At 38.9% G+C, this 72,089-nt stretch overlaps 1 long non-coding RNA gene across 1 annotated transcript; it reads right to left on the bottom strand.

Moving 5' to 3' along the window:
• Window positions 1-41,393: 41,393 nt before the first annotated feature.
• On the bottom strand, window positions 41,394-62,094 carry LOC308193581. Its single transcript, XR_013949792.1, has 3 exons — window positions 55,747-62,094; window positions 44,001-50,400; window positions 41,394-42,981 (listed from the first exon to the last, which is right to left on the bottom strand). It is a non-coding gene; the product is annotated as an uncharacterized lncRNA (long non-coding RNA).
• Between the last annotated feature and the right edge of the window lie 9,995 nt (window positions 62,095-72,089).

Here is a 72,089-nt window from a genome sequence, read left to right as displayed (position 1 = left end):
CAATAAAAATGAAAATAGCAGCTTCTTTTGCTGTAATGCTCCATTGCCACAATCTGCAGGGTGTAAAGAGAGGAGATTACAAACTCATGTAGAGCATAACTGATCATCAAACAACAATCAGAGATAATTACAATCCACTGGCTGAATAGCTCACAATCACTACTAAATCTGGTACTTCATTCTAGTTTTCTGTATGAGACTGCCACCAGAACTCGAAAGCAGCAGTTGTTTGTGCTTAGGCAGGAAGTCCTTCTGCAGCCTAATGCCTGCATTGGGCACTGGGGATGGTCTGGAAACTGCTCAACTGTGATTCGTTAGTCACTGTGGGAGAGAGATTGTGCAAAACACAAGTTATCAGAAAATGTAAGGCATCTGTATCTCTTTAAACCTACCTGTAGGTGTCACTTCTGTTTCCTGACCAGATGAATTTAACACAGAGAGCCTGGTGAGGCTGTAGCCAAAGCGATGCTCTTGCTGACATTGGCAGGTGCTAATCTCCAGGACACAGTTAGAGCTATGAATCTTTCCACAGGAGGTATCTCTAGGTGTTTAATAGATGCTGATAAACAGGGCTATGCTATTCTACAGAGAATTGTGAGGTATTTTGAGAATTTCCAGTTGTAGTGTTCTTGAAATAGGAGTTAATACCAATTGGAAGCAAATAATACCTCATTATTCCTGTGTCTTTCTTAGTTCCCACTGTAGTGTCGTAAAGGACCAGCCGCAGTCTTCAAGCAGCTTTATTGCTTCTAATGAGGTTACTCAAGAAGTGCATTTGATCTTCTGTTGGCAATTTTTAGCCTTGAGAAAACCAGTTATGTTTTGAGACAGGGCTTTAAAAAAGTAATAGCAACATTTAATAGTATAATTACTTCAGATTATTTTGCATTCTCTGACTTTGCTTAAATGAAACACATTGCATGCTGAAATAATCTTGCAGGGAGGAATATTCAAACAAGATAAAGACCCTGCTGAATATAATGTCAGTTCTTTTTATGCATGCTGAGTGACCTGCTGTGCTTTGGCAGCTTTAAGACTGAGCCATATCGTGCTCATATTGGAAGCATGCAAATGTCTGAGCTAGCAGTATGAAATGTGGCCGAGCAGTTATTACTTCAGGAATGTTAATTATTACTTTTATGTGGATAAGCTCTCTGGAGCTGCATCCATTTAAAAGTCAACCACAGACACTATGCACAAGTTTGATGCAGTCTCAGTGTTATAATTTTTCTTTGTTTATATATTGGTAATGGTACCATGCTGGTGTCAACAGACTAAGACCTTATGAAGTGAATGTAGAAATAAATATTATTGTTAAAGAAAGGATGAATCATTTGCAGTCAAGCGAAACTGAAGATTTGTCTAGTTGCAGAAAACCATGACTTGAGGCGCTGGAGCACACAGAAATAACATCAAAATGTCAAGTAAAACTGAATAAACTTTAATGCAAGTGTGTAAATACAATATTGTTAATTGTAAAGCCAACAGAGAGCCGGAGTACAACGCCTGAGTTACAAAAGAACATGTTGCAGACCCCAGTCCTGCACATCTCCTTGAAGAAGTGTTGCTGTTTCAGTTCCCCCAGGCTAGATCTTGCCAGGTGTCTAGTGCTTGTAGCTCCTGTAGAGTCCCAGACATTTCCACAACACAAAGCTCTAGTGCTAATGAACCATTATGACCCACCCGAATTTTCAAACATGGATTTTATCTGCGTGGCTTAATGATTCAAGAGAGGCAAATGAAGAAAGCAGTCACTTTTTAAAATTTGGACCCAAACCTGCTATCTTCTTTTTGAATATTGTGTACTGTGGATGTGCTTTCAGCATGAGATGTTACTGCTTGTAGTTTACAAAAATCTCTTTCATCTATTATGGTAAACTTTTGGAATACATTAGTGAGGACCTGTGGTAAGTAAGCAAACTGAACAGGAAAAGCAGAAAAAGAGATAAGGAGAAAAGAAAGAAAGAAGAAAGAAGAAAGAAGAAAGAAGAAAGAAGAAAGAAAGAAGAAAGAAGAAAGAAGAAAGAAGAAAGAAGAAAGAAGAAAGAAGAAAGAAGAAAGAAGAAAGAAGAAAGAAGAAAGAAGAAAGAAGAAAGAAGAAAGAAGAAAGAAGAAAGAAGAAGAAAGACAGTTGGCCATAGGTTGGTGAGAGTCCATGGAATAGTTTCTTAAAACCATGCTATCAGATTTAGATTTCCACAAAAATCTCTAGGTCAGCTGCATGTGTATGCTCAACAGGAATTGCTTCTGACTTTGCATTGCCATTTAGTTGAAAATAAAACCAGGACACTGAAGCAGAGATGAAGAATTATAGATCTGTGCTCATGCAGCCATGTTAGAAGGGAGTGCGCTGAACCCAGACAAGAGGTTTGATTCCAGAAGGAGCTGAGAATGTCACAGAGGCAAAATGTTTTTATATCTACTGAATGGGACCTAAAATAACAGTGATAGTAATATTCCAAAACAATTTCTGATTCACTGGTTAACTTCTAAAGCTGCTGGTAATCTATAACAGAAAGTCAGATCCAAGCTTTTTGACAAGCTTTTCAATACCACAGGTGAGGTGTGGTGTTTAACACATTCGACAAAAACACCCATGGTGAAATGATAATTCTGTGATGTTGCTTGAGACATGGGATTACTTGCAAGACACAGTAATGCCGCACACCTGTGCTCAATTTCTCTCCTAATTTAATTTGCACTTTCTGTACTAGACCCCAGTGAAGGGAAGCATCTTTACTCGGTAAAGCCATTATACATGTTTGAAGTTCTATGAAAATTTAAAACATATGTCACTGTTGTCCAGAATAGATCTGGTTTAATAGCCTGAGCTCCAGCTTTTTTTTCCACACGGACCACGTTTAGAGCACTTAAAGCAACTCTGTTATACCTGTGAGAATTTTTGTAAATGCTGATTGAGAGATCACAACCCTGTTGGAGTACAGAGGACAGAGAACACAGGTAGGTCATCAAAAATACATGTAGAGTAAGACCTTACTTAATGTGGTAAAATCAGCATGAATTTGTGATAGCCATGTAGTAAGCAATGATAATAAAGAGTTTGTAAATGTGTACAGATATGTATATATATATCCATATACATATATGCATACATACATATACATACAGGTACACATGCATACATAAATACATGTATACATATGCAATATATAATAATAAATGAACACTCATTCTTATTTATTTTCAAACTTTTAAGCAAATATTAAACCATTGTTACTTTTGCCATAGAATTAGAATAAGAGAAATGAGTACCCTTTTAAGCTTTCTTCTTAAAACTTGAGCCAGTGCTGGTGGGTCCTCTTGGATCCTAATACTTTGCTTTTTCTCAGAGATGCTGAAATACTCTCTTGAATCCTTAGTTGCCTAGGTTCTTCTTGTTAGGACTTCGGTACTTTCCTAGACCTCTCTATTTTCTTCACAATGACTTATTGAACTTAGGACCTGGCCTGAATCTCAGATGGACTTCTCTTAAGGAAGTCAGAGTCCAGAGTTAGCTGGATCCATAGCCAAATGGAAGTGAACAAACCAGAATGGTGTTTTGCTGGTATTGTTGTTGCTTATCTATAAAACACATTTAGGTTACATATAATACACCCAGGAAAGAATGGTCACTGTACTATCTACATGTTTCTGCTTATATGTATTAAATAGTCTTAGAAGAAAAGTAGTCATATGAAGAAAATACAGAGAGGAGAAGAGGCAAGGGAAGAGTTTTGTCTTCTGTTTTGTAGCAACCTGTTTTTGAATAACCCATTCTTATTATTGCAGGGCAAATGAGTTTTGTAAAGCAAGTGTTTCATTTGCCATTTTGCATTAGTCTGATAAAATGTAAATTCCAGGAGGTGGTGGAGGACAGCATTGTTTTGGCAGAGTTAACAGGAGCATGGGGGATTCCCAGACGGGTGTGCACACAACCCCATATTGGGAATGCCCCCTTGGAGGGCAGCAAGCTGTGACTGTGCAGCTGCAGGCTTGAGGGTCCTGAATAACCTGCATTCAGAGACTGCAAAGCCATCAATATTTATGGGCCGGTGGGATCATCCCTGGCACAAAGCTACATCTGCCAGTTCTCCATTTCCTCCACATCCTTTTCTCTGCAAGTTTCAGGTTCTTGCTTCCTGTGACTACTAGGTTTGCACTTTGAAGCAGCGCTCCTTCAGTGAAACAGAGAAGATGCTTCCTGAATCATACTGAGCAAGCATGTTAACCATCCGCTTCAAGAAATACCCACTGCAGCAGATGTGGTGTGAGAAACGGGAGCTGCCACTTCCTGCGGTTTCCCAGCTTCAGCCTTGCTTTGGTGAACGCAGCGCGCTTGCTCTGCCTAGTTTCCTCAGGACTGCTTTAACGCAAAAGAGGTCCACACCTTGTTTCAGCAGGGACTGTCATTGTGTGCTGAGGCAGAGCCTGCTGTGGAGAAGAAATGTCCATTAAGATGTATTTTCTCTCAAAGGAAAGTCTATGGCACAGATAGCATTTGGGTAGATCCCACAGCACCAGTGCAACACTTGAAGATAATCACTTCCAACAGGCCATACCATTTGTTTCAGTCTGAGCTGATCTAAATAAATAATTCTTAGCTTTCCAATACAGAGAAAAATAAGAAAAACATTTTGGAGTGGAAACTCTGTATAGCTTTGACAGAGAACACTCATTTAACTACTTTACCTCTTAATCTCAGGATGCTTAAATGGCAGACTAATAATAACATCATTTTTTATTACTTTAAAATTAAGTTCATTAAGAATGCCAATGCATTATTGGTCTTTTCACATTTAAGAAACACAACATTTATATTCTTGCTTGTCTAAATTTGTATTTCAAAGCTGTATAGATGTATCTTGAATAAAATGTAACTTCTCTCCAAATAGCACTGAGTCTGTACTGGGAGACTTGTGCTGCAACAGCCATCTTACATTCTGAAACCCTTTATTTCACCTAATTGTACTTTTATCACATTTTTCCGTGTATATTCAGGTGACAGAATTCTACCAGCATCTATAGGATTTACCAGGACTATAGCATCTACTAGATCCTATGCATAATGAATCTTAATCTTGAATATTAAACTTTCACAAAAGTGCATTTTCAATTAGTATCTAGAAGTATTATCAACTGAGATTGCCAAATAAAAGGTAAAAATAGCACCCTTTGTCCAAGCACAGATCCCTACCTCCATATTCCATACTTCTGATTTTCCCTGTATGAGGAACATCACTGTAATGAATAAAATAAAAAAAAAATCTTTAACAGAAATCATTCTGTGCAAGTAATTTATGCAGTTTCCAAACGTCATCAAAATTTCATTATTCAGGAATTATTAATGACATTTCAGAACAATGAAGAAGCAGAAGAAAAATATTTCACATTCCCACTTATTCATGTGTTGATTTTTACTTGGTGTTTTTGTTTTGTTTTTGTTTTCTGCATGTTTCCAAAGACTGACTTAGTTTATCATAGAAAAGGCAAAAAGCCTGAAGGAAAGGCAGTTTCATTGTCCTCTCTAACAAAGAAATCTCTGAATTCATATGACCCACTGGATGGACATACACATGGTACAATGTAAAAGCCTCTTGCTCAATCATATGATGCCATTTTGAGTTCTGAGTTCATATGGCAGTCAGGAGGGTGGAAGCATTACTTTTACAATTTTCCTTTCCTACGGGACATGTTAGTGCATTGCGCAAGTCACAAAAAATTATCAATGAATTCCAGTTTTCGTAGCATAAGAGGTTGTATGTGAGCTGATATACACAGCTAAACTGTTGGGCTTCAGAGCCCTTGCTGAGTGCAGGTAGTAGAAGACAACACCTGCCTCATCTTCTTAAGCCTACATAGTATCTGAAGCTTTAGAGTAAAAAGGAACTTTTCTGGGTGATGCCTTTAAAAACATTAGTATGTTCTGCTCCCCTTCAACATGGGAATGGCAAGACTTTGTCTCAAGAAATATTCGACTAATGTTATAGAGTATTCTGGACCATGAGTAGCATTCCTGCTATATATAAATGCTTCAGGTGATGTTAATCTCACAAATAATAGTTATTTATGACATATTTTTGCCAAGTGCTTTCCAAAAAGATTGCAAAAGACAGTGTCTAAAGAAACTTTGGATCTTCACTCTGTCCAGGAAGATATTTGTAGAGTACAGCCTCAGCAGCGGGCTGCTGATGTCTGATGGGTGCCAGGTAGGAGGAGGGCAGAGAAAAGTGAATGTCAGTTCCCACGAGCAGAGGGATTAGGGTGCCAGAAAGAGAGTAGAGGAGCAAACAGAATTGCTGGGGAGTAGCAGAGCTAAGCATCAGCGAGATGGAAGAAGACTCTGAAGCACGTGTGAGAGCAGAGCTTTCAAAGTAGAAAGAAAGCATTTAAGCCAGAATGAGCCCACTCTCTGTCCTGACTGGTGAATGCCCCAGAAATTAGGTTGTAAAGGAGCACTGGGAAAATCACTCCCTGGTGCAGGGCATGTTTATGTGTTTAGACAAAGCTGAAAATCATCTGCACAAAGTAATGCAGGTACCTCCTGGAACAGGCTTTGCCCTGGCAGCTGGGGCTCCTTCTGGTGAATGTGGGTGCTGTGGGGTTGAATCCTTTCTGGCAGAATAATGGATGGGACTTTCCATGGCTTGAGATTGTGCTCCTGACTAGCTTTAGATTTAACAAAACTGCAGCTCAAAAAAAAAAAAAAAAAAAAAAAAAACCAGAGAGAGAGAAAGAGAGAATTATTTTGCCAAAAGTATAACTAAAATTGGGCGCTATTTCAGTTGGGTAAAACTGGAGCAAGACTGAATGCCTACACAGGGGAGGAATTCTTATTTTAACTGAATCATCCTTTATTAGCTGGATGTTTGTGGTACAAACAGCATGGTTTGATGTCAAACTTACTTTCTTCTTCTGCAATCCTCTCAGTATGCCAAGTTCTAGCAATTACTGTTTTAAATTTTCTTTCCCTCTTTAAGTCATGGTTTAGAAGCGACACAGGCATTCAGGCGGAAATCTGTTTAAGCTCTCATTGCAATATCCTCATGTCATTCATCTCTTCTGCTGTGCTGGCTGACAAATGCCTACAAGGTAGAGCTACAGTACCTGAGGATGACAGAAGGATTCAAGGCAGCCGCAACTTAAAAGACTTCCTCGCTTTGCTTCCTTGGCTTTATTGTTTTAAGAAAATCCTTGCAGTAGAGCAGTATTCCATGTTTAAAATTCATTTGCTTTTTTATAGTAGCATTAAAAAGCCCATTCACCCACACTTTACATGCTAGATTGTGGAAGACAAGACATTATTTTAATGCCTGCATCAATTACATAAGTCTTGGTATCCCTGGGATCCTAATTCCGTGTACTGAAATTTTGTGATGAAATTATGTTCTAGCAATATTTTTCTAAAAATATTCTTTGGATTTGTCCCCAAAGTGCGTACGAATACAGCTGCATTTGCTATCTACATAGAGGAAGCTCCAATAGCACAAGATTTGTTGAGGAGCAAGTTATCATACAAGAGAATAACTTCTAATTCCCCTTTCTGGGGTTGGTAAGCGCTTAGCAAAAGAAGCTGAAGACATATACTGAATCAGAGCCCATTCTAGCTGCTGTGCTTTGGCCTAACTACTGGAAAATTTCACACTATTTGTGGGTTGTCCAGCCATTTTTAGGGCTCAAAAACTAGCAAGAGACATAACAACGTGCTTTCAGATGCACTCAGATCAATGCTGAAAAGCTTTGTTTATTATAATCTCTCAGAATACTTGTAGTTCGCCCAAGGAAGAGGGTGAGGAGAGGAATTTTTTTTTTCTGTCTCCTTCCTCCTCATTCTGCCTCATGGTTTGATGTCACAGTCAGTGGTTTCTCCATTAAATACTAAATGCATTACATAGTTTCTGGTTATAAAACCCAAGTCTAGAGGCATCAGCTTCTTACTCTTTCTTCGTGAGTATGCAGCCTTTGGTTTTCATCAATCTTTCCTGCTTCTTTTCTATTTCATCTGATTTTTACTCAAATCATGCAGTGAGCGCTGATTTTCATCAGCTCTCTGTACTTGAAGGCTTTTCATCAGTTTTGCTCCTTGGTCCTGATCCAGTAACCTTGTCTCTTTGTTTTCATGATGTCAACTGTCATGCTTTGATCTGCAGCTTTTTTTTGTTAGTAAAGTGTGTGCTTTAAAAAGGTCATAACTAGCAGGGGAAAGATACATGGAGAACCATATATCAAAAGTGCTTCTCATGTGTATTTTTGACATGTGGGAAGGGAAGGAGGAGAAATTATTCCTAGCATTATTTTTTGTTTTTCATGGCCATCTAATTCCAGATACGACATCAGAATTAGACTGCTTTCCCATATATAAGTACTTAACTGAGACACAGAGATTGTCTATGTGGCTCTAGATGCAAATCAGTTTACATGCAGTGGGACTGAACCCTTATTTGTCCAAGGATTTTCTGTTGCCTTCTGCTGTAGGATCTCTGATTCAGTTCTTGACTCTTGTACAGACTTTATACAACCTAGGAAGCTGGTTAAATTATATTTATGACTACTGTATGGTAGAAGAGCAGGCATGCCTAATAACATTTAGGAAAAGCATTAAGAAGTCAATGGCAATGCTCCTTCAATAGCTGGGGAGAACAACTTGGACAGTTTCCAAAGGAGTCCATGGAAAAACACAGATCATATCAAGCAAGCATTAGCTGTGAGAGTATCCAAGGTTAGAGGGAGACTCATGCTTCATTTATCAGCCAGGATTAAAGGCAGTGGAGAATGTTCATTGCAACTGTGCAAACATAAAACATATTAAAGGGCCAAGACTTAGAAAATGTCAACCACTGCTGTTCAGAGCCTATCTATCACAGTGAGCTGGGAGTCATTGCTGTATCCCACAATGAGTCATGAGTGAAGCAAATGTTACATAAGTTTTTTTTTACCCACGGGGTTTTCAATTAACTTTTCAAATAGAGATGCATTGTGTTGAATGTCATGCTTTATCGAAGACCTCCACAATGTGGTCATGCCCATAGACATTTTCAGATTATTTAATCAGCCTTGTCTGGAAGGAGTAAGGTAATGGGACTCTTGGATTCAAACAGTTTTGCCAAAACTGTAGCTAGCAGCTCCCAGATTATAGGTAACCCACTACAGTTAAGAGTGATATTTGCTGGTCGCAATCCAGTATCACATGGTGTGGAGAATGAACTCACAAAGCGTTGTGGTGATGATAGCTTCAATCATCAAGAGACAATCAGTGTGTCTCAGCACAAGAATGGCCCTCAATGGGGCTTACATTGCTGTCAACTTGAAGTCTCACTTTATCACATTCCCAAAAGACTGCATTGCTGCACACCGAGGATTACATAGGCTGGAAGGTTTTATTCATTCTTCTTACATTTCACTAAGTTATCGGGGGGAATTACTTGAGGAGGACTCACGAAGAAAATTCTCACCAAGTGAGCACGATTGCCTTTATTTTAAGCTAACTCTGAATGCAGCATTGAGGGAGTTGAGAATTGTATAATAAGGTTACTCACCTATCTTCTTATAGGAAAGCGTCTCTTGACAGACGAGAGGAACTTCACTGACTGATAGACACATTTTTGACTTATATGAAGCAACCAAAATAAGAAGAAGTAGTTTTAACCCATGTCAGTCTCCATGTCAATGATCTTCACTCTCATTCTGTTCCCTGAACCCTGGATTTTTATGCTTCCCATATGATGGATATCTCTTTCAGATAGGTAAGATTCAGGTGCCAGCACCAGAAACTTTCTTAAGTGTAGTAGATAAGCATAGCACTAGCATTAGTCAGTAGAAAAGAACAGAAGAAATTATGGGGAACTTTTAAAACTAGCAGACAAACAAAGGAGAGAAAAAGTTGGTTTTAGAAAGGTTATACTTGTGAGCAGAAGTCCCTGCAGTACACAATTCGATCGGTTGTACAGATATGTGAAAAAAGCTCCATTGGATGCAGATACCATAAATGAGAACTGCACAGTTACAAGGAAGTTGTAAAAGATCTCTTTGCACTGTTAAATGCAAGAAGTGGGTTGTACTTTTGTGGGGGTGGGGTGAGTTGAGGTGGGTGGGAGGTGGTTTGGTTTGTTCTATCCCAGGCCTTCATGTATTTACCAGTCGATTAATTCTAAATGTAAGAGTGATCCCATTCATTTTAACTTTGAAGATCAGAGTCTGATATGGTGTTTTATAAAGAGTTTCAATCTCTTGGTTTTTAAGATAGATTCTTGACTGCTGATTTTACAAGCTAGTTCTCTTTGTCTGCTTGTCACAAATAGACCACTGAAATGTCACACAAAATGGTTTTCTGAGTAAAGACGTAGTTTAGGATGTTCAGAGGTATAGCAATTAGTTGTTGAGCGTTTTCTCTGTCCTCTGGTACAAATTCCTCTACTATTTTGTGAGTATGAAGACAGACAGAAAGCACACACACACCATTTTGGGAGAGAAAAAAAAAAAAAAAGGAACACAAACCTTTTTTATGTATTCAACATCTTTTTATAATGAATTGCCTATAAGCAGAATGTTAAAATTGAGCATGGAAACAGCAATAGCTTGCAGGCACATTCTAACTTTATGTAGCAATCAATTTTGATTTGACAGTGCCAGTAAACAGTGAAAATTCTTCTTAGGATTGTTGCAAGGCAGTAGAAATCAATGTTACATGCTTTCTTATTAGCTGAGAAATAACAGTGGACAACTTGCTGGTGTTTTTTCTATTTTAGGATCTCTTGAGCAACAGTAGTATAATACACTTGAGACAGGAATTTTGTAAGACAAATATCAAAATTCACTTGAATATTTTCCTCAAGTTTCTTTCACATTTTTAATTCCAGGTGAATTTCATATGTATTTAAAAACATTCTGTCCTACAATATAGCAAGTAGAATGGGAAGTCTTGTAGATTTGAATTCACTGTCCTAGCTCCCTGAGAAAAATGCCTACTGCAGGAAGGGTGGCAAGAAAATAATCTTTGACTTCCTAAAGAATATGTTATGGTGGCTCAACTGCTGAAGTCTGTACACTTACAACAAGGTGGATTTCAAGGCTTAATAATGTACTCTCCGTACTGATACGAACTCCACAAAGCACTCAAAAGAATAAACAATTCATTCAACAGCAATCCAGCAATCTAGAGAAGAAATCAGAGCTAAGCCCCATTGCCCTTTCCCTACAAATCCACTGATTCAGTAGGGTTAGACAGATGCCTGAAGGGGACTGTACAGATGTAAATGTCTTTTAGATATACGGTTGGGATTCTCCATCCTGATATTCTCTTCTTTCAGATTCTTCTGTGGTTTATGAAATCTCTTCCTGACCAGGATGTATTTATTTATTTATTTATTTATTTATTTATTTAATATGGAAATGAAGTAAAAATATATGCATATAGTCTCTGGAAGTTTATGTCTCAGGAGAAGGTGTAAACAGCTTGGAGTGCCCAACAGGAACAGGCTAAAGGATAATGTTATAAAATGTAGTTACACCATGCTGTGACAGCAGTCAGCAGTCCTGGGGCTGTCAGCCCGGTTGCCCCAAGGGTCATCCCATTGACCTGTCCTCCCACAGCCCCACATCGCTCCTGGCACCATTCAATGGGCTGAATGCCATAGGGATGACAGCCTATAACAGCCTCCCCATGTATACTGCCAGGGAAGAAAAGAGAATCAGCCGATTATTCTTCCCAGAACAAGGAGAGACAGCATGCCTCAGAAAGCTGAAGAGAGAAACGCACAAGCTGGAAGAGAAGCAAGGTAAAGAAGAACTGCGCTGTCAACAGCTCACTTTAAAAGCAGATACAAGAAACTCCCTTAATTTCTCTTTGAAACAAACAAAAATAATATAGAAAATTGGGCACAAGCATAGGCATAGGTAATAGTGTGGTTTTTTAATCTTCTTTCTTTAGGCAAAATTCTGCACTTCAAGTCGAGTTACATCAAATAAAGTTGCCTGCTGACTGTCATTTCTATTTAGTATAAATAAAGGCCTATTATGAGCCCATTTTCAGTGGATTTAAAAAATAATAACAAACACAAAAACTCATCAAATCCTTCAGTATATTCCTTCATGGTGTTAGCTGTGATTTTGCACAGCAAGGTGAAATATTAAAGCACAGATATTTTGCAAGGCATCTACAAATTCAACTAAAAGTCAGAGGAAATTAAAATAAATCTCCACATTTACCTAATCCCAGATTATTTTCTGAATAGGTGCATTTTGTCTACTTAGACCTGAAACTTTTGTCTACTTAGGCATTGGAACAGGTTGCCCAGAGAAGCTGTGGATGCCCCATCCCTGGAGGTATTCAAGGCCAGGCTGGATGGGGCTTTGGGCAACCTGATCTAGTGAATGGCATCCCTGCCCAGGGCAGGGGTGTTGGAACTAGGTGATCTTTAAGGTCCCTTCCAACACAAACCATTCTCTGATTCTAATTTATTTTTATATTATTTTCCTTTTTTTTGTTTTATTGCATATGGATACATCAATGCTTGCAGCCTCACATCACTCCCATGAAAAGGAAAGTGGCATTACCCTAATGAGGATAGATATAGGAACCTAAAACTAGGAGGTATTTAATCAGCATACTGCAAACATAACCTGTGAGTTAGACTGCTGCTCTGAGCAACTGCAAACATAAGCAAGCAGGGCATCTTAGCAGGGCTCAAAGCCACTGCAGCAGGAATACACAGCCGTCTGTGTCAGCCCATTAGACAACATCGAATGTCTGTGTCCTTGTCACTCCTTCAACACTAGATCATCCTTGAGCAATAATTGCCAGAAAGCTCATAGCCGTGTAACTTTAATACATTGTTTGCAAACCAGGGTCTTGTTCTTGTGTTGTTGGTTTTTTTGTTGTTGTTGTTGTTTTTTCTTTCTCGAATACTTCAACTGGAGCCCATTCTTAATTTCTTTCTTCTAAAGCAATATTTCATTTCAAGAACCACATAAGCTACAAAGATCTCTAGATATCTTTATGTGCAGCTCATGCAAGTGGATTGAAATGTTAGCATGCTTTTCATGTCATTGAGATACTACCTTTTAATTTTAATCCCAACTTAAATAAATTGTTCCAGTGGTCTATAATTATGGTAAAACATGCCAAGAAAGATATAACCTATGTGTCTAAGACTGAAATAAAGACTCAGGATCCCCCTGAGTCTTTATTTTCCTGTTGAGGACTACTTTGCAAAATGCCCTTCACCCATAGCAGTAGCAGGAAAAAAGATCTTTAAAGCCATCAGTGGGGAAACAACCCATCCCCCATGGGGATACTTACACTATAAATCCATACAATCTCATTCGTCTCTGTGCTACTCTTGTTTATTTCTGTTCTAACCACTGTTGTCAGTGGTTAGACTAATACAAAACTGGATTTTGCAGTAAAAGAAAAGGAGAGGAATGATTATCCCCAAGGGCAAAGAGATTATATCACACACTTTATTTTGAAAGTAAAATAGAGAGATGGACTCTCTCTTTGAGAATATCTGCAGTGTAGAAATACACATTTTATATGACGCCTGCTATAGCAGCTACCCACACTTGCTAGCTGGATAATCGAGAGCAAATGACAGAATGAGCCATGAATGTGAAAACTAGACCCAATGCAATGTAGACATTTTTGGTCGTCCTGGAAGGCCATCTCACCCTCGTGTGATATGTAACAGTCAGACACAGCCAGGCGACATGTGTGTGTCTCCCACTGTGACAGGCAGAACTCTTTGTTTCACAGGATAAAAAGAGATTTAAAAGATGTTATCCCTTTTGTGAATATTTTATTGAAGCGTCACTTTAAAGGATTGGGTTGGATTGCTTAAAGAACACAAAGCAGGAAAACCCTTTTAAAGAATTATATTTTCCCCAAACAACATGCGGTTGGCAGGGAGTACTGTCTTCCCAGGACCTTTGTATAGTAGCCGCAAGAAAACTCTGTGTGGGCAGACTCAGAAAGCAAATACTGTATACCCAGTGTCTGCTTTGTCTAGGTTTCCACAGCACACCCAGAATTGTATTATCTCAGCAATTGAATGTTATTTTTTTTTAATAATAATAATAATAAGTTTATTTGTACAATCCTGAAACATTTTTACTAGGACAATCAATTAAAACTGCATTTTTATTTTGCCTTTTTGTTTTGAATATTTTAAAGAAGAAAGCTTTTTCCCCTGCTGCTGTACAGAAACCTGCACAAAGCGCAGCCTGTTAATGATAGAAAGAGCCAGAATTCACCTCAGGTGAGCTCCTCCCATCTGCACACTGGGCGACTTGTTTTGCTCTGCAAAGGAGGAAAACTATCACGTAGGGTGGTGCGAACTGCCTGGCTGCTTGTCTTTAAATCCAGCTGTGAGGTCAGCCTGCTGCCCTTCTTGTACTGCCCTAACAGCTCTGTTTTCTAACACATAGGAAATGTTAAATATTGAACATATTTGTCCTCCATGAGTAGAGGTAATAAAACCCGCATCCACAGAAAGTCCCCTGCAGACCGTGCCCTTTCTCACAAGGGTACCCAGCTGGGTCTCGGGGCTTAGCGGCAGTGGAGTAGGTGGCAGGGGTTGCTGCTTCGGTGTGGGGTGCTTCGGCAGGGGATGTTTATGGCCTGGCTTCGGTCGGGACAGGCAGAGCAGAAAAGTGGCCTTCTTCATAGCTACTGCCAAGTGTGTTTCTGAGAATAGTACAGACCTACCTTGGCAGTCCTTTAACAAAAGCAAACAAACAATTACATCCACCTCCACCCCCCCTTCCCCACCTCCCAAAAAAAAAAAACCTTCAAACATATCTGAATATACCTTTGTCATCATTCTGGTCTGTTTGCCAACCCAAAATGACAGGATCTGCAGTCCTAGACTAGGCAGGAGTCTACATTGTCTTCTACATCTTGTGTGTTTGCCATACAAAAAAGCTTGAAAGTCTTGAAAAGCTTGAATCCAAAATGCTTGAAAACTCGCAGGTCTTTCCTTCGGGATGCTTTCACTAATGGTTTACAAAGACAGCCACTACAGTCAAATAGCTGTTTCTTTTATCAATGGGAATGATGCTTTAGGAAAAAAATATATATATATAAAATAAATAAAACCAACAACAACAACAAACTACAACAACAACAACATCAAAATAGAGAAACTTTTTGGTGTATAGACTCCATAAACTTGTGTTATCTTCTGTCAGTGATTTGTGCAGCCTTACTTCTCCTGACATCCCCAAGAGGCTTCTCTTGAGCTATTCTTTTTCCCTGTAGACCCACTGGACAAAGCAAAATATTCTGACAATAAACATCCCAACTACTCCATTAGCAAATAGCACTAAGGAAATATCATAAAGCGGTTCTCATTTCATTACAAGTGTTATGACAATAAAATTTGATATCCTTCAGCTCTGAGGAACAATGTCAGGTGTCCAGCAAAGCATATATCACACCAACATGCAACTCTCTCATGCCTGCACATTTTGTGTGAGTGCCAGTAGGTGATCACACACACACACACACATATGTAGATATCTGTGCACCTTAAAACCCATGTATGGAAAAGCTGTGTGGATTACAAAATGACCATTTTGTTCAGTTTTAGTCAGTCACACAAAAATTTATAGTGACTGTGGGGAAAAGGCTGCTAAGTACAGTGCTGGCAAAATCCTCTTTCTGATTTCTTTCCCCTGGCTCCCAAAACTCATTTGTTGTCATGTTCAGGCTTTGTTCTAGATGCGTAGCCTATGGCAGTGAGTGGGATGTGTGAGAAGTCAAGAGAATGCAGGACTTAGCAAAGTGCAGCAAATTGAAATGTCAGAGATGTGTTGGCAGCAAGATGAACCCCTCAGCTGGACAATGTATTCTGTGCACATCTGTGGCAAAGTCCCAAGCACACAAGCCCCCCAAATGTTACCACTGATGTCCATGTTTGCGCTCTGAAATCCCAAATGCACTAATAAACATAAAATACAGTAATTCGTGGAAAACTAATGGCTGAAATTTGTTGGCAATGCTGCACCTTGGCATAGAAATCAGCCTTAATGAGGCTGAAAATAGTCATGCAGAAGAGACACACAGCTTTTATATATGTGTCATAATATGCCACAAGAGCCACTTTGTACGGAGGCACACAGAGGGTTCCCAGTCACAGCTCCCCGACGTGAGGATGCCCACCTAGCACAAAGCTCAAGGCACCACTGCCCCCTCCCATGCTGCAGGTAGGAAGAGCAGCTGAGGCCGGCATGCTGGGCTGCATAGCTGTCCTGATGTGAAGCTCTGGCCTTCCCACCATGTAAGAGCAGAAAACAGCCCAGCCAGGGATGGTGGGATCACAAGAGGCACACAGGGTCTGCAGCGGGGAGTTACACCACTGCTTTTAAACCATGGCGTCAGAGGTAGGGGTTAGTCCTTGCCCTTTGGAAAGTTTCTTAATTAAAAAGTGTTTGCTTGGGTGATGAGAAAAGGTGGTGGTTGACTGCAGTAGGCTGCATGTAGCACACCTACTGATAGCTGGGCCAGCAAGAATGCTTTTATTTGTCAAAGAGCTTATTCAGCACAGTTAGGCAATGGGTAAACACTACACCTACTGTATTTGTGAGGAGCGGGTTTCAATGGGACCCCTGGAGTGTCAGCAGGCTTATTCACCAGGCTTAATGAGTGTAAATTGGTATTTGCTAGTGTAAAAAATGCCATATATGGGGGAAAAGAACTGATCTCTCAATTGATCGTTAAGCTGCGTTGCAATTGACACTCTTAAGATGCCAGCAAAGTTAATTAAGTTGCCAAAGATATTTTAAGAAGCTGAGCTGGGTTTTGTTTGAAGGTCTGTCATTTCCAAATTTGAGAGAGGCACTGCAGCACTGCGGGTGATAGCAGTGTAAACAGAGAATGAGAGGGAGTAAACACGATCTCCGCAAGGGCTGGGCTCTACTATAGGTGAGGGTCACACACAGCTCCTGCACCATGCCAGGGCTACAAGCACACATGAAGGTTACAAAGCTGAAAAACAGAACTGCTAGTCAGTGCAGGGGAGTGGAAAAATGGATAGAGGGATTTTGGATCAACTTCCAATTTTTCACATTTAGTGGAGGAAAAAAAAAAAAAAGTAATAGAACTTAAACCATAAAAGAATAAAGCACATTTATACTCATACTTGGCTTTTTGGCACCAGGGCCCTACACATGCATTCTTTGAACAATTCCAACCGCTGCTTTCATCTTCTGCTCTTATATGTTCAAGAGAATGAAATGTGATTGACTTTATTCTGTGACAACAAGTATCTGTGGAATGCTTTCCAAAGCGGTCCTGATACATTGGGTCTGCATTGAGTTTATTCCCATGTGTGTGTGAATGTGTCTGCATGGGTGTGCCCTGTGTGAGCGGCGTTTCTCACTTGTAAGAATAGTCATCAGCTTGTGGTTGGAGGCAGTTTTCTTCAGGGGAGAGTATCTTCCCTCCAGTGGGCATGGCATCTGCTCTCTTTAGCTTTGTTGTCCTCTCTATGAAAAGATCACTTTGGCTGAATCAGAGTGAAAAATGCTTTTCCTTGGAAAACCAGAAAACAGTAATAATGCATTCCTCCTAAAAATCCTCCATGTGCAGAGCTCCTTCCAGCCCACAGGAGCTCAGTGAAGGAGGGGTTTACAGGGTTTCTGATAAGATAGCACAAGGGAATCAGCAACGACAGAAGCAACGTAATTTACTTAAGGAGCTTTTTTCAGAGAAAGTAAAATGCTAGAAAAATATATGGAATATTACAGAAATCATTGTTTTGCCAGCCAGAGGTCTTAGTACAGGAAAATATCAGGACAAAAATGGGGAAAAAATGCTCTGGATAATTCTTTTCCAGTCATGATTATAATTAATAAGAATTAATAAGGATTTAATTTTGCAAATTTCTCCATTCAAATCTCTCTTCAAATGATACATCTTTGGAATGGGGGTTATTTATTTAGTTTTTAGGTTCAATAACAGTGCTGGAAGGATGTTAATTTTGTGAATATCTGCTTGTAGAGAAGAGCTGAGGTAATTCCTACAGTAAAAGACAAAAGGTACAGGGAACATGTTTTGTTTTCTTGGTTAACAAAGAGCCACCCCATCACGATAGTATGAAAGAGAAAGGCATGTCTTCCTATTTCATGCACATTAGCAGGCCTATGCTGCTACATGTCTCCATGAATACGAATTATGGTGGGTGTTTGAAACACAATCTTCGGACAGCTTCACTTAGAAATGATTTTAGCACCTTCAGCTAATACAAGTCCTTTGAGCTCCAGGAGATCAATAAATTCTTGTAGGTGGAGGTTGCTGGTGATGCACAGCAGGAGCTGTTTCTCAGCTGTATCACTGATTAGCAGGAATCTCACCTTGCCAAGCCTTTAAAGCCTTGCGGAAAATGCACCAATTAAGTGTTCAAATCCTTCAGCCTTAAGCCATATGTCAGGGGAAAATAATTCACTGGCACAGGGCTTTGGGTCAAGCTTCTTAGCCCAGCAGTTGATGTGATAATGCTTTCGCATTGTGCTGCTTGCCCACCCAGGAGGAAGGAGAGACCTGGCTATTGTTTCTCTCTAAAGCAGAGCTCTTAGGAATATGAATGTAAGTGTCACTCATTAATAATCTCAATTTTAAGGAAAGGTGATGGAGGAGGAGAGTTTAAAGTATTCTTGGCTGAGTTTAAAGCAGTCTTGAAAAAGCATTGCATTGTGCTGCCTCGCAGCTCTGCCTGCAGTTCAGGTTCTTGCAGTCACTACCCTCAGCTTGCACCAAGTAAGCAGGGAGATTTGTGGGTAGGTTTTGGGGAACAAGCAAGGAAATCAGATTTATTCATGGAAAGGAAGTGTTGATTTCTTAGGGTTGGCAGAGAGCATATGAGGGTTCACTGAGGATAGCCACATGTTTAGCTGCAGGCTGAGTTAAGACACAGGCATTGAAAGTCCATGAAAAGCTCCTCAGATACTGGAATTACAGGGTGGGACTGGTACCTTCTGCCCCGAGTCCATGTAATGAGGTCACTAACCTCTGAGGAGGCAAAGCAGAGCCCCAAAAACATGGCTGAAAACTCACACTGACTATAGGGGATTCTCTGCTGTACCTAAAGGTGTGAGAAAGGCCCTACTCTTCTGAAGTGTACAAGTTGCTGCTTTTCCTGACAGAGAAATGTCTGGGGCACACAGTCATTGCAGTTCTGCCATCCAGCGCCCTTCTTGCCTGCCCCAGCATCTGGCGGTCTTGCACCCACTCTACACTGAGGTGCAGCAGGAGCAAGAGGAAGCCCAAAGGCTTTATTAAAAAGACAAAGCAAGAAATACCTCAGGCATCCTCTAGCAGAAAAAGTCTCTGCACTGAGATGAACACTGGATGTTCAGGTATCACAGGCCACCTCTTCCCCTCCCCGTGAGGAGGTAACTTGCTGGCAGAGCTGACGTGGTGAGATCTGTGATTGTTGGCTGCTAAGTTGAAGTTTTGGTACCTGATTCTCCTGGCTCTGGACTCCTGTACACCCACCTGGCTCCTGCTGCTCAGCATCTCCAGAGTCATGTGGGTTGGCATAGGAAGGAGTCTGCAGCAGGACAGGGAACCACTGACGGGAGAGGCTAAATTTTAGGTCTATAACCTAGTTATTAAGACAATCTCACCCAGAGCTCACATTTGTCCCATGAATAAATTTTTCTTAAGCATGTTGCAGCTTTAGCTCCTAGCAATACCAAATCTGAAATCTATATGTGTAGAGAGGAAAAAAGAGAATTAGGTTAATTTAAATTAGGTGCAGACACAGAATACAAAGATTAGATATTGTGAACAAACACTGGACATGAGTTTGGTTTGAAGTGAGTTTCCCCACCTGCCTATAGTTGTCTCAAATATGACCATAGTACTGGCTATGGTTTTGCTTTTACAAGGTTGCTACATAAATGTTTATGTGCTGTGAATTAAATCATGCACTTAAAGAGGGAAGAGGATGAAATGGAAAACTTACTAGCCCTAATGATGGATGGATTGCTCATTACTCATACTAACAGACAGCCAGTCCAGGCAGGAAGTTTCCATCCAGTAAATGTATCTCTCTGAAAATTTGCCAGGTAGAGGTAAAGAAAAATGTTAGTTTTGCCATTTTGAATTACTTCTTGGAGGGCTCTGGACTCTTTCTGTAGAAGGAATAAAGAAAAAACTATGAAAGTGATAAATATTGAACAACAAGCATAATCTGAGATCAATAAAGCAAGTTATTCTATTTGTCTTTTTCTATAACTTGTTCTGCCACCTGTTCTATCTGCTATATTTATTTTATAATGTGCATGTCTTTCTTCATTAAAACCAACATTGTCAATTAACAGTTAAGGAAAAAGTTTTATAAACCCCTCAGCTGAAAACGTGTGTAGTGTAAAATGACCAGATTTGCAGTACTCTGTGTCAAATATTCCATTTATTTCAAATCTTTGGGAAGATGAATGAGACTTGAATCTTCAGCCAGCCTCTTTGTTAAGCTAACCTCAGCTCTGCTAGACAGCTGCAATAAAACAATAGATCTTGGAAGTTATACCAGTATTTTATCTGTTGAAGTGAATTTTTTAAAGCACATCATTTATATATATATAGATGATGATCATATATACATATATAAAGCAGTGTAAAATAACCCACAAACCATAAGTATCTTTTGATTATATTAAATAAATCTAAAAATCCACAGTAATTTTCACTTCTGTTTGCACGAGTATTTATACAGTACCTGCAGATAAAGAACTCACAGGTACAAATAAATACACTCTGCTATTTCTTCTGTGAGCCATCTTTTTGTTGTACTTTTGTACAGGGGAAGCCTGTCCTATGAGTAGCTTTTAGGTGAGAAGGACTAGGTGGGACCAGTCCAGGTTTCACACATCATTAAACTCTTTTAATAAATTGATAAAACTCCACCCTTCAAGGCGTAGAATTATTTGCTCAGACTTCTACTGGAAGATTATGGAAGAACTAGATCTCCCATATGTCTGTTTTTCCACAGACATTTCCTGTTTTTCTACCTTTTTTTTTTTTCCCTGGGACAAATTTGTGGATTTCTTTTTGATGATTTTTTTTTCATGATTTCTGGCTGTCTGGCAGTCTGAACACAGTACTGCTCACTTCTACACATTTTCAGGCATTACTGCAAAAGCCATGTCAGTCAACTACATAGCACCGTAACCATCAATAATTTCCCAAAGATAAAAATAAAAATCATCTTGAAGCTCCTTTTAGCTGAAGACCTCAAGTGGTCAACTAATGCAGGACCTTGAAATACAGCACCCCAGAAGGGTTATCAAGAAGAGAGATATATGGCTATTACATCAATGAGTGAGTGACATATACTCTTAGGAGACGTTTCATGCTGTTCCTATGAAATTTGAATTAAAAGGGAATTATACTGCCATGCTTCTCCGCCATGAATATGGTGCCATCAAGTGTTAAAGACTTGAGTTAAAAGGTTGTATTGTTTAAATCTCTGTGATTGTCTCTGAACAAAAACCCATTGCCCCATATTGCAACGGAGGGCACTACCATCATTTGCCCCCAGTTCATAGGGTTACAGAGGAAGATGACCATCAAGAAGATTGAACAGTAATCCAGGAAGGGAACTACGGGGAGAATTGGGAAAAAAAAAAAAAAAGTCGGTTTGAAAAGAAGTCTTAAAGAAGCATGAAGATCTGCAACTGGTAAGCAAGATATTTGGGTGGAAATGACAGCTGCCTTTAAATTGTGACTGATGAGACACTTTGTTAATGACATGGTGTGTTTGGTTCGATCTGTGACCTGACAGCAAAGCTTTTAGGTAGATACTAAATGAAATATATGCTGACCTCTTAACTGGTCTTTTATTGATCATACATCAGCTTCCTTCCCCAATTGATAGGGCCCAATATATACATACATATGCATATGTATAAATCCAAAAGAGGTTGGGGAAGACTCTATTACATGATACTTAAGGGCAAAACCCGTAGGCAGTATTAACAGCTAAATTATAGCCAAGCAATAGTTAAAATATGATTAAAAAATACTATTGTTTAGTAGGCACTAGTGCCACAAGCATTACTGTTGAATTACAGCACTGTGCTGTTATTTAGCAGTGAAATTTGGATCTAAATCAGGCCTGAGCACATGGTCTCTTTTCTGTCAAATCTGGCAGAGCACATGATACAGAGTTTACTTTGGCTTTGTGCTTTCCTGATAGGCTTGTGCTAGCAGTGTGGTGAAAGCTGGAACCTGATTAAGCTTGAAGCCTGTTCTTGCAAAGCATACCCATCAGAACTTGCATTGGTCAAGTGATCTTGCACCAAATCAGTGATTTGTGTCACCTGTCTTTGGTGTTAGAAATTAGAAATTTAAGCCTGAACTTGTTTTACCATTTAACTATGGCCTGAAGCCGGTGAATTCTTGCCCTCACCATGTAGCCTGTATGTGGATCAATAGCTTGTGTGAAATAGGTACGGACTCGGCAGTACATGGCATTTCTGGTTTTTCAGGGTCAAAACTCAGTCTGTGCTTGGTGACTTTTTGAGAAGGCAAATGAAAGAGCTTGAAACTTGAAGCAAGTAATGTTTCTGATGAAAGCATTCTCCAGGAGGAAGGTTTCCTTTGTTTTCTAAAGATGGTCAGATGTTGTCTTTATCTGATATTAATGGAAAGGTTTTTCCAGTGCTGGACTACCTCCAAAAAAGTGTTTTGTCCCTAGCTTCCAAAGGCTTTGTTATGAGCCTCAGTGGTTTGCAGCTGCAGAGAGGCTTCATTCACCAAGGGCTATAATCTGGCATCAGGATTTACCTGGAGCTGAAAGAAGGACCTGAGCACTGGCATGAGGTGATTACAGTGATCTAAGGCAGGCACAAGGCAAACGGCCTCCTTCTGCCACATCTGGAGCCAGCACGTTGTCTCACTTCCAGCTTCAGGAACAGGAGGCTGCAATAACACAGCCGCCAGGTAACAAATGCCTAGGATATTGGGGCCTCTGCAGGAGAAAGGGATGAAACTCCCATAAAGCTAAAGATGTGAGAAGGTATTTTTGGGATGCTGCCCAGTCATCTAGACTCAGTAAGGAGTCAGATAAGACTCCAAGGCTTCACACAAATTTAACCAAAAAAAGCTTGCAGGCCTTTAATGGGAGACAGTCAGCCTTACTTCCCACAGTATCATTTCAGCCTTGTGTAGGTTCAGGCTGAGCTGCATATTTGATTAAAACTGGCAGGCACTAGGAATTTCGTGTTTCATTTTTGCAGCTAAAATTTCTGTTGCACTTTCAGAAAATCATGTGTAGTGTTAATAGAAATAATTTAGAGAATATTTTTTAATATGTAGTCCCTTTTCATTCATTGCCTGAGGCTTCATTTTCCATCAAATTCTACTTCATTGATGCAGAGCTTCAGATTAATTTTCCTTCTCACAAATTCATGTGCTGTCAATATAACTGTGCAGCCATAGCTGTAGCACAGAGTTTTGCTAAGTTCGTTTGAATTCTGTCTACAAGAATTCTGGTCCAGACTGATGACTACCTCATTTTCTCACTATCTTGAGGAATGTTCCATCCCATTAAAAATTTTCTATATGAACTATGTGTGCTGACCTCAGAGCATCACTCAGGTATGTTTTAAAGGGATGGGAGTCCTGGAGTCTTACATTTTCAGGACTTTATCTTTGCTTTCTGTCTATTGCTAACTCCCTGTACTTCTAAGTGAGTAATTTATAATCCTAACTGCAAAATGAAGTCTCCCTATTAAAGAATGTATTAAAGTACATAGATTGTGTAAAAGTGTCTACAGAGGTATGTACTTTAATTTTAAATCCAGATGTTATGCTTTCTTGCAAGTTCCAGTTGTGATGTTGATTTCTATTACTAAGGTAATATTACTATTCTATATAATACTATATATATATATATACACTATATATGTATACACTATTATATATATATTATATATAATATAATATAATATAATATAATATAATACTATATATATGATATACTATAATACTATATATACTATATAGATAGTAATACTATATATATTATATATATATAATAATACTATTCTATTACTAAGCTAACTTAGTACATTATATATACTATAAAATTTAAGTTCTTATATTCTTTCTGTGTAACAAAACCAGGACTAGTCTTTTGCCTTCTCTCCTGTGTTTCTTGTGTCAGCTCAGCTCAGGTTGCTGTTGAAATCCCTGAGAGGCTCCTGTCCCAGCTTTTTCCTCTCTCATCTCTTAGGCAGAGAAAACCAGACCCACTGCATTGGAGCAATTAAAAGCCAATTTCAGGTGTCAGAATATAAAACATCACAGCAATTTGAAAAATGGAGCTGATCTAACTGCTACAGTATTTACACTGTCCCTGAAAACATCTGCAGTCTAGTCTCAGGACACGAGCTTGAATTAAACACAAAACAAACCACAAGCACCACTGGAGACAGCTGTTGATGAATTCATTCTCATTCTTTTTCAGAGGTGTCGTAGGCACCAGTTTGACTTTAATCAGGTGTGAGATGGGCACCAGTTTCCTGCAGTGACAGCAAACTTCTGGGGACACACTGGCCCAGGGTACCTGTCTGTCCTCCTGGTGTCCTGCCAGAGATGGGCAGCTTGGAGATTTCTTCTGCCCTTCAGGCAGGAGATATTTTGATCTCCAAGCGTGGGATCACAGTCCTTCTGCCTGGGGAGGGGTCTGAAGCAGAAGCACAGGGATGAGTTCTGTGCTGGGAAGTAAAACAAAATCATTAGAAAGCTGTGCTTTAAAAGCAAAGTTATGTTTCTGAAGCAGTTCACTTTTGCAGCTCCACTCTTTTCATTTCACTGCTTTGCTATAAAAAATTAAAAAGGAAGGCTGAGCTATAGGAACGCACTGCTAAGAAGGGTACTATTTTCAGCTAGCACACTACTGCTTTGAACCCAGGAATTCCACATGCAAATGAATTTATGGCCCTTTAGACTCATGTTCACCTCAAACTGTGGATACCATTTTCTCTGTATTTTGTTCCTATCTGGTCCTTACTAACTAGATAATTGTTCTGATAGACAGTGAGACTATGTTTTGACAACATCAGCAAGATTCTGTGGAGTCTAAAATCCTGATAACCAGCAGAGTGATCTTATATTACGTGTACTTTCCGACTGTGGAAAGTTTTCTTCAAATAGTGGGTGGCTTGTGGCTTTGAATCTATAAATGAAGCTGTTTATGCAGCACTATGAATAGGTTTTGGTAGCTGTAGAGAGCACTACCTGGAAGAACAGTTCTGCCTTAAAGGAGTGTCTCTAATAATTGCTTTATCAGAGTCCATATTTAGTGTTTCCCACTGAATACTTATTAAATTTGCTCAGTTTTCAGCTGAAAGTTATTTTTCCAAACTCAAAACTCCCTGAGCTCTCCATGAGATCTCTTTATTTCATTCATCATCACTGACAATAAAGATAACACAAGCCAAATCATACCATTAGCTCTATCTTTGTAACATCAGCTGTAGTTAAAATATGCCTTCAGCAACATCTGAAAAACCACACTGTTTTGCAGTGTGCTTGTTCGGCAAATGAGATTGTAAGAATTGACTTTTCTGCCAGATCTTTGTGGATTTGCAACTAAAAAGCACCTCTGTTTACCAACTGAGCAAAGTATATAGTGTAATGGATTGAGTCTTAATGGACCTGCAACCATGAACTCTGTGCCCACTCAAGAAATTTTGGCAGTTAAACTTTACTCTATGTTTGGGTTTCAAAGCAGATGATATTAAATGCATCACTTGCACTTTGGCCAGGGCACTTTTAATGTCAAAGACAAATAGCTTGGAGATTTTTTGTAACATTTAAATACAAAAGTGTAAAAAAAACTTATTCAGCAAATACTTTCAACATGTTTATTCTCATCTCCTCCCTCTTATTTCTCATATAACTTTTCTTTAAAAGTCACTACAATTTGTTTTCTACATTATTTTATCATGCCAGTCAATCAATAGTTCATTTAATTCATGAGAATTAATTCAAATTTCAGGTCAGGTAATATTGGTCCAGTCAGCCACAGCTGCATATGATGAGCTCAGGGGCACTGAAGACTGTTCTTTTTGCGAGTTCCTGCTTCTTTAAAACATTTGGCAGCATGGTAAAACAAGGGTTTTCACTTTCAGTCCAGCACAGTCTTTGGATGTTATTCCAGGATTTCCTGCATGCACTAAATGGCAAGAGATCAAGTCTGTAGATTGCATTCAATTAAACAGATCATCTAAATGAGATCATGAAAATAAGTGTGTGGCATGCAAGTGTACAGCAGTCACTGTAGCCTAGTCAGTAGCCATAGTTAACATGCACCACCGCTCTGATTGTTCATTTAGGGACAAAATAACAAAAAGCCATGATCATGATGTATTTCAGTGTCCCCAAAATCTGGAAAGAAAGTGCCATCCAGGAAAACATTCATGGATTTGATTTCTGTGGTAATTCTTGTTTGCCTTCAAAGGTGCAGCCCTTACCATTTATCCCGACATCTTTCATGGCAGGGTCAAGCTGAAACAATGGGAAACCTGGTCATAAAGACTGCCCACCACCATGTTCTCCCTTCATGTACATAGAGAACAACGACAAGTGGGTGACTTGTAGGTTGCTTGTCAGGGCAATAACTCTTGCTGACAAATGAGCTCTGAGTTGGATGGGGAGGAGGGAAGGGAAGTTCCCTGATCTCTTTTGTCTCAGTACAATGTGCTGGATTTAATAGAGGCTGGAAAGGCTGAGCAGAATACTGCTGTTGTTTTGAACAAAACAGGGTTGAGACAAAATGAGATACAGTATTTCTCCAACTTCTTTTCCTCAAGAGCAGCTTAATAAAATTTGGACCTCAGCACTGACAGCCATCACTACACGGAGTTTATCACCATCCACCTGCATGGATGCTTTCTTTTGTGCTGGCCCTTTGGAATCCTCCTTTTGTCTGCCAAGTGGAGCTATGCTAAAATACTTTTCTGCTGATTTGGCAAGATTAAGAAGTAAATTAAAGCACCCTGACTGACTAGAAGTCTTGTTTTACCAGCTGCTTGCAAAAATCTACTAATGATTACATTTTAAGTCCTTTTAGCACTTTGGGTTCAGCAGGTTAAGCCTACTGGACCTAGTGGCATGGGAGTCATGTGTCTCCTGTATCTGAGAGATCAATGTTTTATAGCAGGTTGGCTTAGCAATAAACAGTGAAAAAAGAACCATCACTTTACACCTAGTTCTATTAAACATACAGTACTACCTCGCTGATGTATCAAAAGGCTAAGTAGCCTCTCTGGCAGCCATGGTCACTTCTTGCCAAGCTAGAGCTGTCATGTGAACTCATATAAATCTGTTCCATTTGTGGAAAATGAAAAACTCAAGAACCATGAGAACATAAAATGTAATTAGGAAGTCATTTCACCATACATAAGGGGTTACTTCATTAAATTTAAACATATCTCTGCACACATTTCACTTAAAATCAACTGAAGGATATGATGGTTTTAAAAGGTAGTAAAGAAAATAAAGCAAATATGCTGACCAGAGATTCTTAAAAATATTTCTCTCCATTATTTTGCCACAGACTCCATTTTGGCTGGATCATTACTTTGCATGTGTGCAGCGCCTGACATGGGCTGCAGTACTTGATACAGTAAAGGTAGCTGGTGTTTTCTTCACAGAGAATCAAGTTTTAAACCAAGACTGTTAATTTTATAGGAATTTTTAAAATTTTGTAGAAAAAACATATTCTCTGCATCTAAGCAAGTTTATGTGAGTTTACTCAGCTTCAGCAGCCTGAGCACCTTTCTCCAAGCTCAAAGTCTATGTCTTGATTGATTCCATGCTCAAATATTTAGATTCACATGACTGATTATGACTGAACAAATTATGAGTAGTTTGTGCTAGAAAATCTATTTTATTTCAAAGCAGTTTTATCAAAATCAGTCATCAACCACAGTACTTTTCCCTTCTGAAATGAACCTTACTCGGAAAAGGGTATGCATGATTTCTTTGGACTTCTTAAATATCTGATTTTCAGAAGCAGGATCACTTCGGATAGTTTGGGAAACCTGAGTGACATTTGCCAAAAACATTTCCTGATGGCTTAGCCTTTCAGAATATGTTAAGCATCCCTTCAGGTTTTAAGATACCCCATGGGTTACTGAGGCCCACACTGATGATTATCAGTTGAATGGACCCTGTCAGGAGAGATTTTGACCCATGAAAACAAGGACTTTCTAGAGGAGATATAACAAAACCTGAAGGTTTACCCAGTCACCTCTGTTTCTGTAGCTTACAGTAAACAAAGGAGCAACGTAGGCCTGCTGCTTACTACCTCTTTTCTTCTAATTTATCCATGTGAATTACCCATGGAGGACAGGGTTGGTAGTCTGGTTGGCTTCTTGTGACTAGGACGCATTTGTCTAGATCAGCAGTAAGATGTCTTAATTTACTGCCAGCATTAAATGAAGGCCTTTCTTGCTGGTGAATTTCTAACAGTGCTGCAAAGGTCTGTTTTGAGCGATTTACTGACCTGGGACCCAGTGAAGCAGAGGACTATGGGATGAAAATATGCAGGGCATAAAACTGGTCACATATCACCAATAAAAATACTAACAGTCGAGGTTTTTCTTCACATTTTATATGTAGCTGCATCACTGATTTAAGAGCATTCCCTGCAAAATTCTGGGCTAACTGATTACCACTGCGGTTTTCTGTAACAGCCTTCAATTGCTGCAGCCCCATACTTCAGTAGTCCAGCACACTTCAATAATGATGGTTGCCTGGTAATGCTTTCTCAAAACCTCTTTATTAATAACAGTGAACTTAGGTTTCTCGCAGATGACTTGTAAGAAACCCAATAGGGATGAAATATTAAAAGAAACCCAAACCTTTCACTGCAGATCTCAGCTCAAAAGTTTGCATCTGCCGAAAGGGGTTGTCTGGATCTGAACTTGGCCCAATATAAGAAGTAAAGATTATTAAACTACTCAGACCTGAATGTTGTCAGTGTGTGGTTATATGTGAACATGGAGATTTAATTTTGGCCCAATATCCAAGTCTCAAGCTTGCAGGAATTGCATTACATAGTGTTAATAATGAGTTTCTCTATTAGAAAATGAAGTACTCTGTGTAATCCAGTACAAAATAAAACAATCCCTGTATTCAGTGTGTTGTATGGTCTTCCTCCAAATGTGAAGAAAGCTAATAGTTTCATATCCTACTACATTCAATACCTGAACTTCTTAAAAATCTTAAATCCGTTTTACATTTTCACATCATTTCCAAATGTGTTAATCCTGTGAGCTTTTCTCCTGTAAATAGGTGAAACGAACCCTTTTGGGTTATGCTTAACAGTACTGTTGGGATTTCTGTAAGATTCTTTTTTAAATATGATTAAAATAAATAAAATATGGTGGTGTTGAGAAAAATATTTCCTGTAGCAGCAGGATACACTTTTTTTTTAAACACAAGTCCCAAGCCGTGCTGGAGTCTGTGAAAATCAAAGGCATTTTTTAAAAAGATAGAAGACCATGTAGATTTGGCATGCTGACAAAATCTCACTTATGGAATCCATTCAGTGTCTTAGCCACAAAAATTGCAGAAAGAACACCAGCAATATTTTTAGCTTCCAGAATACTGTATTTCTTCCTCTCTTCTCCCTTCCCTGTACTCATTTCCTGAAAGTTGGCTCATTAAGGAAAGGAAATGATTTTTTTAAAAAGCAAATAATTAGCTGTTCCTGAAATTCCATCCCATGGGCTGTCCCACTGTCTTTGATGGTACCTAACAGTACCATAATTTCACCTAAAGATCTGGTTCCATAAGTTCGATTTTGTTCTATAAAGTATATTTCCAAAAGAAACCCCCCCCACTTTTTTTTTCTTTTTTTTTTTTTTTTGTACATAACAGACGCATTTTTACACTGTCATTTAAAAGCAAATATTTTAGGTAACTGAAGCTTTTTTTAAAAAGTTGGATTTTTAAAGTCAGTCTGGGATTATACTAAATGATGAATAAACAAACAGAAAGGGAGCCTCCAAATGCTTGCACATCATTACATTTTGGAGAGGTTTTAGTGAGTGGATGAAAATAACCACAAAAGCCTTCTATGGGTAGGAAAATGAAAACAAAGACCTGAAGACCCTTTGTATTTGGTGTATTTGGCTCATTTACTGACTTATTCATTTAGATTTTGTGTTTATAGTCAGGCAGCTTCAAGTCATGTGCCTATTCTGTCCTCAGCTGAAACCACTGGGGACTGCCTAAGCATCTCTGGGCTCCAGCTCCCCAGGTTTTTGAAGCCTGACTAAGGTGGTGCTGCCACCCTTCCCCTGTCCTTCCTCTGTCCCGAGCTGTCCCTGTGCCATCTCTTTCTTCCCCATGCCAGGCACTGGCAGTGCAGCCAGGACAACAGTAACCAGATTTCGGGGGCAGTTTTTCCAAATTATGCAAGAAGGTTTCCCTAAACCTCAGAAATGTCAATTGTTCTCCACTGTCAAGTTATTCATGTCCCTCTGCCTGATGGATAACTCTAGATGGCTGACCAGACTAATCAAATATAACTTCTCTGAATGGGATACCAAGAACCTGTGGGGCTGCAATGGGAAAGCTGCACATCAGTGGCTTAAAGTTTATTCTAAGTTGTGTAGGTTTCAATGGTTAGCACTTGGTTTCTGAAGCATCGCAGTGGGCAGGAAGACACAGAGACAAAGGACAATGCTGTCAAAATTTGCTGTGCAAAAGTGCTTGTGGTCCTTATGTACTTGACTACAGAATGATATTATTTTGGCCATTGTTACTGAAGGTGTCCATAGAAAATTGAGCCTATAAACAGGTAGTTCGGAGAGCACTGGGACCAAAGAGGCCTGATTTCCCATAAATTCTGGTGTTGAGTTTTATAGACCTTTGTCCTCTAGTTTTTCAGGTGGCTGGAGCATGTATTTGGGCTCCCTTCCATGTGGATTCTCTGGTGTCTAACAAGATTTGAGCTCACATTACCCTCTCTCCCTCACCAATGGCATTAATAGGGTTTCTCTCCTCTGCCTGCCACACACTTTCAAAAACCTGACTGGAACCTGAGACTGAAACCTCTGCAAGTGTGGTTGAATCCATGCTCGCTAACGCAAGGTTTGAATTTGTCCACAAACACAGAGAAGTCCTAACGGAGCAAGGGAGCTGTAATTCCACTGACTCCAGTGTGGTTACTGAAGTGGCCAGAAGGCAAAAGTGTACACACATGAAAAATCTCAGGATTTTAGGAAATGTTCCTCCCAAATTGCAGTGATAAGCAAAAGAACCAAAAACTGTTTAACTGAAGCAAAATTCTGTAATATTTTGTTACAAAACCCAATTTAAAAATAAATGCACAAAAAGTGCCTCTGGAGCTCTTAGTGGGAGAAATGAAATCAAACTGGGAATCTGGAGGCTCTGAAAATCTGGGTTCCTACTCTTCTGACCAGGGAAGCTAACAGGAGTAAGGTAGACACATTGGCCACAGCTCAGCAGGGAATTGTTTCAAGAAGAAATAAGTTGCTGGGTCCAGCAATTGCTCCCAATTCATGCAGTTATGAGTAGTATCAGACCCCAAACAATGCCAGACCCTACTGGCATCTCATGTGGTAACTTAGCAAACAGGAAGAAGAAAAATGATGATAACAGAATACTAATATTAACTTTGTAGGAGAGAAAAAAGATCTGTTGCACATTGTTCTCATTAAGTAAATGATTTACTGGAATTTCCTCTTGCTTTGCAACTTGCTTGAGAACATATTCGATCTCAGCTATCTAGGGCCTGGATAATTTCACCTGGTTCTCTGCCAGCTATGACACAGCCATTTAACACTGTCACTTTTCTTGGCCACCTCCATTCACTGTTTGTTGTTGGCTTCTGTTTCTAAAGTAACAGGACTGTATTTTCCTAACATACCAAGGACATGTCTAACAGACAACAGGGAGCTCTCATCTGGCTCTGCTTAAAGCTGGCTAATCATTGAAAATTTGGTCTGAGGTTATAAAGGACAGTGTTAGCTTTCTGTTCTCCTTATAAGGTTTGTTTTTATATATCCCAAGGGTTAAAAAGAAAGATATTAGGAGAACTAACAGAAACTGTATAACTGTGGATAAATCAGACTTGATTAAGTTTGGTTATCTTAATTCCTGTCTTCAACTAGCCGGACACAAGAAGTAAAGATCTGTTACCAGTTTCCTTGCAATTTGGAGCTGTTTGCAATAAAACTGAGCACAAAAGAAGGATGAAAAAAGATTATTACAGAGATGACTTAGCAAGAAAAATAATTAAAAATAATAATTTAATGATGAATTTGAGACTATGCTGGCTGATACTTCACATCCTCCTGTCTAATTCCCATGAATATATAAATGTAACATCTTTGAAGACATAATTATAATTTTCATTTGACATTGTTGAAGGTATTATAAGGATCATAAGTCCGTGGGGAGAGACATGCACATGTGGTGCATATGTGATTTCAATATTGTGATTTCAGTCCAACTCCTTAATCGCTAAAATTATGACATCAGGATATAATGAAGGCATAATCAAGATGCATTAAAGCCACTTAGGATATTTGAGCTTGAAGCTGCGGGACACCAGGAATTTAACACATTACCTGATATCTACAAACTTATCACTTATGCATGTTATTGGATTAGAAACAGAAACAGACCTGATTACTGAGTTGAGAATCAATAATGGTTTCTGAAACAGCTGATGAAAATTACTTTAGTACCTCCCTACTTATCTTGTTTCTGACATGGGGTAAAATTAGTTGCTGTTAATGGAGGGAGCCTGGCAATCCAGTGTTTGTGAAGATTTTTCTGTCTGCTTTTGCTAGTTAAAAAATAAGAGTATTATGTGAAATGGCATTTTTATCACCAAAAAGATATTTTTATGGCTTGCAAATATTGTATGTTGGAAGAGGGCACATCATTACTGGAAAATATATTTAAACACTAAAAACACCTAATTAGGTTTTATAGTAGCTATATTTGTCTGCAAGAGAGAACTGATTACAGGGAGATCAATATGCAGGACCATTCACTGCAGCAACACAAACACGACTGGGTTTACAGGAGTCTGGAATTACCCAGGAATGTACCTAAAAGCCGCCTAAAAGCCAGCTCTCTTACTGCTGGAGTTTGCTGTCTCATATCCAGCACTGACCAAAGATCTGCCTATGTATTAGCTACCACATTATTTATTACAGGGCAGCAACTCAGAGGTAAACTCAGAATCTGAAACAATCAGTGTGCAGGGCCACTAGTTATGGCTGCAACTGCAGCACCGTGAGGGGCTTAGACCTGCTTGGACCTGGGTGCTCTGCTGCACCAGTGGGGCCACTGGCAGAAAGATAGAGGTGTGAGGATAATTTGATGGCAGCTACACGGGCGTGCTGGGCAGAGGCATCCTTTGAAAGGGTGCAGGGGACATCTCTTGACCCCTGTCCTCTCTGTGCTTTGGCCTCACACATTGTCAACAGCACTACAGACCCCAGGTCTTTGTGCTGAAAGGGTGCAAAGTCTTTCCCTCTGCCCTTATTTAGCACCTTTATAAACCAGGCATAATTTCGTCCAACATGCATTGTTTCCAGAAATTAAAAGCTGTAATGTGTATATTTCAAGGTAAAAAGGGTATGTTTTTAAAGCCTTTACTGCTGCTACATCAACTGGCTTCACCTTGGGCTGGGTAGCCCCCCAGACACACACTGCCTTCTTCTGTACCACTCCATTAAAGACATCCACTTATAACTTCTTATCAGCACAGCATGAAGGCAGGAAGAAAATCACTTTTAAGAAACAGCATGCCTTTTAAAATAATCAGCTCAGACTTCTGGTTCAGATTAAGCACAATAAAGCTTGGGTTGCACCCACATTATATCCTTTGGGGAAGAAAACACCACAGAGGCGTTGTTCATAAGAATGGATTAGGCTTGCAAAGATCAGTAACTAGTATAATCTGGAACCTCAATTCGGATGCTTTGTTTTTTAAAAATAGGGTTCACTGGGGCAAATTTATGCCAGATGTTAACAACCATAGCCAGCAAAACTAATTATTTCTATTTAAAAAATCCACTGCTAGCACAAATGCTGTCTGAAATGGTGTGTGTTCATATTTTCAACATATAAAAGAGCTCTGCAACTGCTGACAACTCTGGAAGTAGTTTGACCAGTACAGCCAGGAGCCCTCTGTGGAAATGCAGAAGCCTTGTGTTTCTTTGATTAAGTGTATCATGTTTTCCACTATGGGTGCTAAGTACAATTAGGGGCCATGAAGTTGGGAGAACACCCATTGGTGAGTTCATCATCAATTCATTAAGCTATGCACAGCATATCACTGGGCATTCTTCCCATAAAAATGTAAATTACATTTACATTTACAGCAGAGATAGAGTATTCTTTTTCTCCATAAACTTTTTCAAATACCTCCAGTTAGTTGTGTTGTCAGCACATATACACACACACGCATGTGCTCACAGGACATACAAGTGTAGACTTATAGGGAGAAGAAGTGCAGAATTTTATGCTGTGTCCATTAACTTGGGCTCCCATTCCCATGCCACACAATAGTATTGTGGGCAGTAAAATCCCTTCTTCCCTCTCTCACCTATTTATGTCAAGGCTATTTCTGAATACAGAAGTAGAAAACTTTTTGCATTTTGACCATGCAGTCTACAGGGTTTATATGCATAATTTAAAAAATCTCTTTCAGAAGAGGTATTAATATGAACTGTAAAATTTTGACTAAAATTGTATTTGGAATCCAAATGCCTATGTTTCAGTTCCAGAGCAGTTAAACTGACTAAACTTTACTAATGGAGATCTGGACGCATGAGCTGAAGTTAGGCTTAGGGCATAGAGCATAGTTAGGCATAGTTAGGTGTAGAGTTAGGCTTAGGGACCTATCTATCCTACCCCAAAATTTAGGCTTAGTTAATGACACTTGAACTTGTTATGATCAGTTGGGTGCCAGATTTTTCTTGAACTGTTTTCTCAGCTGTATTTTGCACTGAGGTGGGGCTTTAAAACCATCAGGAACAGGAATTTGTGTGGTTTGCACTTATATGTTCATTATCAAAAGTACATAAAAGTTATGAAGAACATCAGAACACAAGGTCTAGAGTTTGTTTTTTAAAAAAATCTTCAATAAAATCCATAATTTGTAATATTGCAACACAGAAAAAAAGAATCCAAGTTCCATCAATGTGCAGCTGTGTAAGGCATTTTCTTTACATTACCTCCCATAATGTTTCATGAGTAAGGACTTCTGCTTAGTCCTATTGACAGACATCCACAATAGAAGAGAGTCTGTGTGCATGGACAGAATATTAATAAGAAAAAATGGATTCCAGCTCTGTTGTGATTTCCTTCAAATACATTGGACAGTCATTAAAAAGGTCTTACCTGATTCACAAGATGTTTCCTTTGAAACCAATAAAATCATGTTACAATATTAAATAATTTGACGATCTGCAAATATATATATATATTAATGCTTCATGAATTCTTACACCAACTTTGAATGGAAGTTTTATTTCCATTTACTGTCATTTAATTTAATACCTTGACCAACTGGTAATGTTTTATCTTCATCAGGTTTGCTAAGCCAGTGCATGCCTTGCAGTGAATATTGCTGTCCCACAGGGAATGGTATGTCACTGTCAACCCAAGAGCAACGCTGCAGGTTGTACTGATATAGCTTTGCTGGCAGCAAATCATAAACTAAGTGAAGTGGCTGGACCACCAGAGGAATGATGAACAGCCTTCAGAATAACCTCATTACCTCCCTTTGGAAAAGATGATGAGGGATCAAGGCAAGGCACATTTTGTTTGCATTCTTTTATTGACCTACCGCGACCCAACTGAGACAGTAACACAAATTTCAGAGAAAGGCTGACATTACCTGAGAACAAGCAATACTAATTGGAAACCTGACAAGAGGGGCTTGAGCAGGGAAGAAAATTCTGAAATCCAGCTCAAACATGCAGATTGGAAAAAGAGTGCAACTCAGCATCTGAAAAGTTGCCCAAATGAGAGAGGGTTAATGGAGAAGTCTAGTTGAGCCAACTGTAAAAGTTTGGGTACTTTTAGATTAACGAATTTTCTTTTTCCAGTCAGTTGTTTACAGTAAGAGGTAAGATAAAGCACCCTATGCACATCTGGACTTGAATTCAGGCTTACCTCCAAACTTGAGAATATTTGGAGTTGAGATTTCAGCTCATGTTCAGAAAAATCCCAGATTTGTCTGTCAAAAAAAAAAACAAACAACAAAAAAAAAAAACCACTGCTCATCATATGCCTCAAATACTTCCCTTCTGCACAATCTTATTCATTGGAGTGTCTAGAATGTTCTGCAGTTGCTTGGCTTTTATGGAAAAGGGTTGTTCTGTGCACTGCACCTTAGCTTTCTAAGTATTGTGAGCCAGACAGAAAAGCAAATGCTCCAGGCACTAAAGAGATTGTGGCCAACAATGTGGAGAGGATATCCTCCTGTAATGATTCTTTTACTGTCTTTTTTTTTTTCCTCACAGAATCACAGAATGAGCGAGGTTGGAAGGGACCTCTGAAGATCACCCAGTCCAACCTCCCTGCCGAGCAGGATCACCTAGAACATACTGTGCAGGATGGCATCCAGACAGGTTTTGGACATCTCCAGAGAAGGAGACTCCACAACCTCTGTGGGCAACCTGTCCCAGTGGTCTGTTGCTCTCACAGTAAAGAAGTGCCCCCTCATATTGAGCCAGAACCTCCTGGGCTTCAGTTTGTGCCCAGTGCCTCTTACCTGTCGCTGGGCACAACTGAAAAGAGACCGGCTCCATCCTCTTGATACCCTCCCCTCACAAATGTATATACATTAATGAGATCTCCCCTCAGTCTTCTCTTTTCCAGGCTAAACAGGCCCAGCTCTCTCAGGCTGTCCTCGTACAGCAGGTGCTCCAGTCCTCTCATCATCTTAGTAGCCCTAAGATGATTATTTCCTCTAAGAGGACTAGTTCCTCTTTGAACTGATGAAGCATTACTCATAAGCTCTCTGTTTTGCTCTGGTCAAGCAGGAGAAAATGGAGCTCCCATTCTCTTTCAAGTGAGTGTGATGACTGGTAACAAGGGTGCAAAACTATCATGAGGCTATTGAGAATGGTTTCTGGACTAGCTGCATGATTTTGCTAAACAGTTCAATGGCAAATGCTTTGCCTCAGCATGAATAATTTCACTGAAGGATTTCAGGCCAAGCAGAGGTAATTAATTTGGAAAAAAAGAACCATTTCAGTCCAAATGTATTTGAATATCTAACACATGAAAAGGAATTCTCTTGGCTTCCTGCTTCTTTCCATTTGAGCCCTTCTTTTACTCCTGCTGATATACTTATTCATGAAGAATATGCATGCATAGCTTTCATATACTGACAGACTCCTCCATCCATGGCTTTTCATGGCAACACCTAGTAATTCCACAGATGCTACAGTCCAAAGCTCTTCAAAGCATTCATGTGTGGAATAATGGGCTACTTAATCTTTGTTAGAATAACAGCAGAATATGATAAAACTATTGGACACACTAAGATAATCAAAACAGTTTTTAAAGCTGACTTTTAATAGGCTCTCATATTTCAAAGAGGAAAAATTTATACCTAATATAAAGTATCTAACAGCAAGCACTCCTTCTGTGGCATACTTTCAGATATCAAACATTCTGCTCTTGGAAAATATCAAATCTAATTCTCTTCTCACTTCCACCATCTTTTTCCAAGTTGAACATGCTTCTCTTGCAGTATGAGCCCCAGTTAAATTAATGTTACTGACAGAAAAATCAGGTCTTCAGTCTCTGTGTGGACTTAGCTTCTGTTTCTTTCACAGGAGGCAACAGTAAGGCTGAAATATGCACTTCTCAGATTACAAACATATAGGTACTTCCATCAGAAGCCTGAGGGAGGCACTCCTTTTAAAAAAAAAAAAAAAATCTAAAGCTGTTAGAACCCCACTTTTACAGAAATAATGTTCTGCCCAGTAGCACTCAAAAAGCTCTATTCTTTGCTCTTACTTCAATGGACCTTGTCTTCATGGGCTGCTCCATTCAAAGCTCAGACAACTTCCCTGCCAGTTTTTTTCCTTGGGCTCTCTTGAACTGCTTAGCCCAAAGTGTAGTCTCTCCTAAGAAATCATTAGAAACCCTTACACAGTTGGAGAAGTCTAGCAAGCATTTTCCAAGCACTCACTGCAAGTCGTCAGGCACAGAAGTAGAATCTAGAGAAGCACAACTTGGCAGAAGCGATCTCCAAAGACATCTATCACTATAGCTCAGGTGACCTGAAAACTGTTTTTAATGTGACACTCAGTTTAAGCTGTGATAATTTTATAAGTGCTACAGACTGGAAAAGTGCTAGCCTTTATTTGTAAGAACAGTGGTTACTGAAAGAAACCAGAAGGTACCACCCCTGTTAAATTTCTAATTGGCAGATTCAGAAGGTTTGTCTAAACTGGAGAAAGTGCATCGCCTGGTTTATTCATTAATAAATAATTCAAGGCCAGATCCAAAGTCTGTTAAAAATTATGGAAAAACCTCCCACTGACTTCAGTAAGCTTTGGATAGAGGGCTATGTAGCTGTACTTCTTCCTCAAAACTTTTTTTGCTTGAGGGTATCATATCATTGTCCTTATTATTTTAGTGCATCATAAAAATATATCATTGTCACAAGAATTTAAGCAGGTGAAAGTAAGAATGGGAGAATTCTGCCCTTACACTTTTTCGTGCAGTATAAGGGCAGAAAAAAAAAAAAAAAAAGGAAAACAATCCAAACAAACTCACTGTAAAGCCCCAACATGCTCTCTCACTATGAGGAAGATACTGTCAAGTTAACATTATAATTTCTGACGGGATTTATGCCAGCAGTTGACCCTGCTAGCGAGTTGGTCATCAACTGAAATGGAGATGTAAACCTTAATAAGAATTGAAAGAACAGAACTGTTCCAAGGAATTCCCCTTGGAGCCCTTGAACAGTAGACTTATCTTTGCATTTTATCTGGGTTATCTTTGCAGCTGTGCATAGGAAGAAAGCATAGACATCCACAGTCTTCTAGGCCTCAGCATGCACACAGTGGTGTGTTTCAGACGAATGTGTTTTTCTGTTATGGCTTACCACTAACATGGATCCGTCCTTACATCTGGTGCATCTGTCCTTTTTATTTTTTATAGCTGATGGGAAGCCTATTCAATAAGGAAGATTATCTTTGAAATCTTTTTTTCTCTCTCTCTCTCTTTAAGGAGCAGTACTGTCATGCCTTCATACATATATAAAAAATCAAGTGCTTAGTGGGTGGTTTTCTACACTCATCTTCTGAAATGACTTTTAAATATGCTCTTTTAATGAACAATGCCATCTGAAAGGCTTTCTCAGACATAGGTTGTGTGCTCTTTTGAAGTCTTTCTCCATTATACACACCAGTATATAAAATGAAAGCCTCCAGCACTGTGAAAAATTTTAAAGGTTGAATCTTACTATAAATTAAATATATATATATATAAAAATATAGGTGACAAAGATGACGATTAAGGTGTATTCTAGAGCACACAAAATGCTGTAGTAGGAGGCAGTTGGATACCTTTGATTAATAAGAGATTGAAAACCTGATATGGCCTGCCTATTTTCACTGCTGCAGCAGCACAAAGAAGTAATAAACTGAGGTTAACCAAGCAATTAAACTGGTTTGTAGGTCTTTTGCATCACTAGAGCTGCACAAAGAAGCCAAGATGCATTACTGAGTTTAGCCCAAAATCTTTAAATAATATTTTCAGAAAAAAAAATCTAAAAAAAGACATCAATATTCTCTCCTTAATATGCATCTTTCCTAACATAAGTACCAATTTTACATCATCCATAAATTTGCTGTTATTGAATTAAAAATCTGTCAAGTTAGATGTCTTTTGACATTAGTCTCAATTTGCCTTTGTCAAAAAATGAAAAATAATTTATATATTGCTATTTTTCTGTAAAAGAAAAATGTGGGTCATCCTATAGATATGACAGAAAAGTTAATGGAATACTTAAATAACCTGCAAGAAAAATGTGAAAGCTATCAGTCTGGTTGGTATCTCACAGCTAATGTCCCTGGATATCATGAATACTTCTTTGGGCAAAATATGTCAAATCACTACCTTACTGTGGATAAATACTACGGACTGCCTGAGCTGTGTTTGGCACAAATCAGAGGCACAGAAGGAATAGCCCAGCTATCTTTATATGCCCCCAACTCTGATTATGACCACTATACAGTTATATCCTCAAGACAAATTAGAACTGCTTCAGAGCTGCTTTATCTCATAATGTCCCTCAAGGGGCTGTTGCGCTCGTCAGAATTCACCAGCACTCCAAATCCTGCTTATCTCCATGAAGACGAGGGTGGGCTGATAGGAAGGCAGCTACACCATCTTCCTGTTAACTGAAGATTTCCTCCGTCTGTTAGCACAGGGAAGAAAGACTGAGTGGAGATGTGATAAACAGTGTTCAAGGGTATGAAAGGTTGTTGCAAAGAGGAAGGGAACAAGCTAATCCCCACATGCAAGGCAGATAGGACAAAAAAAAATAAAATGATGTGTTCAAGTGGGAGCAAGAAAGACTGTGGTAAGAAAGATTAGAGTAATGTTTTCTGCGTGGCAATTTCATTGAAAGATGTCAAGTGCAGGAAAAGATTGCCTAAAGGGAATGTGGAGTCTCTTCATTAAGATCTTTTTTAAAGGGTAAGTAAAATCTTTGTCCAGAGTGAGACTGGCATGCTTTATCCTGTCTCACCGTTCCTGACAGGTCTACTTTCATTACAGTCCCTTGTCACTAGAGGAGCTGTGTATACTTACAGCTAGAGATCAATGACCCTATCTACAAGCATTCAATTGAGTAGGACACTAGAGTTAACATATCTAACCCTTGGTCTGCAATTATTTCGTGGCTGCAAGAAGATGTGCATCTTTCTGTGGACACAAGAGCTTATTCTGTTAACAAACTCAACCATTACATGTTCACTTTTTGATAGATCTACCACATCAACAATTATAAGCAGTCTTCCATGGACATCTTTACAAAAATGCAGTATTGAAAAAAGAAATCAGTAGATTCTGACAAAAATATAACTAGATTAATTGAAATATTTTCACATAGAGGATGAAAATTACTCTGGGAGAGAGCTGATGGCACAGGGTTCAGTCTCTGAGGATTGGATCTGAATGAAAAGGCTTCATTTTGGAAGGCCTTTCCTTATAGGCCTGCCAGGGAGGTCTGGAAAACATTCACTATTTGGTAAAGCCAAACTACTAGTAGTAAGTGAATGGGATCATACAAATACAGCCTATGGTACTTTTCCCTCCTATTCCTGCAACAAAGAAATTTAAGGGGCCACAAGGAAACCTGAGGGTCAAATGGATTCCTCTTCACTGCTGGCAGAAACATCAGATGGTATAGGAATCTGGAAGTCTCACACTTACAGAAAGGGTTATGTCTGTTTGCTTTCCTAGTCAGCACTACTTAGACTCCATTTCTTTTCAGACAGTTGACATTTTGTTTTGTGTTCTATTAATGTTCAAGTCCAAATATGAATAACATCTGATGATGGAAATTTTAGGACAAACTTCTGCTTTTGGGTGTGTGTACATCTGGACTCAAATATGACATGTTTTTCTTACTCATAAATTCTTATATAAATAACAAAAGTGCAAGCTAAAAAATAATTTTTTAAAAAAGTGAAATGTATTTCTTTTATTTTCTCAGTGCCCCAGATTAACAAAGCAAACTCATATGCTTGTAGATAACAGTTCGGGATAACAGATGTGATAGCAATAAGCTACCTTGGCCTCAGGTATTTGAGCACAGCTATTTTTCAACTAATGAATCAACTACAGTGAGTCAGAATAGCCAAGGGAACTCAAGTCTTTCCTTAAGGCAGATGTTCAGGTTACTGAATCAGGCCAAGCGAGGTGGGATTTCTTCTAACCAAATGTTCAGTCGGCACCATCAGTTTTTCCTCCTCACCACCCACTGAGTCTAGCTTTTCATGTCCTCCTCCAGCTGCCAGCTACCACAGCTAACCTTCCCAGAAGCAGAGTTCCTCCCTTAGCCCATGGCTGCTCTCCATCATTGGCTTTGGAGCAATTGTACCAAGCTTGTTCCCGGTTGTAGGTCCCCTGTGTGGTACATAGCATATTGTACTACTAGCCAGGACATTGGGGTGGCCTTTTTCAGCTACCTGTTGGATCAGTGAATTCATTCCCCTGCTGCCCTGGGGAGTTTTGATAATGATCCCTGTAGGCTTTCACGATGCTTAGCAGAAAAGCAGAATTGAACAAGTGCAGACCTCCCTGCTGCTGGACTTGGACAATAGGGCTGCTCATAATACCAGCAGATGTTTTTGCTTTTTAGGCCATACAGGGCAAATTTATTTTCCTCTCAGGAGCAAATGCAAGCATAGCCAAGACTAAGAAATTCAGAGCTAGCTTCCGGAAACCCACTATTTACTTATGCCACAAAGCAGTACTTACACTTAAGGTCCATCAATAATGAGGGTCTTCTGGTTAGTCCACTCAACTGCCAGCTCAGCAAAAAGTGATGTGCCCCCAAATTGAGCTTATGTTTGTATCCTGCTCTGCTTTAACAAGGTGTACTAGATTTCTCTGCTTTGTGTATCACAGTCATAGTGGAGTTGTGTTCTCTTCATTTTATGGTATTGAGGCATGAAAGTTGTAGCCCTCTGAAGTCCCCATTAAAGTTATATGTACCCAGCTAACCTGTATCATTTTTTTCTCGTTTATTAAAAAGCAGTACTTTATGTTCTATTTTTGGTCTTTCTTGCTCTTCTTTGTGTTCATGAGAGCTCTAAAATTAAAGCAGAAAGAGGAGGAAACACATTAAACTGTTTAAAGATTTTTGTTCACAAAACTTTTAACTGGATTTCTTGTTTGGATTCAAAGAGGCAAAACATAAGACCTTGATGTTCTTCATGTGCCTGTTAAAAGAAAGAGAAAGAGACCCACCAATAGGAAGAAGTTGGCACGAAGCCCTCTTTGACACAGCAAGCACAATGTAAAGGATTAAAGGTCTAATCTAGAAGATATATTGCACACTAAACAGCGGAACCATTTAGGAGAACATTAAATGGCACTTAAGCTAAACAGTTGTCCTTGGGAACTGCAGTTTATATGTGACTGCTCTAATATCCATTTTAAGCTTGCAGGGCTTTGAAAACAAGATGTCATTGTTTTATAAAAACACACACATTTAATCTTCCCTTGCGAGGCTGTTCTTGAAATATCTGGCTGCTGGACTGGCAAAACATTTCAGAGGAAACAAATGGGGCTGGTGTCAAAACTAGTACTGTTGCACTTTATTTCTGAAGTTATTTGCATGTGCTCAGTTGATTTTTTTTTTTGATCCAAATAAGCAAACCACAAACTTTTTCAATGATAAAAGTCCCATTTAATTTTTTAACAGTATTCCCACTGTTCTATAAGCAAATAATAATAATACAGTTTAAGTAATATGAGAACACCAAGAAAGTGGTCAGTTCTACATTAACTTGTGTTCTGAGTTCTTCATAAATTAATATTTATGGAACTATTAGGAGGCTTCAGCCAAAAATAAAGACCACCCAGAGCAAGGTTTCAATTTTAGTATTCTAGGCACAGTTCATTTAAAAAAAAAATCTTACAAAATAGCCTTCTTATGCACCATGTACAGTACATGGATTTTCATGCACATCACTCAGTAGGCGTGTGAAGTATATTCAATTCCTAAAAAATCTCAATGCATTCTTTTACAACTCATTTACTATTTTTCATAAGGGAGAAATCATCCTCTACAACATGCAAGCCAGAAATAGAACAGGAAAAATGCAAGAGGGAGGGGATTCTGTCTTGCAAGAATATACAGTACAGTTTGAAAATCTTCCTACTTTGTAATTAATGATCTAAAGAATGAAATTGAGAGAAAAAAAAAATTGAAAAAAAATAACTATGTATCTCATACCTTGATCTTGTCACTTGAATAAATAACATTAATCCTTGATCAAGTCATCATCCCCAAAAGCTATCTGAAAAAAAAAAATGTGTCACCGTAGTCGTTATTAATACTTCTCATTAAATGAGCTAGTGGTCTCCAAACTGTTCCCAGCAGACAGGCAAACTCAGTTGGTTGCCTTGTTAACTACTCCAGGAGAGAGTCCAAAGGCAAAATCAGTGAGGAGAGCAAACATCTCCAGCAGGGCTGGGGTGGCCTGAAGTCACAGGTTGCTCCGGGCTGAGGAGCACTCACAAAGCATTGCTGGATAGGCTATACAGTGTCACAGTCATGCAGCAAGCAAACAGAAACCCTCTGTCTCTAACTAGTGGTGCAAGCCATTTCCTGACTGCCAAACCTGTGGGAGAAAAGTTAACAGTTATTTTTATAATAACTCTCCCAACCCCTAGCTCCTCAGTCCCAGAGACCTTCATGCTTATCAGCGTTGTTAGCATGTGATTAACTGCTGGAGTATCTGTGAAGCTGCTCCTCACAGGCTGTGTAGGAATCCACTTAGTTAGGTTTTTTAATTAAAAGCAGCAGCTGGTACCTCATGGAAAACATTCTTTGTGCAGACAATATGGACTCTGTGCTACATGCTTGCCATACTTCTTTGTCCCCATTTGACATCATTAGTTATATTTGCCCGAACCCAGTGTTGAGATATGCAAAGAGCAACAGCAAAGCTGAGGCAAGCTGAGCGCTCAGGCATTGCCTTGTCTAGACCACAAACAAAATGATATCCCAGAATTACATAAAGCCTGTACTAAAAAAATACTTTAGTTAAACTTTAAACTTAAAAACTTCTGGTCTGAAGTTTGGTAGTGGTGGTGAACAGAGCCTTTTCCGCTGTGGGCAGGATGGTATGGGTCCCAGAATATCAAGCATTACAGCCATCCTCCTATCTCTCCCCTGAGAAGTCTTCTGAAGACAGTCTATCCCTCTCAGGCCTTCTAGATATCCATGCCAAAATATTGTCCTCTTCCCAAAGCCATGGCTTTCCTCTTAAGTAAACCCCCTACCCAGCAGCATGAAGAATCTACCCTGGCTATTTCTGTCCCTAACATACACTGCCCAGGGCTGAACCATGGGCTCCAAGGAGTCTTCTGACTCCCGTCTTGGATCCAGCTGCACCTCAGAGAGAGCACTCAGAGATGAAGAGAGCTGTGTCCCTTGCAACGATAAGTTTTCTGTCAACACAAAAGTAGGAAATATCTGAGTCAAAAAAGCATCCTCAGTTGGAACAACTATTACAATCAGAAAAAATGAGAACCTCCAAGCACAGGAGCTCTTCTTCAGGTCTGAAATAAAAGCAAAAAAATTCAAAGTGAGGTCCGAGTAAAGAGCTATTTCTTTCATTCATTATCATATCTTAACCTGTAAGACATTGGAGGCAAAATTATTTGTCTTCTTGTCCACAGCCATTTGAGTGCTTTCGCTGCAGCCTTCAGTAGAGTCCTTCCTCCATGCCATAGTGTCTGGCTGAAAAGCCTCATTGTGAGACTGCCTCAGCACACATAGACAAGTCTTACATGTGTTTTGTGTATAAGACAACACAGGCTTTTCTTTTACTTTTATTTTTTTAATTTTACTTTATTTTTACGGTTAAAAAAAAAGTCAATCAGTTGATATTTCTGTGGTTTTTTGTGTCCTGCGTCAGAGCACTCTCCACCCCCTTACAAGTGATTGCACTAAAAAGTTCTGGAGAGAACTAAAAGGCTGCATGGGCTATAGTGAGGGGTTGGGGGTGGAGAATCTGGAAGAAAAAAATGGTTGGAAATGGAAAAAAAATATTTATGATACTTAAATGGAATTTATTTAGGCAGTTTATTCGTGGTCACTACATAATTTTGGACATTGAAAACTGAAAAAGTTGGACAATCCCTGATTTTTTCAGATTCAGAATCTGGTAAACACTAGAGATAAAAAGTCTGTGCTGAGCAGAATTTTTCCCAACTGCAGTTGGCTGCTCCCATTCTGTAACAATGCATATCCACAAATAGCAAGTAACCAAAACACTTTCCATTTCTTAATAGGCTGTCTGCTGTTAATTATTTTAGTTCCTTGCTGGGAACAATGGAGGTGGATTGGAAATGATGTCTCAGAAATGAACAGAAATAAAAAAGCAACTATTTTTAATGCTTTGGACTTCACTAGTAAATAGTACCTCTCATTAGAAGATCTCAAAGCACTTAGAAAAGGGTAGCTATTAGTATTATACTCAATTTACAAGCCAATCGAGAGGGGTGAGGGAGTTAGTATGGTGTTTAACTTTGAACAGGGTGCAGGGATGGCTTTTGCTGCAGCTATTTATAGAGGATTTACACGACTGCAGTGTTTATTGTGTCTTTCAATAAAAAGCAGCTGCAGAAACACACAGCTGGCAAGCTTCAGTACCTGTGAGATACTGGAGACATTAGCCAGAAAGTTGTTGCACAGGTACAAGTAGATTCACATGCTTCCTGCAGCACTTTAAGTATTGCTATTCTAACAAAGGTCTGAACTAATTTTAAATGTTTATGTTGTTTATATTCAAAATTCTCTCCCTCTGCCTGTTTAAAGCCAGATCTTCATCCTGATATAAATCATCCGACCACATTGCATAGCTACAGAATCAAGTCCTTCAGCTAGATTTTTACTGTGGAGTCATCCTAGGCTCTGGTACAGGTATTGTTCCTAGTGACTCTTTCAACCACACAGAAATTTTTTCTCAAGGTTAGTGGTGCTATTGACTCAGATTCATTTGGATAGCTATACATGTGGGCTAGAGGCTGTGTAGTGATTTCACTTTAACTGACATTTGGCCTACTTTCTCATGAGAAAACAGTGCAAATGCTGACTCTGACCCCCTTCAATCCTCTTATAGATTCATCTTTCTGTGAATTCATGATGCCCCTTCTGCACACTAGCAATGCAGGCTCTATACTGTCTCTGTATACACATCATGTAAGAGAGATGCAAAGAGAGGATCAAAGATGTGACCATAAGCTAAACATCTGCTTCTGCCCATGATCTGTTTTCCTTGACATTTTCTTATCTCGCATGCCTTTCATAAACTCCAGAATTTCCAAACCAATTCCTCCTGTCTTCCACTGCATTATCCTGTCTTGTGCTAAAAGAATTTATGTAATTTATATGCATCTAGAGATTAAGACCCCATGGAGAGGTTGCAAAGGAGATCTGACCACTCTTATAGCCAAAGGGCTAGAACAACACTGATGAAATAGCTGCCTGCATAAGATGTGGGAAGTTTTACATCTCTGTTGTAAAATGTTTATATTTTTTTATTTAGGTCTGCAGGAGATGAGTTGGGACTTAGAACTTTATTCTTTAATGGAGTCTCTTATGAGAGGCCATCTAAAGGTCAGCAAAACTTGCCTTATTAAGAGAGAATGAATGGGGAAAAAAAAAAGGAAAAAGAAGAAAAAGGAAAGAAAGATAAAAAGAGCCTAGAGACACTTTGATTGAAAAGAAGAACATGCTCAATTGCAAAACTGCATCATGCCTTTTTATCTGGTATGAGGGGCTTCTGTGCTCACTGACTGTTTAAAGATCCCAATCCTAAAATTTCATAGTGGGGATCATCCCAAAGTCTTCAGGATTACTTCTACATTTTTCCGTGAGCTTTGGACTGGATTCTGTCCGCATGTATCCAATTAACATGGTCACTTAGTCCCTTGAGATCACCTTCCTTTCTTCCCCTTTCAACAAGAGTTAGGTTTCTTAGGACAATTCAATATGCACTCTCCATCAGTAACAATAAAAGAATAGTGGGTGGATGAAGAAAACAGTGGCACCAAGCAGCTAATACATCGGATTTTGCCATAATTTCACACTGTGTTCAATCCTATTGCGTCAGTTCAGCACAGTGTTTGGCCCTAGATTTTCCCACCATGGGATCCCATTCTTCTTGCATGAGAATATGTCTTGGACAAATTGCCATGTCACATGTATTCAAAGGGCCATGATAAACCCTGCATCTTTGCACAGGGCACCATTTACATCAAAGGAATCTCTGCATATAAAACAAGAGTAAAATATGCCTATAATTTAAGGTTAAATTATACCATTAAGGCATGGGCTTAAATAAGAGGCAGCAAGTAAGCTGAACCACATCAGGGAGAGCATCCAAAGCACTCTGTCTCATAAAAAATGCAGTCCTTTATAGTACAAGTCTTTGGCAAAAATGGGAAAGAATTTGTGATGTGCCTTTTCGGGGAACAAGCTATCTCCTTTCCCTCCTACCAGGCAGCCTCACTGGAATGCAGTGCAAAAGAGGAAATTCATTAATGTATTTGCTCTTTACCTCTCTTTTCACATTGATACCAGGGAAAGACTTCTGGGACTTGCAATCTACAAAGACTGTGAAAGGGCAAAGATGCTCTTACTGTCTCTTTCCCCTTCCACTATTTATGCACTTCTGAGACGGACAGTTTAGCCTGTGGAGAAAAAATGTCTGAAGCTGGTGTAGTAGTGTATATTCTGGTGATGTATGGGAAGAAATGTCTTACGCACGTATGTATGTTCCTTGCATACATAAGTATGATTGCAAATGTAGAGATGAAATATTATGTCTCAGAGTGTAAGAAAATAATTTCAACAGAAGTTGACAATAGCTAAACTTCCTAAACCAGAGTATAAATTTGAAATGCAACTTTCATCTGACAATATTATGAAAATACAACTGAAATGGAGATTAGGCAGGGCTGTGTATTTACTTTCACTGTTCACAAACTATATGAAAAGTAAAAGTAAAGACAAGGGTGGTAGAATCTACTCCATGCTCAGTCTTTTATTTCTATTTTCTTTTATCTTAAATATGTTGTGTAGATATGAATAGCAAGTTCCTCAAGCGTTCACTTATCGCAGCTTCGCAGATAGCACTGTGCAGGGAGCTGCTACACTTCTGTCAGATTTCACTTTCTGGAATGAGGGATAGGATCACTGCATCCCGTGAGATTTTAAAACTTTTCATGGTACCTCAGTTCAATGATTGCTATCCACAGAGCAATCAAAAATACACTTATTTGGAAGATTTGGCGTAGAAGACTCTGAAATGTGTTATGGGAGGTTTTACAGGAGGATTCAGTGGATTTAAGTAATTTATGATTTCATCTGACCTTAATTGGGGTATCCCAAGGTCATATATATAAAAAGTGATGCCTCTTTCCATGACTTTGGTTCTATGAAAAACTCCTTGTATAGTTCATGACAGTTTTAACTTTTCACAAGACACTCACAAATTAGAATCATCTTCCTTGTGGGCCTGCTAATGGAAATCCCCTCATACAGCTATTAGTCACTGTCTTACAATAGCTTCTTGTCTCTAAGTACTTTGATGTTGTACATAAGAGCCATGGATCAATTACATTCATTTTTCCCATTACCGGGCAAATATTTGGACATTTTCTGTTGAGTTGATTCAAGGCAGAACTAAACCAAAAGAGTTGCATACTGTGCAGACATTTCTAACCTTCAGAAGCTGAAGGTTTTGTGACCTGGGAGAATTAATAGATGTTTATTCTAGCAGGATAAATGGAAAAAGACCATTTCTATTTTAGGGAGATAAATGAAAAGCAGGGAAGATGGGGTTTGTTATGACAAAATTGTTCACAAGTGGCATGTTGAAATGAGGAAAAGCAGTTATGTATTTATATTATAATCCTAACGGAATGTTTGTCAAGAGAGTCTCAAGTGGTAAAATGCATTAGTAATTGTTGTGTTTCCTCACTTATCAAAACAAGTATTTCCACTAAAACTAGTCTGCCATGGCTGTCTCCATTACAAAGATTCAAAACGCACCTATCTTCCAGAGTCAAAATCCAGAACTTTTCCATTAAGATACAATTTCTTCCAACAAGGGGAACACATAGCTATTTTTTCTTGCCTCTTTCAAACAATAGCTGTAAGTCTTCCACCACTGTGTCAGAAACACATTTTGAAAATATTTCACTTGCCAGAATTTTCCTGCAGAACAGAAGAAGGAAGGCAAGCCAGCTGGCATAGCTGGTGGTGGCAATCTCAAGTGTTTACCACGCTCAGGAATGTTATAATGCAAGAGCAAACAGACGACATTCTCCAAAAATGGTGCTGCAGTTATTCCTCAGCTGGTACTGCTCTTCTAAATTTACTCAAGTTCACTACTGACATTATTGGAAGTTTGGCTTGAACAAGGATTTCATTGAGAAGAGACTAGCGCTCAATGTGTTCATCAATTTTTCATTAGAACTTTTCTTCAGCAGACAAGGCAGATTCACTGAAACCACTTTTTCCATAATCCAGAAAGGAATTTCTGTGACTGTGATACAGGCAAACCCTCTGTTAATTCAGACATAGTGCTGCTCTGGTACTGGTGGTCCATGTAGGTCAGCTGTACAGAAAGAAAGGAGGGTAGTTAGTAGGGGCTTCTCTTTCTTCTTTCAGAGATCAGGATCTTCTGAATGATAAACCTTAGAAGTGACCCTAAAAGGGGATTCCTCACCAGGAAAGTTGTGTGATAGTCTGTGAAGTAAAAAGACATTTATTTTTGTCTGAGGGTTTAGGAATTTCATGAAACTGTTGTCAATATTATCTAAAAAGAGAATGGATTTAGAGCTGTTCTAAGGATGAACAGGTGAATAGATGATAAATTTCATGTTTGTCTCAAAAAGACATTTTGAGACAAAATGTGATGTTTTGTGGGGGGTGATGTTTTAATAGAAGTTCTATTTAAGTCTTTATGAAATAATTTGTTCTTCTCACTGAGTATTTCCATTTACTGAAAAGCTGGCATTCAGACAGAAAACCTTATCAGAAAAACAACAACATTTCAAACAATCTACAAATTATTTAATCAATACAGTATTTGGAATAGAAAATGAGTCCTGTTTGAACCCTGAAGAAGAAAAAAAAATATTATTTTTTTTTGGAAAAGAAAACAGTGTAAAAAATTACACATATAACTGTTTGCAAGTCCTTAAAATCAGTTTTGGTACAAAATTGTCGTATCTGTCATTTCCAAGAGAATATCTTATGTCACAAATATCAATTTGTTTAAACAGGAGAAGGCTTAATCTAACACTGTTATCTGCTATGACTGCCAAAAAGGACATAAATCATTGTTATCTGAAGGCCTGATGCTGTTCCATTTGTGTAAATTTGAGTCAAGAGAAATGCCACTGTAATCAATGGACTGACTGTACAATTGTACAGATAGCACAACACGGGTGTCCCAAACACATTGTTTTTCACATTTTATCTTTCTTTACCCATTTTCCTGGCTTTACCTCCTTTTCTTTATTCCTTAAAATGAACCACACTGCAAAGAGCTACAGCTGAAAACAGCCTTATCACAGAGAACCACCCTCAAATCAATGTGTGTTTTATTATGCATTGTCTTGAAACTCCCTGCCAGGACTGGAGCTGAGGACAAGAGAAACTGGTGTATTATTGCATTAATCCTATTGTGATTTGTAGCTTAAAAATGTGTTATTCCATTGTCATTAAAAGTGGATTTGCAGCACATGTAATTTCAAAAAATAGGATAAAATTTACTGTCTCTTTCCATTTATGGCTCAAGCACATTGTTGGAGATGTCATCATTCATCACAATGTCATCTCATAATTATTATTTTGCCTGCTGGGTACAGGCGTTTTACTTAAAAGTGAAAGTACGGATTGTGCTAACTATAATTATGTTTGCAGTATACTGAAGAAAATAGATGTGGAGTGGGAGTTAAAAGACAAAATTCTGCAAGGTGCTGAGAACATGCTGCCAGATGCTGTACAACCTCAGTTGCCATCCAGTGTGACAGAAAGCTAACGTGCCTTGTCTTTTTCAGGGTCAGACCACTGATGATTAAACAATTCTAGTGAATGTGATCGCATTCTTATTTGTCTGGGTCATTATGAAACACAAGATGAAGGAAGTGCAGATGTGGTAGCAGAATACAAAGCACTAACACACCCAGCGTGGTGCTTGAAATGTGTTCCTTTATAATCCTATATTTCCCAGACAAACACTTGTAAACACTGAAGTAAAACAAAACACATTTCCTTTTTATGAAAAAAATGCCCTAAAAACCACAGGATTAGCAACACTAGGGAAGGACAATCCCCTGAAGGGCCTAAATCTTATTTCCAAAACTCGGGCTGGGTTAACCATGCTCAAAAGGGAATTTTTGATGATAGAGCATGGAAAACATTTTTTTAACGGACATGTCCTGGTAAAATACACACTGAATGGGTTCTGAGGTGAAGATACCTCACAATTTGAATAGTCTTATTGATTACAGAGGATGTTCCAATGGTCAGGGTAGGAAACAGGACTCAGAAATCCTGGATTTGGTTTCCGTCTTGGCTGAAATTTTCCTGCATAAACAGGAGAAAACCACTTTATCTTCCTTGTGTCGTTGTGTTCTGGCTAAAGAAAATAAATCACATTCTTCTTTCTACAAGTCACAAGTAATATAGGTGGGAGAACTAACCTGCTTTTCCTGTTCCCACATAGAAGCACACAGCCAAATATGCATTAAGGCAATAAGAACTGCTAATGCTAAACTGCTTACACAGTCAAGCACAAAATATTGTGGAAAAATTAACTGCAGTCAGATGTTGGGTTTGTTGAATCATATTATTTTTGATGCTAGACAGAAAAAGATGAAATTGTTTAACAGATTTCTCCTGCCCAAGCTGTGCCCAATCACCCAGTCAGAAGAGAAAAACTATCACACAAGTATGCATCCCTGGAAATGAGGAAAATTAAGTAGACAAAAAGAATGGTTCACAGTGTGAAAGCATATGAAATATAACACAGACTGAACCAACATCTCTGACAATGTTTTATCTCTGGCAGCAGGCTCGATTAAGGGAGGGCTCATTCTGTACCGTTCTTCTCAGTGTCTGCTCTTTAGCTGCTGCTGACTTCCCATCTTTCCATCTTCCAACATTTAGCAATTATGTACTTTCTAAGCCAGAGGCAGCACATAGACCGCCACTTCTTAATAGCCAACCAAGCATCTGATTTTCATTAATTTGTCTCATCCAGTAATCTGGGGGGAAGGTGGAGGGAAGTTGGAATCACCTCTTTGTCCTTCACAGCATCTGTCCTGCAGGAAGGAGTTCCACAATGTCATGATGTGTGAACAAAACAAAACAAAACAAAACAAAAAAAGGAAACCACTTCTTTTTCTGTATTTTATCTGATGGCTAATAAGGTGTTCCTATACTCTTGAAAAATTTTTGCATCCTGATAATTTTAGAGTATCTTTACCATGCTGCCCTTATAGTCATCTCTTTTGCAAGTGGAAAGGTGTTAGCCATTTAGTCTGCTTCACAGAAAACTCCTCTTATTATTTTTGTGCCCATTATCTATCTGTCTTTCATGTTATCCTGAGAGTGGTGTTGAATTGGTTTGTCACAATCAAAGTTGACTGACCGACAATCTCATACTTGAATTCTTCTGACGCCCTTGCATGAATATCATCCGTTGTTTTACTGCTTTGTCACGGTGCTGATTCGCTCTGAAATCTCTGACACTCCAGTCTGGGAGTTTGCACAGACTCATTCTGTGTAAAGAATGACCCCAGTGTGAAAGACTCCCACCTCATCTGCAGCGGGAACCAATGCAAATAATTCATTTTGCTGTTCTATAATGTCTTTATCTTCCTTTGCTGCTTCTTCTCATCCTGCTAACTGTCCAAATGTGCTGCTTCTGATGTATATACAAAAGGCTTTACTGTTAGCTCTGATTGCTTCTGCAAGTTGCTTCCACTAATATTTTTGGCTTGCTTTGCTGTGGTTTAACATTTATTTTGCTGGGGATTATACTCTTCCTCTGTTTTCTTTCTTTGGACACAGCTTTCATATTTTGGAAGATGTCTTTTCACTTTGAATGGTGTCTATTACATTGCTGTTTCATTACACCAGCTGTTTCTTCTTCTGGATGTGGCTCATTCAGAGTCTGTTTTTATCAATGCTATTGATGTACATTGACTGGCAAACATTTATTCTTTTTAAATTATGTACTTTACTTGCAAATATTTTATTCTTTTAACTATTATCTCCAGTTTTCCCTTAAAGAGCTCATATCTGTCTAATTCCCTAACTAATTATTTTTCAAAAGTATTTTGGTGGTGCCTCATATCTTATTAATGAAACCCAAAGTTTCTCAATTGATTTTCAAATATTGACTAAGCATAGAAATCAGAGAACAAAACAAAATGATGAAAGTCTCTAAGGAAAGCTGTCATGACAAAAGTTCTCCATCTGATTCATATAGTAACTCAGATGTTAGTTTTCCATCAGTGTTTTGTTTCATAAATTTGCACAGATCTACCTTACAATCATCCATACTATCCTCTGGAGCAGTGGGGAAGCAGATGTTGTACCTAGCATTATATATTCACCTACCAGAGAGATAAGCATGCTGTAAGAACTAGAAGAGAGTATTTTTGGTTATTCCTGAAAGCTCATTTGCAGAGATTTCTATTATATTAATTCCTAGAATTCAATTTGTTAGAAAGTTACAACACTGAATATATTGTCTTCTACAAATGACTTAAAACAATCTTTGAGAAATAAAGAGAGACATAAATTTGGATGCCTGGCTAAATGGAAACATCAATATGGTTGCATAAATTTCACCTTTCATGCAAGATGCAGTATGTGAAGCCTCCTTCAGCAAATCTGTGTGTGAAGACTGCACATTAAGCCTCAATAGCTTCTAACTGCAGCTTCAGCCTTTGTATAGAGCTAGGAAAACCACACAGAGTTTTCATAATTTCTCTCTTAACAATAGAGAAGTTTAGCAATTTAAGATCCTCTTAAATTAATAAAAGGAAATTTAAATAAATGAAAATATGAGAGGCACATATGATTAATGCAGCTACAAAAAGAAGAATGTCATGCAATGAATGTTGTGTTTACATAAAACTCAGGACTTGACTGCTGTCTTTAAATATCCCTTGATCTTTTTGCAGGAACATGACAATGCTCATGTCATGCCAAATCTCTCTCTCTCTCTCTCTTTCTCTCTCTCCCTTTTAAATATCTATAAAGATAAAGAAGTATTTATGAAGCTACTTTCCTGTATTTCTATTTGCTTTAAATAACAAATGATTTTTTATTTCTTTTTAGAACTCACAGTGCATGTCTTTCACGAACAGGAGAATTTATGTAGAAAAAGTACCATATATACATATTATGTGTATATGGACATTCAAGTGTATACAAATAAAAGTTTAAGGTTGCTTATGCATTTATGTTTTGTATGAATAATGGTGCAAAACAGTTGCTTTATTTTTCTTTCCTCGAGAGTATAAGATGACAGTATTTCTGCCAACAGGAAAGAAGACCTGAATAAGTTCTTTATTTTCCACTTTGAGATTTGAATCTTGTAAGAAAGCCAGTAATTTTTAAATAATGGAAGAAACAAGAAGGAAAGACTGGAAAAACAGGTGTTATTGTAAATAACAAATAAGAATGCAATCCCATTCAACAAAAATGTCTTTTCAGAAATTTTCCAATCTGATGTGATCTGTTTGTATGAAAGCTTGTGTAGAGTACAGGAATAGCCCTGAAGTAAACTGAAACCACAAATAACATATTATACACGTAATCACTTTTATTTTAAATCAAATTTAAATTTAAATCTTTTTTATTATTAAAAATTGCTTAGAAGAGGAAAAGAGACATGCGTAAAGGAGAATTTTTACCAGAAATTTTGTAATAAGCCTACCTCTGAATTTCATGGAGCGAAGTGCAGAGCTCACAGCAGTTGACCTAGAAATCTCTGCTCAGAGATGAACTGTGGAAAGGCTGGTGCTATACTTCCGTATTTGTCACAGACACTAGGTTTTGGGAGTGATCAAATAATTCATTAAAACAATAATTCAATAATTCAATAAAACCATTCAGTATATTTCTGCCTTTTGTTTCTCACAATAATATTGAACCATATCTTTGTTACTGCAGAATGAGCCCAAGGCAATGAAATAGTAAGGACAGAAAGGCGTGCATGTTTAGCCAGAGCCATGTTTAGTCACTTTATCATACAAACTATGTCAACTGGCGGTAGCGTGAGTAATCTAAGCTTCAAACAATATCATGTGGTAGATAAATCAATGAACATAGACAGAAACAAGTTCAGTCTGCTTTAGACAGCCTAATGATCACTAGTTGTTTTTTTTTTAATAGCTTGTCAGACTTCAACCTGTCAAGCCTGAAGATTTAGGGACATGGATTCACTGGAGATTTCCTGATTGCATTCCTGCTGGGCTTCTGGGAATCACAATAGGAGACTCCTAGGAAAAGGGAAGAAAATGGATAGCCTTCAGGCCTTTATGAGGCACAGGTTATTGTCATGCCTCAACTAAATCCTAATTACTCTGATTAACAATGCAAGCCTGTCACTACTCATGCATAATAGTGAGAAAGTTTGTGGTAATTACTATGAAATTCTGCCGAGGCCTCCACACGTGCCGGGCGGAGGCATTGTCTCCCCTGCATGCCATTCCTCCAGCTGCTGTTTCCAAAATAACGTTTCCAGGGTGAGCCCCATTTGCAATTCAGACCAAGCCTAGATGTCTGCAGTGGGACCAACTCGTTCACAGGACGGGCTGCAGGACTCAAAGCATGTCAAGGAGATACTGGCTCCCTGTATCAGATTTCTTGTGTCTTCATTATGTTAACTTCCCTCTTAAAATCAAAGTTTTATGGTAGTTTATTATTCAAATTTAATGTCAACTTTTTGTATATATAGTTTTTTTCTTTAAATATGTTATCTGTCTTAGAGCTTTGTCACTCTTTAGCCGTTAAATATCTCCCAGGTATAATGGAAAAAATATTTGAGGCAGGTGTCTGCAACAGCATATAAAGACTTACATGGAAAGAAATGGTTCAACAAGAGGTGTAGCAATGCTTTAATTGGAGGGAAGGAAAAAAAAAAAAAGGAAAGAAAAAAAAATAAAAGAAAAAGGAAAAGAAAATAAAAGAGAAAGGAAAAGAAAAAGGAAAAGAAAAAGAAAAGAAAAAGAAAGCCTTTAAACAAAGAAAGACTTTATTTCTGGTGGAAAATATATATATTGAGGTGCTTATGCTAGGACAGTATATTGCAGTCATCTGTACTGCTTTACGAATTCCCCAGAGCACTTGCTCTCTCCTCTTGGACTAACTCTGTGGCCTAATCCTGCCATCATTCGAACTGACTGCAAAACTCCCCAGAAATATCCCAGTGCCACTAGAACTGCAAAGCCCCGTGTCCAGGGGACACGATGAGGACGTGGCAGGGTGAGGGACAAAAGCTGGCATCCTGTCACACATGGTTGGCCAGGCTGCAGAACGAGAGCCAGTTGAGATGCATGCAGTAAATCCCAAATTTAACCATGTGAAAGAAGCAAAATACAGCAACAGGCTGCTTTGAGAAAACAGGGCAGCGTGCCCTCCAGAAGTGGCCGCAGGCAGCCCTCTGCCTCTCTGCTGCAGGGAGTGGCTGGTGGGAATGCGGGCAGCGGCACACATCAGCCCATTTTGCCAGGTTTTTGGTAATGTTGATGTTTCATTCCAGCACAGAAGAAAATGAAATGTTGACAACCTGGAATTTCCCACAAAACAGACATTTCCTTTTCCGGCTGGCTCTAACATCCGCACACACACACACACACGTGCATATTTGCAGAGTTATTAACTGCTAGGTAATGACGCTGGAGTTTATGCCCACTTCCACCATGTGGTACTGCAGGAATCCAGCCCTCAAAAATCCTGAGCTAGAGCAGTCACTGGAGAGCCATGGAGCCTGGAAAGCAGGGAGGTGGCACAAACCCTTCTTCATGGACCAGCCCGGTGCTTTTGGGGCAGCTTAGTGGTGTGAAGCATCAGCTGCAGAGGAAGGGGAGCATTGTCATGCCTCTACAGAGAGCAGCTCCACACAGTGTGGTCTGTTCCTTGCAGAACAAAGCATGAGAAAGGCATCACTGTTTGGACTAGCACTGAGTCTTTCTCTATTCCCTGTGAGTCCTTTTTTTTTTTTTTTCTCCTTTTTTTTTTTTTTTTTCCACGGGAGCAGATGCAAAGTGCCAAAAGCCATCAGAAAGCCTGCATTACATCAGGCAAGCTGAGTGTGCTGACCCTCTGAGCTAGCCCACAGGGAAGAACAACAGGAGGGAGATTGCAGGGGAAGATAGGACTACTTAAGTGGCAATTCATTGTGAACCACTTTTCTAAGCTGTTGATAGAAGCATTAAGTGTGAGAGAGGAAGGGGACTTATCTTTTTGCCCAAGCAGAACCCTAATGACTCCATAATGACTGCTAAATAATGTTGCCAATAATCTCCATTTAATTATACAGCTCTATTATGTCCTAAAAAGGAAAGAAAACACAAAAGGCGTCTGCAATCCTGACGTGCCCTTAAGTCCCTTAGCCCAGTTCTGCAAAATATATGTGGATATGTAGGGTGAGTTATTGCCAGGAAGACAACTTGCCTCCCACCCTTCGTCTCATCTGAAACATTCACTCATGTGCAACAAATATCTCCAGCTCTTGAAGCAGCCATCAACAAATGCTGTGTCTGTTGTAGTTTGTTAGCATCCAGGTAAACCCTTCTCAAGACAGAAATGTATGCGGTTTCACAGATCTGCTCTGGAAGGCTCTTCAGAAGCATTTTATCTTTGACCGGCATGGACTACAAAAGCAGGGTGTTTAATGAACACAGCACCACTTCATGCGAAATTTTGCGGAACAGTTTTCAGACAGATGCCTATTGTAGAGGCTGGTGACTTATACAATGGCCTTTTTTAAAGCCTGAAAAATATGAATTCCCTCTTTATCGTTATTAATTTTTTTACAGATGCTGAAAGTCTGAAAATAGGCCGGTCTTTGAAATAACAGCTTAATAGTACACTATACATGCAATGGGCTAAGGAGAGTATTTTACTTAAGCACAAAAATCTATTTTTGGCTTAATATTCCAAAGCTTGCTTAATACTCATTTCACTAAAATACCTCTTCAGGCACGGCCCGGATTCTGGCCAATACAAACACTGGTTTCATCTGGAATATTCAGCAAGCTAATTGATAAAAAACATGGCATAATGGTGAAGGGTCTGTCATTTGACTTCCACCACCAGCTCAGTAGAGTTATTGTTATTATAAATGATACAAATTAGGGAAACACAAAGAACCAGATTTCCAGTTACTGTGTGGAGAGAGCGCCAGATTCTGGATTTTGTGATTAAATTATAACATGCGAGCCAGTGAAGCAGGAATGAAGATCATCTCCAGAAATGTGTTTTGATGGAAAGATATTGTGATTTCAACCAACAACTAGCGTATGTTTAATTTTAGCCATGTGTGTTAAATATGCTGCATTTTAAGCTTTAGCTGATTAACTTTGTTGGTTCTTTCTGGTAAGTTTGCAGAGCATCACCTGTCCTACCCCTTATTTATGTGTATAGAGCAGAAGAAGTAGAAGTAGGTATGAAAATTCACAGGCTAGAGCATTACCTTAAATCAGATGGGAATTGAGATATTAAGGGGAGGAGGAACTATGCTAAGTTACATCTGAAACACTTCCCCCTGTTAGCATCTGATAAACCTGACATTGAGTGTCAGTTTTAAAATGAGAGAAATGCAGAAGGGCATTGCAGGGAGCAGGCCTGTCTGCTGCAGATGCCCTTGCTGTGCTTCCAGGACCTCCTCCTCCGAAGGGTTTAATAATTGTGCCAGACTCTGCAGCTAGCAATAATACAGAGCTAATAGCTTTGCAGAAGCAATGGGGAAAGGGGCACAGTCACGTCAACTCATCTCACGGCAAACATCACTGGTGGGATGGGCATGAAGGCAGAAATTTGGGGCAGATCGGGTCACAGCTGGTGCAGAGTGGAGCCAGCCCAGAGAGGGGCAAGCAGGGAGGGGGCAGGAGGCCAGCTCCCAGAACATTTCTCCAACGAAATGGAGGCAGAGAAGAAAAACAACAACGAGCAGAGGGAGATGCCAAGGGAAGAAGCTTAGTTTGGTGCATAATACGAGTCCCAAAAGGCAAGGGGAAATGAGGAAAGGCTCTGTATTCCTCCAGTGGAAAATATTAGAGCATGCACTCAGTCTGAAATGCCCTTATTAGACAAACAGCAGCCATTCCTCTTTTCCTTGCCTCATTTTTTTCCATTAAAAAAATAAAATAAAATTGGCTGGTTGATGTGATTCAGCTCCTGAACTGGCTTTTCTAGAGGTAACACTTCCTGCCTGAGGTACTGTTTCTGGCAGGATGGATTTCCTGGCTGAGATTTTCAAAGTCACCTAGGGAACCCATGTGTTCACACATGCACTGTGAATATAAGCAGGAACTGTCATCTGAACTGCATGAGCAGATGTGAGATATTCTTTGTTTCCCTCTTTTCACATCCTCTTTATCTGCTGCCTCTTTTATCTGTCTCTTTGCTGTTTTCTTCTTTCTTCTCTTAGTCTCTCTTTTCACTAAGACTCCTCACATTTCACTCCCTACTGATTTTCTCTCTCCTTTTCTGTAAAACTACCAGCTTCTTCCATGTCTTCGACTTTCCTTTGTCTCCAGATGCTCTCTCTCCATTCTCACTGCTTTGTATCATCACCAACTGTCCCTTACATAAGAACTTATGTAAGAACTGCAATCTTCCCTTCCCAGTATTGAGGCTGTCAAGCTCACTGTTGTCCAAGCTGCACACAAGAACATAACAAAGCTGCAGAAACACCCTCTGCCATATTCTTTGGGCTGGTGGATCAGGGAGGGAGACTGGGTGAGGAAGAATTGGCTTACGCCTGCTTTTATTGGTTACAAATCACTATCTAAATAAACTTTTGAACACTGACACATGCACCAAGTTGTCTCACAGTGTTTCAGATCTTCTACTGGCATCGTGAGAGTGCTGCAAGGACAGACTCGTGCCTTAACTTCACAGTTTCAAACACCTGCCTAACTGAGAAGAGGAGAATTCTTTCTGCCTGCCTATGTGTGCAAATGTTGACGTGTACCCGTGTGTACCACTGATTCACAGCTTCCTCCCCTGTATCCAGGTTGTTTGTGTGGTGAAATGGGAGGGTGCACTGAGCTCTGTCCCATCTGGGCTTGGACTATTCTCAGGAATGCAACTGTGTCTTAAATGCTCTTCCTAGTTTGGAACACAACAATGCTGAAAATAATTAAAATCAGGTATCTGAATGCTCTTTTGCTTCATTATCCAGAAGAAAACCATGCACTGATGCTAAGCCATGCAACATGTGATTATGCATTCAGCTACAAAGGCAGAAAACATCACCATTTAATTAGTAAGTGTCTAAAAAATTATAATCATAGATCACTTTTAAACATTCTTTAATGAAAAGAAAAAAACAACTGATGTCTTACTATATATCCAAGAGATGCAGTTTTTAGTTCTACAGTTTAGCCTAACACCCAAAGCACAGCACAATCTCTTACTTTAAAATATTTAGGTCCTTTGAGGTCAGGGCTTCTTTTTTGCCACAGTTTGTTACAAAAAGCTGTTAGAGTCTGCCAATTCTGCAGTACAGAATTTACAGCACTGGGTCAAAAGACAGTTCCTGGAGGAATTCAGCAGCCCTTTGTAGTAAATCAGCAGTCGTGTCTTTGATAAATGCCTCCTGAGCCCAGCAGTAGCTGGTCCTCAGTGCTGAAAGATAAAACAGTAGACTCGTACGAGGCATGTAGTTTAGTGAAAGACGCAGAGCAACAAGGAACTGGTGAACAACTTCTGAAGAAGTGATGGTTAGCCCAGCACTCGTGAATACTGAACTGAATGGTGAAGGAAAATGCGAGGGAATCCTGTCGGGGCATATGAATTTGGACCTGCTGCTCAAGTATAAAATGTGCAGCACCTTGGAGAATAATAAGACTCTAACCCAAATGAGGGATATAAACATTTTTCAGAGGAATGAACCCCTCTCCGGACCTTCCTACTCTGTCTGCATCACGAACTGCTGCATTCAGCCTGTTACATGATAATTCTGTTAAAATGTAAGGCCTGTAAGCACAGAGCAGGGGTTCATCCAGGCCCCATTTCAGTACTCTAAAGGATGGTCCTGCAGCTGCAACCAGTACAAGCAAACTTATAGGACCACTTATAGCAAGTTTATAGGACCACTGTTCACAAAATGCTCTTTTTTTGCCTCTCATACTCAAGTCTCCTCTGTCAATCAGCTGCACAGAAGTCGGTGAGAATATTTTTCATGGCCTTAAATAGTGGGGCCATAAGAAGATGCCATAGGTTAAAGAGGTACAGCAGGACTACTGGCTGGCTGGGGAGGATGAGGCTGCAAGGTGAAACTTCTGCGCCAGCCCTTACCAGGCAGGAGCAGCGCTCCTCTGGGACATGTCATGGCAGCTCAGCATTTCAACACCACGAGAGGACAGGCAGCGTTGGAAGCCATGGCCCTGTGTGCAGCCTGTCAGTGCCTCATCATTTTAACCTCAGAGAGTGAGAGCTGATGAAGTCAACGACTTCCATGGGCAATCAGTGTGCTGGTGCCCTCGGCAATGGGGCAGGGTAAGGTTTTGGATGGCTGGAGTGCTTTGTCGTTGCACTAACTCATGAGTTTCTACCATTGGAACAGTATGGGAGAGGATGCCAGTGACTACAGGAGATGGAAAATGAATCAGTCATATTATTCTTCTGGCTGAGATTTATGGGCACATCTCATTAAGACTACATTGGTGGTGTAGACTTAAATGAAAATAGGTGCGAGAAGCAGCTTAATTTGACAGCATTAAAATTTGTTCCCTGTTGGCAAACAGATCTCTTTACTTCTTCTATTATAAAAAGTCAGTCTAGTTTAAAAAAAAAAAAAAAAAGGATTAACTCCCATCCAAGTCATCAGAAAAGTAAATCTATTTAAAAAAAACTGTATTAGCTCTCATCCAAGCCACCAGATCATCATCCAGGTACTGGAATCATGCTAGGAAAAATATTATTTCATATTCTTTTCTTCCCAACTCAGTATCTGGCCTCTTTCCACCAGGAGAGGGAAGGCCTCCATTTGAGAGGAATGGCATCAAGCTCTTTTTTGCACTGTTTTGAAGATTGCTTGTTATAATTCCCTCATTTGTGAGATTCCATGTACATTATCTCAGGACCAAATGCCCATCCAGTCTGGTTCATTAAAGTTTTTCTGAAAATGCCATAAGATTTCTGGTAATATGGTAAATGGTCTGCTGTACCTACTAATGAGGGAGATGTGTCTTTACAATAGGAAACAGAGCACATGAGTATTTCTGAAAATATTTCAGTAACTATGCCCTTACAGTTAAGCCAAAACTGTTTACATACGACCCCCAGACACTGGATAAAAGTGACTGTATTCAGGGCTAGGTATTTACAGAGGGAAGTTCCTCCAGATTAATAAATTAAACCAGAAGAGATACAGAGGAAATATTATTTCTTGAAAATGAATATTTACAAGTTCCCTCTGTGGATTCACACTTAATACACACGATGCAGGGTGGAACTATTTTGTGGTCTGGGAAGGAGATGTTTTAAAACACAATAAAATGCCAGGACTAATGAACTACTGAGATCTGCAGTGTCTCTTGCCTCTTTATATCTACTATACATTACTAAATACATTAAAGTAAAAATTTGTGCTTGGGGATAAATAGATAGAGACATAAAATGCATCATCACAGCATACTGTAAGGCCATTTAAAAGCTTTGTTGTTGTTGTTGATATAAAATAATATAGTCTACCTAAGGCTATAACTGGTTAACTATATCCAGTCCCTGGAAGTGTTCAAAGCCAGGCTGGATGGGGCTTTGGGCAACCTGGTCTGGTGGGAGATGTCCCTGCCCATGGCAGGGGTTTGGAACTGGATAGGCTTTAAGGTCCCTTCCAATCCAAACCTTCCTATGGTTCTATGATTCTATGGTTCTATGGTTCTATGAACAGGAGTATATGAGCTAGAGTATATGGATAAATTAATACAGATGAACATAAGGTTTATAAGGAAGAGATCTAATGGTCTCTACTATGCTGGTGCATGTGAGAAAGAGACATGATTAATAGTATAATTCTGGAATCCAGCTCTGATGAAGAAGTTTTCAAGTGCTGTTCTAGTGTAATCTAGCCTACTAAAATATTACTTTTCCCCTTAAATTCCTATGAAAGCCTATGACCTATGGTTCTCTTTAGATACCAAACAAAATGCTGAATGCATTTTCTCTCCCTCCCTTTTTCACTCCTTTTCCAGGGACATGAATGACTGGCACGATCCTATTTAGCCCCAAGAGCCATTGCCCCTGCATACTCAGCCAGCTATGCTCAAAGGTGTGGAGGAATCAGACTGGGTTCCTTCAAAAAGCCCTGCTTATTATCTGAGTGTTTTTTCCTTGAATACAGTAGTCCTTAGTATCCTCTTTACACATCTGTACAGAAATATTAGACAACTTAACCTTAAATAGGAAAGATAAAATGGAATAAAATTTTATTTTTCAATCTACAAATCAGAAAATGATGGTAAAACTTAAATTATAGAAGATTCTGTCTATGTCTTTATAGAAGATTCTGTCTATGTCTGTGCTCTTAAATATCTTATTCACATTGCTGAGTATGTAGGTATGCACACATCCAACTTGTTACAGAGTATAGAAGTATTTACCAGCTTGGCCATATTTTAACTTTTGCATTTGAGAACCAGGAGATTTGCTGGCTGAATTTCAACCACCTGAGCCTTGAAACCCACCGAGAGGCAGCTCTAAGAAGCAAGCCAGAAGTGAGGCCCTTTCCCCACCTCCTTCTCCGCAGTGCTCCCTGAGCACACAGCTTGTCTCTGGTCTGTGCTATAGCTTACGTAAACACATTTCTAACTTTCATGAAGCTGATCTCAGACAGCGTGAGAGAATAGAATCGAAAGATATAACAGCAATGGATGCTTGAGAGCCATACATTTTCAAAAGATTGTTTCACAGGCTGCCACTCCTCCCTTATTGACTCGTATCCCCTCCTGTTCCAATTTCCATGGCTTTGCAATCACATCCATCTACTTTTTAACATGCCTTTCTCTCCCCTGTTGCTGTGTGAAAGAGTCCCACAAACCACAAGATAAACTAATCCAGGGCCAGGTTTTCTGAAGTGCTGAGTTCCCATTTAGGTCCCCAAATACCTACCAGATTTGCAGCAGTTTGGACTGTTGGGTATTAAACATTTTTGAAAAATCTAACCTCTATTTATGTGTTTAAATAGGATATGAGTTCTTTCAAGATTTTGGTTGTAGTCCAGGGTCCTGGGATCCCTTGTCTAAAACTGATGATATGCAAGGATGAGGAAAAGCAACTACATGCAAACTGCTAACAAAATAGTATACCAGCTTGTGCAGACAATTATTTTTTCCTTTTCTGGAGTCTGTTTCATTCATAACCTTGTACTATATTATTTACAACAGAAACAAGTCAGAATGAACTACAAAAACAAGTCCAAATGAGCTAGGTGGAGAAGCGATTATTGACTACCTTGCTAGCAACTCTGAATTTGTGAATGAATTCCCCTTTAATGTAACGGTTTTGGTGTAATAGTTCAGCTCCACTAACCTCCAAGTGTCTCACTAGAATATTTTCTTTCTGCAGAATGCTAAGAAAGGAGGAGGTGGCTTCCACAGCATTTTAAGTGCAACCTGATCTAGTGGGTGGCACCCCTACCCATGGCAGGGAGGTTGGAACTAGGTGATCTTAAGGCTCCTTTCAACCCAGGCCATTCTATGATTCCATGACTCTATGATGACAGCCCTCTCAACCTTCATGCTCAGAAAAATCTCAGATCTCTCAAAATCAGGGGGGTTTAAAAACACTTACTAACTTGTATGGTTAGAAATATAGCCTTCAAAAAAGCAAATATGGGGACTCCCAGATAATCCTTTGGGTATAGGAACTGAAAGCTGACTTGTAAAACTCATGATAAAATCCTCAGCGCTAGCAACATTACCAATGTGAATGTTCCTGCAAATAATGAGAGTTTCAAGAAAGCACTTAAGAAAGAATAGTGTCTCTGTGTGCAAAATATTTTTTCCCATAAAACTGCTATAGGGCTTAACTTTGTATGTAGCTGCCAACAAGAATTAGTCAAGAACAATTCATGTCAAGCTATCCTTATTTGCCACTCCACGAAGGCAAAAGACTGGGCAGAAGAGCAACAGAAGATATTATATCTCAAATTCAGAAATTTTTTTTGATATTGTCTCAAGTGACATTGCTATGAGCAAATTAGGAAAATAAGATGGCAGTTGATCCAAGACAGATGCCTATAAGATTCAAAATTACTGCACAAAATTTGCTGAAAAATAATAAATAAATAAATAAATAAATAATAATAATAAAAAAGTTTAAAAATAAATGGGAAATGAATGGCTCACTGTCAGACTACAAAGCCATATAATGTGGCATTTACTAGGCATCCCTCCTCAGCCAGTTAAATATTTTAATTAATAAAATTGCCTGTTACATTTTCAAACAATGGGAAAGTTTAGAGGGGTTGCAGGCACACTGAAGAAGAAGACTAGAGTCAGAATGACTTAGAAGAAGTGGTCAACTGGTCTGAAAAACAGAGTAGGATGCAGTTCAATATGGACAATGGCAAGGCTTTAAACAAATTCAGGAATAACAATTTGCACAAATTCAGAGAATGTTGCAATTGGAAAAACAAACAAACAAACAAAAAATCATATTGCATCATATAAACACTTCTGTTGGAAATATGTAAAAATCCTTCTTTTCTGAATAGTGCTGCCAAAACTGCAAGTGAAGCTCAGTTCCTAGTAATAGTCACTATATTTCAAGGAAGAGCTAAACCCATAGAAAGAGAGAAATTACAAGAAATTATAATAATCTTCAAACATATACAAAGTAGTACAAGAAAGAATGGTCTCAGAAGGACTACAAAAAAAAAGGATCAAAGTAACAACAGTGGAGATTTAGGATAGTTTTTAAGAAAAATTTCAATAAAGATAAAGAACAATTTTTATAAGAGAAATAAGACAACCAAAATAAATAAATTATATCATTAATGATAAAATAAAACAATATCATCTCATTGTGTACCACTGCTGCTGAAAATAATCAAAATAATTAGTTTGAATAAGCCACATCATGTGCAAACTACTCAAGGAAACTACTTGTGCAGTCCAAAAAGTTTGCAATTAGAAAGGATAGAGGTAAAAGTAAGGGAGGAGATATACATTTTAGCAATTGTTTATGGTATATCAAAAAAAAAAAAAAAGCGAACAGTCCCTAGATTATTTTGTTTCCAAGTATTTGTTTTCAGTTATTATTTCAGATTGTCTCTATTATGCACAGACTGAAATTAACTGAGTGGTTGTTTGTGGAATTGGAATCAGAGATATAAGTAACTAAATGAGTGTAGGGTGGTCCACAGGGAGAATTAAATTTTTGTCTACTGGTAGATAATTCTATGCTGTTTGGGTTTTTTGAACAAGTAATGAGTATAAATGCCCCAAAAGATACCCGTGAGAAATTTTTGCTTGTCCGTCAGAGGATCTGAAAAGCTGAAAAGAAATTCAACTGAGACCACGTAAGTTTTCCAGAAAAACAATCACAGGTGAAGCTGGATATTATTTATATTGTCTTAGAAAGACAACAGAGAAACAAATGTTTCTGCAAATTAATAAATTGGATCTTCTATGGGAGTAAAAGGTTCACCGTCCCATTTCTCCTTTTTTTATAACACCTTCAGGTGTATAGTAGCTGTAGTTTCACCTTAACACACAGACAAGCTGAACAGATTGCAAAAAGATGGGAATCTCACTGAACTTGTTTTTAGTATTTTCTGTTTCTGAGAAATCTAAAAATTTGACAAGGAAATTAAGAATTTAATTGAATCTGCTTATTCTAACAATAGCCAAAGGCAAAGAAGATGTACTGATGTTAGATAATACCATTTCATTTCTTCCCTGTCCTGAAAGGTGATATGTGTTAGAACTAATGCCCCTTGGCACAAGAGTTTGCTGGAATGTACTGGTTTAGCATGGATCAGTGATCTTAAAGCTTTCCAAAGTGGGTGCAAATGTCAGTCCACTGAGTAATGAGCACCAGGGAGGATTGTTCCCTACAGGATCTGTCTGAATAAATACAAAACTACTAGCTGTCAGTCTGAAAATAGGGTCAAAGGCTATTTTTTTCATCTGATTGCTTGTTTGTCAAGCATACAAAACAATACATAAAAATAAGGAAATGAGGAAATAGCGACCAGCATATGGCAGAGCTTTATGAGATAGGTCAGACCGTGTGGAGAACTTTTCCTGAACAGTCATGTGAAAGTCATGAAAATTATTTTCCCTGTCAGAAAGAAAGCAATTTGTAACTTCATTGTAGACATGCATTTGCACCAATATTTGGACCCAAAGAGTTTTCAAACAAATATTTTGGGAGGATTTGAGAAGTGAAGTCCATGTAACTGAATGACTGCTCATTTCTGATGAACGGTGGATTACTCTATAACAATGATTTTTTTTCTCTTGTGGTCTGCAAAGTGCCATGCACTACTTTTTCTCTGGTAGTCTTTGAAATGTAACAAAGAAGCAAGAGGAAATTGTACATAAGCTTAAATGCAGAATGCCGTACTTTCACTAGATGGATGCTAGAGGTCCAGAAGCTGAAAATATTTGAAAACCACTATACTAAGCAGTAATCAAAGCAAATAGTTTACAAAAAAATGCACAAGTTGAAATATATTCACCAAGGAGCAAGTCCATCTTTCACTACCTTCTCTGAGAACTTGGATAACGCCCTGATTCGAACCCCATGGGAGTCAATGGGAGTCATTCAGAGACTTCAGTGGACATTGGACCCACCTGTACTTGAAGAGCAAAGTCATTTTATAAAGTTTAAATTTGTTTACAAATACTTCATATATGGGAGAGGAACTAAATTCATCAGATAAATATTTTGCTTTAAATAATTTGCCCTAAATCCAGTGCTTAACTGATTTCCCTCAAAACTTCTGTATAATATCTGCAAGCCTAAACTGTAAACTAAATGGAGTAAAACTGAATTCCAGCATTCCATGGAGTTCTTTTTGAAGGTTTTATATGTTATATATATACACTATATTCATATTTAAAACAGCTGTTTAACATATGAGGATTTTACTACTTAGTTTACTTCTACCATTTTTCCATTAATAAATTCACCATATATGTAGGCTTATGAACAGACTAAAACAGACCCAAATGTTCTAAATACACAGTCAGTTCATTAATAAATGATAATAAAGCAAAGGAAAGCATACAGTTTTTCTATTCATGCTTGCTGAAAATATACAAGAGAAACAGATTGATATCATCCAAGCTCACAGACCACAGGAATAAAAACATGTAAGCCTTCATCTACTGAAAAAAAAAAAAAAAATCATATGTTTTAAAAACGCTCCAAGAAAATTCCAGAAGAAAATAATTACAGACGTCTTTTCCTAGTTCTGCTCTTACTCTATTCTCAGTGTCAGGTAATGCAGGTATATTTCCTAAAACAAAAGCACACTCTAAGATTTTCAAATGTACCTCAGGATCACCCTGGCTGAAACCAGCTGCATGTCACTGCAGTTCAAACATATAAAAACTAAGGCACCAAAAGCTACTACTCTTTTAAGAAAGTCTGGGTCATAAAAATGCCTGCTTTCAGATTCGTTGTTAATATCGAGCCTAACAACCAAACTTTATATAGTTCACCGCCAGCACAGACACACTCACCCTTTCTACTTAGAGTCAATGGCAAACTGTGCCGCAGGTCTTCTCCGGGTGGAGATGACAAACAGATGAGTTCCCACACTTGTATTCACTTGGGTTCTTTTTGGCAATTTTAGATGAATTCAGAGGTCACTGGAAAGTGAACCCTGACAGGACGGAATGCTTAAATTACAAGGAAAAAAGCAAACAAACTTGACCCCTACACTTCGTGATGACTCTGACAATTGTGAAATTAAAAAAAAAAAAAAAAGGAAATTGATGAAGGTTTTATAGGAAAAAAAAACTCATTGTGCAACATGGTATTATATTGCTTCATGTAAAGGAGAGATTAAAATCCACTGTATCTTTCAGGTTTCCTAATTTTCCTCTCCCCCTAAAAATTCATGGACTGGGGACAAATGTGGTGCACGCTAAGCATTCCAATTGCTTTTGAAAGGAGCATTTTGCTAGTGGAAAATGTGCTGTCTCTTTGATTGCAAATGTAGTTGATTGTGAGGAGAATGAAAGGATGACCTATGACATGACCTGCTAGCGCAATAAGGTCATTTTTTTTTCCCCTCCTCACACAAAAGATAAGAGGCTGACTGCTTACAAAGTGTTCTGGCAAATGGACAAATTAGGACTGCCTGGACTCCCGCTCCGGTCAGGCAAGTTATTCTAAGTGAAGATAAGTGAAAGTTTGAAATGTTTTGAGGAGGAGGCAGACTGCAGGCTTTCATTCCTTCCCCAAATGGATGGATTGTGAAGGAACAGAGCCGGGCATAAATGGCTTACCCAGGAGTTTCAGGTTTCAGACATGAAGTTTCTGTAACTGAGCAGTAGAGAAGAGGACAGGGCAGCTGCTTGGGTGCAGTATCGGCCTGGGTTCGGGACAGCAAGCCTCTGTTCGACTCCCAGGTTGACCATTTGTTTTCTGAGAAGCACCATGCAAGAAATAAACAGGCAGGTAAAATTCTCCTCTGAGATGCCAAGATGTAAGCCAGGTCCTGGGTAAAATTCATACAGCCACGTCACCATATCATTACATTTGAATAATGCCTGCCCATTCAGGACAACTCTGGCATGAAAATTTAACTTTATGACTTTCAGATCCAAACGTACATCTCTCCAGCCAGGTCAGTGCATGGGCAAGTTTCCATCCATGTGCACCCACGTGTATAAACATATTCTTGGTCTACTCTCTAACCAACATTTCAAGCTCTGCAGGAGTCAGAAAAAATATTTTCATACATTGGTGGTGTGTTATGAGATAAAAATTATCTGTAAGTGAAAGGGTTCAGATAGGACTGTGCTGTTCATTTATATACCTAGCTAGAAAACTGAGATGCTTTTTAGCGAAAGTAGGGTAAGGTTTCAATTGAGCCTTTAGCACAGCTACAGTTTGGGTGAAAGTTCCCTTGTTCCAACAAAAAGCAGTGTAAAGCTCAGTCATTTTAGCACAGAATTGCTTTGAGATTTGGATTTTGAACCTTAACCTTCGGCGCAGAATTCCTGAGTATGAACTCATTCAAAAGAAAGCCAAAACAAAGGTTTTTGTGAAACCCAGGAAGCTTGAAACACCAACTTTCTAAGTGCTACAAAGCAAGCTCCAGAAAACCACAGAAAAGCCCAAACACCACAAAAAAATTAAACAGACAGAGAATGTCATTTTCTGGAAACACTTCATTCTGCCTACAAAACTGGCAGGTTCTCTAATTTCTGTTTGATCTGCTTCAGAAATATACAGTATCAGTAAAATTCCATCTAAAGTTTATCCAGCACACACCTGGTACCAGCTGCAAATCAAGAGATTACCCCATCGAAAGCAGAATCTTAACCACCCGCCATAGGGTGACAGGCCAGATATACATTTTCAACACATTCATGAAAAGCTATCAAATGTAGTGCAATGTGATTTCACTTCACAATTTTTTTTATTTTTTTTTATGGAAATGGAATATTCTTTGGAAATTCTGGAAGACTTGCAAAATGAGAAATGTATCCCAGCATTGCCCTGATGAACCAGATTCCCACCATCTGACAGAATGTCGCTGTCAGTTCGTTTGGGCTCTGGTCCAAAGGAATCTTCAAGCAAGTATTCAACTCTGAGCATGGCAGCAATCTTGTCCAAGGATTCATATGTTTTAAATGAAGAATTTCATTGCTTCTCAGAGGCTGGAGTTACATTAAGAGATAAGCAAGAGGTAAACCTGAAGCTAACTCTTGCATAAAGTACAAGCACAGACCTTTTCTTTTTATCATTTTTCTCAGTAATCAAAATGAACATATAAATGAAATTCTTAACCCGGTTAAAATCAAGTGTATGACATGAAATAAGCAACAGTAGTGAATGAGCCCCTACACAAGGCACACA

Source organism: Anser brachyrhynchus (assembly GCF_964034855.1).
Source record: "Anser brachyrhynchus genome assembly, chromosome: 3".
In the NCBI taxonomy this organism is placed as follows: Eukaryota; Metazoa; Chordata; class Aves; order Anseriformes; family Anatidae; genus Anser; species Anser brachyrhynchus.
This window is presented reverse-complemented; position numbering and strand designations above follow the sequence as displayed.